We start from the raw sequence: 72,089 nt of genomic DNA on the forward strand, positions 1-72,089 counted from the left end.
GACGGTGCCCGTCGCTGCCGGTCCGCGCCTTCCTCCCTCTTCACCGACCGGGGCCTGACCCGAGCCGCCCTCCCCCCCCGCCGCCCCCCCTCGCGACGGTGACTGAGGGGACGGCGGGGAAGGGGCCGCCCCTTGGCCCGAGCCTGCTGCAAGCGCGGCTGGGACCGGCCCTGCCCTCATGGCAGGTGCAATCAGATCGGTCTCTGCTTCCTCTGGGTTCCTATACATGTTGTTAATGGTCAGTTTTTTCTTTTTACCCTCCAAGACCAATATATTTTCTTTCTTATCACCCAAGTCCTGTTCGCAAGCCAACACCATAAAGAGCCGAGCATATTTTAACTCCTCAAAAGCCCTGTCCCAGCGCAGGCAGGACATCAAATCTGATATCAATTTTGGATCTGCACTGCCAAATCTAGGCCATGTCTTTCCATTATCTAATTGATACGTCGGCCACATCCTCTCCGACAGCCTAATAAGCTTAGGCATGGAAAGGCCCGATTCCTCTCCAACCAAATACACCCAATTTTTCATTATCAATCCCAGAGGGCTATCTCTCGGGATGATATCATTATTCCCTTCGCCAGAGAACACACAGCCCATTCTGATATTCACAACAAAGAACAAAACAAATATTTCTAGTACCCCCCTTTATTCACTCACGTGCCTCTGTTTCAAAGGTTCTTGGCTCCGGCACTTCTGGACCTCTGCTGGCAGGGTGAAGGCGGGGGGGGTGCTGCCTTCTTTTGGTCCACAGAAGATTTCCCAGACGCCTCCTCTCTCCTGGCTGGCTCGCCAAAAAATGATGCCTTGAGGCTGAAACAGAGGCTAGACAGAGTGAAAGGAACAAAATGAGTGTTTATTCAAGCCCATGCCCTTGCGTCTCCAGACCCACAGAAGTGGCCCAGCCCGAATATTTCCAAGATGGAGACCAAAAAAGGGGCTTGTCCCCAGATCTTACCCCTTTTACAAGTTTCCATTCATTTGCATATAGCAATGCACCGTCCAATCAATAACCCCGAATCACCGAACACCCTCCTCTCAACCTGCCCTTCTCTTCCAGGTTGTTTATGCTCGGGCCTGGAGCTTGGAGACAATGTCCTTGAACAAGACTGCCCTACCCCCATCACCCTGTGAAGATCCTAGCATCACTCAGTGCTATCAGACAAAACAGAAAAACCCAGCCCTAAGGCATCAATTCCACAGCACATTGTGCCCATGATTTCTAAGAAATTCAGTTACAATTCACCATGCGGGTATGCCACTTAACATAAGAGTCATCCCTTAAAAACACTAGTGTGTTGAATATTCATACATTATGTGCAATCCAAAGTTATGTTTCGTGACAGGGAAATGAAGAAAATCTATGTAATTGTAGTTGTGGGATACGGCCATGGGACAGTTATAAAGATGAGTTCTAATAAACAACCGAGGAAAGCATGGAAGGAAGTTTTTGAATAAATCTTTTGCTTGCAATTACCTATTATAAGTCTCAGGCTATTCTGTAATAAGTGTCTTTTAATTATAACTTTAGAAGCTTGCTTTGTATTAAAGAATTTTTAACTGTAGTTTTATAATGTAAAAAGGCTTTTAGACAAAAGAAGTAAGAAGGGGGCCCAGGCCTTTCACAGAAGGTGGGAAAACATCCTGGACAGGAAAGAAAGATTTCAGCTCACTGATTTATGGCTCCTGAAGAGGGAAACTAAAATCACTATCGAAGATTGATGGACTTGGAAAATAGAAACTGAACCCCCACATCTGTTGCCATGAGTTTTTCCTGGTTTGCTGAGCGTTCATATTAAAGGAGAAATGTGCAGTTTCTCACGCTGGTGAATTGTAAACACAGGACCATGTTTTGTAAATATTGGCAATGTTATAATTCCTTCTCCAAGAGAAGGGGAGGTTGAATGACAGCCTCCTGGACCAATGTGGTGTTGAGGTGGGAATTCCTTCCTCCAATCCACAGGCCTCATAGAGAAAGTATAAAAGTAGGTTTTTGTAAATAAACCGGGTCTTCTGTCCTGCTGCTCGGATGCACCCAGATCTGTGTCCCCAGTCTGTTTTCTGGTTAGGCCTCCACGGTGATACACATCTGGAAGCTGGACCCCACCATCTAGAAGACATATCCTGGATGTACATCCTGGAATATTGAAATATTGAAATAGATCACAATAGCCTATAGAATTATACAGGACCAACTATGGATTTATGACTATTAAGTATTGAATTATGACGTTAAAACTAGAAATGGAAACTGCTGAGAAAGCTTATGAATATGTATGAATATAGCCAATAAAATACCAGCAAGTCCAGCAATCAGTGTGCAGTCGGAAGGGAAAACCCCTACCACTGTACCCAGCGCGCTGTCTTTGCTCACACTTTACCATGCTAATTAATTAATAATTAAATTGAATTGCTGCTTGATATATTGGCCATGTCAAGCGTCTCATTTCTAACAATTACATACATGATTCAAACTTTCCTTTCAAATCTTGGTTGTTCCTGTTTAATCTCAACCCCCCCCCTTCTCCCTTCCATCTATAAATCTGGTCTTCTCATGGCTCCATTCAGTCGCAGGCTAAACCATAAATCTTTTCTCAGAGCCTTTTTAGAGTTGTTGCTGCTATCTCTTATCAAGCCAGTGTAATAAATACTGTTGAATAATTCGTGTTTTGGGGTATATAAAATGTAAATATGTTTTGTTAAATGAAATGCACAAGCAGGTCGGGCATGAAGCCGACTAATTCCAGAACGGGCAACACCCAAAAGCCGCGAATCCGGAAAGACAATGCCGGGAAATCGGGAAGCACACTATTAACACCAGAATAAAGGGTAAATCAAGATTGGAATCACTCCTCCAGGGTGGTGGAACTGTGAAGTGCCCAGCCATCGCGGGAGATACAAATCGTGAAGTGCCCAGCCATCGCGGGAGATACAAATCAGGAGAACGCCTTCCGTTCAGGATTTCACCTCCCATTCAGGATTTCACCTCCCATTCATACACCAGAGGAACAGACTTAACATTCATCTTTCCTCGGAAGCCCTATTCAGCAGACCAAAGGGCAGAAATGAATATGAAGAAACAGACCCAAAGACAAAGAACTGTGGGGAAATACTCTGCTGCCAGCAAAATAAACTGTATAAAAGGGGACCCCAAAAAGGGCCAATTGGTGAACGAGGAGAGTTATGGTGCGATAGAGGCCGTAGCTGAGGTTCACACAGTGCTGATCCCGGGCATTGACACTGAACTTCCGATTGCTGGCTTGACCAAATTTTATGTCCTGTAATTCTTTAATTAATAAAATTTTATTTTATTAATTGGAATTGGCTTGGCATTTATAACACTAGGATACTGTGAAAAAATTCTTTGGTTATCTTCTCTATTTCTCGAGCTAATTACAAAAGCATCTTTACATAACATAGTTTCTATTTTATTATTGTGCTATAACCTAAAAACTACATTTACCATATTACTGAAAGAAACTATATGAATACAGCATAACTTCCTGACATAACACATGGGATATTCATTTTAATATGTGCAAAAAGCCAATTATATAATATGCATTTATAACAGGCGGCTTGTTCTGCCCCTTGGCAGTGTTTGCCGTTTGCACTGGGGCTGCTCTGGTCTGGGAAGGGGTAGCTTACAAGAGATGCACATCCAGAGAAATTTAATATAGAGGCTTTCACTGAGGAAAAAAAATAAGGAATAAAGATATTGCCCACATTTTCAATAAATACAAAGGGTTAGTGGGTTCTCAGTGCACCTCTCCTGACATGGCTGTCAGTGTCCCAGAGCCAGATGTCGGTGGTGTCCATCCATCCTCCCACGAGGGATGGTCCTGGGCTCTCTGGGACTCGGTGCCTCCGGTGACTGGGCAAAAACCCCCTCCAGGCATGGCCCCTGCGGCGGGGAGGGGATTGGCATCAGCACCCATAGCTTTAATGTGGTTTTTGCTGGTGCTGAAAGGCAGAAAGTAAGGCAGAAAATGATGGGAGAAGACAGGAGTTTGGTGCAAATGAGGGAGAAAAGAACCTGCGGTGTGAAGTGGGGAGAAGGCGGCTGGACAAAAGACTTGGTGGAATTGAGTCTGAAAGGTAATATGAAATATGATGGATGCTGGATTGCACCCTGACACTATTGATTAGGGGGGAAAAAAGCCATAAACCCCACACCCAAACAAAACAAGTCAGAAAGGTTGGCTTGGCAGAGAAAGGGGAAATGGAAGAAGACTGAGGCTGGGAGATAGCAAGGAAGATGGCCTGAGGAGACAGGAGCTCTGCGCTCAGCAAGGACAGAACTTCTGGAATGGCATATTCCTGTTTCTGATGCTGTGGAAGAACTGATTATTTGAATGATCAGGCTCTAAGAGACATCCCCAGCCATGGGGGAAGAAAAGAAAGTCTGAAGAAGACAATAAAACACATTGACCTGATAATGAGACAGTTGGAGTGTATATGGTGTTGATAGGAAAGCAGTTATGCAGTCTGGAGGAAGTGGAAATAATGCAATTTGTTATTAAAGGGCAGTTAATTTCTCTCAGTTGTGTGCTTGCAATCCTATACTTTCCCATAGAGTGTCACAAAACCAAAGCCGGCATGTCAGGGCAACCATGGAAACCAGGGCATGGAACAAATGAGGGTCCCACACACAAGGGCTTTTGTGGTCAGACAAGTTCACTGCTTCTTTGCATTTCTTTTTGTACTTAATAACTTACACCCGTAGCCCACTTACCATGTGTGTTACATACCTGCACATGCACTTGTCTAAGCATGGTTGCATGTGACTCTCAAATTCATGTAATTTCAAAACACTTAGAGTAAATTTATGTTTATCCTTTGGGCTTAATTACCAAAAATTTATTTGAAGAAATAAACTTTATATTTAATAACTGACTTGCTGTAGGCTGTAGGGAAATGTCAGTAACAGCACCACAGATGAAACCACGAATTCTGAAAGCAGCAAGTTTTTCTCAGCTCCACCATAAAGAATGGGGCATTTCAGAGGCTAGGGAGAGTCCTGCTCTGGGGATTTTGTATTTCCTCAGGCTTTACTCCTTTAATACAAAGTTCTGTTTTTAAAAAGTGATCTCACAAGGAGTTAGGAGCAATCAAATTAGGAGGATTTGACTATTAGGAGACAGACATTGAATTAAGCTTTAATTAATTGGAAGAGGAGAAAATGATTGGTCTGTTCAGGTAGTTCATGCGGTGGAATGGCATCTTTTGTATCTGCTGGAATATTTACTTCAGGACTTACATATATACATTGATATGTTCCAACACTCCCCTGTTCTGCATGAAGAATTCTGAATATTTGGATCTCTTGCTTGCACTTAGGAAATGGGCTCTGAATCAAGTGGATGTTCTGCAGACATAACGGGAATGCTGATTAACTTATTTCCTTTATGCCAATTTAGTGAAGCTTGAAATGAAATCCAGTGTCAGCAATCATAACAACCAAATCCTTTTCTGTTTAATAACAAAAAAAATAGCAACTGGTGTGAGATTAAAAGAACAGTATAGTTTATTTAATTTAGCAGAATGGAATATACCTTGCTTTGCACCAGAAATATCATCATTAATACCAGAAAACAGATTATTTCTCAGTTTGCATCTGATTACTTCACCCTCCCTGTACTCCATCCCTGCCATATAACAGCCTGCCACAGATATGTGGCGGTGAGATGTCATTTTACATGATCTTGGTGGACTGAGCTGGTGGTTTATTGTCATTGTCACACAGTCAAGGAGGTACTAATGCACCTGCGGGTGCAGGAAGAGATGGGACAACCACAAAGGCTTCCCGAGGGGTTTCTGCCCTTGCCTGGAATCCTTGGGGAGACGAAAGGATCAAATTCCACTGTTGCATAGTGGGTTTGGGGGGGTCCCCGGGGGGGACTCCCCGGGGGGTCCCCCTGGCTCTATGTTTGCTGGTATTGGCATGCAGACAGGCAAGGAGACTTCAGACGGCTGGTGAGGTGCTGTTTAGATGAGGATTTATTTGGAGTTCAACTTCAGGAAGGCAACAGGGTTACTGAGGGAGAGGGGGAAAGGAAGGGGAGAGAGGGAAGGGGAGAGGGAAGGGGAGAGGTGTAGAGCCTCCAGAGCCTCCGGAGCAAAAAGAAGGAGGGCCCTCTCCCTCTGCACCCTTAACAGGGAGATTCAAAGTGGGTGCACGTTGATTCTCGGGCCAATGGGATTAGATACATGATACTGCAGGGAAGGTTACAGACTTGGGATAAACCATACACTTTCCAGGGGTGAGCCAGAGCACACCATTTCAATAAAATGCAATTCCACATTCCACCTCCAAGGAGTTGGTACAAACACCTTGTGTTCATGTACAGGAAGAGGTTTGTCCAGCAAAGCTAACATGCTGCAGCCATCTGGATGTGATAAAAGGTTGTTGTTATAAATGCCAGGACAATGTATTTCCAAATTCAATAATTTGGTTTATTAAAAATTCAAATCACAAAATTTGGAACCAAATCACAGAATTTTAAGCAACAAAAAAAAAAAAAAACAACCCCACAAACAGTGATACCTACTTGACAGAGTTTCTCCCGGGAAAAAGAGCCAAGGGTGACCCTTAGGCACAGAGCCTGGCAGTCTGGTCTCTAGCTGGGTACACAAATTCGCCCGCTTAGGGGCTCAGTTTAAATACGCTTTATTTCCCCTTCGGCAGCACTCTTCCCATTGTTTCTGTTAAGCACCGGCAATTAAGAGTGTTTACACTAAGCCCTGAAAAAGTCCCTCGATCCGTATTCAAATGCTAATGTCCAGAGTAAGTCCTTGCTTTGAGGTAATCTAACGGCCGCAGCAGCGTGTGATGACTTTGCCGCACGTAGGCTAGTGACCAGAGTAAGTCCTTGCTCTTAGGTGATCTTCGCTGCACGTAGTCAGAGTGTAGGTTGGTCAATGTTCATTGTCTTCTTCTGACAGCATTAGTGCCTTGTATTTTCACCTTCTATTTCTGGACCGGGAAGATCAGGAGAGGTGCTCCACGGAAATCTGTGAGGCACGCGGGTGGAGCACGTACACATACTTTTATACAATATATTACAGTTGCCAGTTTATAATTATCTATAGAACATGAATTAAATAACCCTATTTTTCACAGTTGTTAAAAGCAATGTACTCTTGCATTTTCACAGTGATATTCTCCTCTTGCCCAGGCAACTGACAGAAGCTTGATTTTGGCACTGTTCTCCCGAAACATATTTTTTTTGGCAGTTCCCAAGGTCTATCTCCTCTTTGTAGCTCTGGAGGGAGCAAAATAAAGCTCTGTTCCTCTCATGTTTAATAAATCCTTCAGCTGTCCTTAGAAAAAAGTTCAAAAGTAGGGTCAGATGTTGTCTGATTCCTCTTTAATTCCATAAGTTATTATATTCAATGCTTGTAGGATTCAACCTCTAACAAATATCCACTGCATATTATGTATCATGAGTAATTTCTTTATTGATTGTGGCAATCTTAACAATAAAATTTACATGATAGTTGGACTGTGGTAACATAAGCTCAAACTCACTTTCTCAGCTGTTTTCCTTTAATGAGAGAAGAATGAATGATTGTTACCACAATGCAGAGAAAATGCTTTACCCTCTTGCTTAGCAGAGAGAAATGATTTTGCAGTTGGCATGATTTTGGGAGCCACTGATGGATGGCAAGCTGATCCTGGTTTTCTAAGACATTCACATTCTTTATGTTTATTGCTGGATGTGAGAAGGAGGACCATGATGTTTCTGTACAGCATTACAGTTTTACTGCATGTTTGTCTTGGGTTATGTAACCAAAAAAAGTGTATTCTATTTCATCTGTTGAAAGCAGCTGGGGAGATGATTTTTTTTTCATCTCTTGTAACTCCAGGGAGAGGAGGGTGGATGCCTTCTGATAATAGGCCAGCTGGTAAAACCAGGTGGGGCAGTGTTTCTTATCTCTCTCATCAACTGTCCACCCTCCGGGGGATATCTTCTGTTACTGGGCCATTAAGGCTCACCAATGACAGGGCACATCACATCATCCCATTGTGAGATGCTCCACCCAGTGGGGGGGAGCCAACCATTCCCTACCCAGATAAAAATGGGGACCCAGGAACACCAGGTATCTGGTTTTCCACTGGATTCCTGGAAGAAAACTGGACTCATCTTACCACCACTGGACCCTTTCTACAAGATCATCTCTACTCCACAGAACCACTTCTGTTACTCCAAGAGGATTTGTTTGGACTGCTTCCAACACCCTGACCAACAGGGTGTCAGGTCGTATCTCTGACTCTGTCAGGGTTTTCTAAGACTTTTGTTTGCTTGCTTGCTTGTGGTTGTTTTTTTGTTTTTTTTTTTTTTTTTTTTGTATTACTGCATTTATATCTTTAATATTCCTCGTAAAGAACTGTTATTCCTATTTTCATATTTTTTGTCTGAAAGCTCCTAATTGCAAAATTATAATAAATTGGAGGGAGGGAGTTTACATTCTCCATTCCAAGGGGAGCTCCAACTTTCCCTGGCAGATACCTGTCTTTCCAAACCAAGACAACTCCATGTTATACTGCCTGACATCAGTTGTTCTAATAAGGTATTGACATATACTGAGAGCCAATATGCAAAACCTTATAATTTCTTTTTAAAGCTTTAGTTCATTAAGGAATATAAATTCATGCCTAATTTCATTTGCATCGTATGCTTACTCCTTTGTGAATCCTTTAGCAGTTTCAGCAGTTTAGATACTATATCTGTAATCAAACTTTTCTTAGCCCTGGGACTTGCCAAAATTGATGGATGAGTGTGGTCTGAAGCAAAGTGTCCACTGTTTAATGAAGCACTGAGTAACTTAATGTTTCTGATTCCTGGTGCAGAAGAGTAGAGGTTGTGATAAAAAGAAGAAAGAGATAATCCCTAGGACATGCAGTAATCATTAAATCATTCTAATGTATTTTTATTTATTCTTTTAGATATCTCTAAATAAAAGGGCAATTCCTGTATTTTTTTCCAGGGAAAAGATTGTGGAAGAACTGATTATTCCTTCCCAGGATGCAGAGAAAGTATTTGGTTCCATTTCATGTGGAAAGGGTGGAAAGAGGAATGTATTAATGCTGGCCAGAGAGGTCCCAGATTGACTTGGCATAGGGGGATGAACCACAGGGACCTTCTTGGGACAGTGCCAGCAACTGAGAGTTACAGCTATTCACAAGTTTTCCTTCTCACACAGCCCCAGTTTGAAGCCTGTGGACTGAGGATTTGGTGTCCAGACACCGCAATGAAGACTATGGCCTGTCCAGCACAAGGTGACATCTGCAGTGCCTCAGCTGCATGTGTGAGTCTGCTTGGTGGCAGGGCAGGGACGGCTCCTGGCAGCTCTGTGCTGATAGCTCCGAAAAAACACTCCTTATCTAATCCCTGTGCAGATGGCAGCGTTTCTGAGCTGTTTGGTTTCTGGGGGAGGTGGTGGTAGGAAACCAAACCAATAAACACTGCTGCGAGAAACTGCTGAGTCAAGACTGGGGAAATCATGTGAAAAGCCAAAAAAAGAAAGCTAGGTGGGGAGGTGAAGAGATCAGAGAGCAGGTTGCAGCAAAGAGCTGCAAAACTTCCTGTAAAACCGCTCGTGTTGCGACACAGCCGGAAAAACACATTCTCAGTGCAGGCTGGGAGCAGAGCACAGGCATTTCATCACAGCCTTTACACAAACACAGCTCACACACAGCTTGGGTTAATCGTGTGCTGGAAGCTCAGGGGTGAAAGCAAAGCAGGAGCTGGGCCTTGACACAGTGCTGGGGCAGCAGCTGCCCCTTTGCTGTTCCACTGCTGCCCCTTGCTGCTGCGGGGTGCAGGGTGAGGGGTACCAGCAATGTTGGGATGCCCTGTAGTGCTCAAAAGCATTTCCAGCTGCTGCTGGATGTGATGTGTGCTACAGCACTCAGCAGCTGGATTAACATGTGGCAGCAGATGAGATTTATACATTTTGTGAGTCAGACCAAGCTGCTTGTAGATGTAGCTCTGTTGAATGTGAAAAAAAGAACTTGTTTGACTGACATGTTCTTTGGGCTTGTTACAGCAAAGTAGAGGTGTTGCCATGATTCTTCCCAGTTTCCTGAGCGTTCATACTAAAGCAGAAGCGTGCAGCTTCTCACGCTCCTTACTATAAACACTGTCCATGTTTTGCTAACTCTTTCATTGTTTACATATTTCTAGGTGGGAGGAGAAAAGTGATTGACAGTTGGCTTGACCAATGTGGATTGAGAGGTGGAATTCCATCCTCTAATCCACAGGCCCCATAGGAAATGTATAAAACTGAGTTTTGTAAATAAACTTGGCTCTCGGGCTCTGGCTCTCCTGCCCTGCTGCTGTTGAACCCAGACCTCTGTCTCATGAGTATGTCCTTATCAGCTAGGCTCGCGGTGATATAGAGGTGTGTCAATACTCTCCCTTTTGTGGTTTGATCGACATACAGTGTCGCTGTTTGCCACGCTCAAATGACCACACGAAGACTGAAAGTGAGAGAGAGACAGCAGGGCAGAAAAAGCTCTGCCCTTTGTTTATTACATCCTATTATATGCTTTCAGAAAAGTGGCCATGGATTGGAGGGTGGAACTCCCACCCCCATCCACGATTGGCCAAAGGGACTGCCAGACAACCTGGTCCGCTCCTGGAGAGGAATTCGCAACAATGGCAGTATTTACAAAAAATATCTCCTGTTTACATGAGCAAAGCATGAGAAAGTGAGAATGTGTACTTCAGTATGAATGCTCAGAAAACTAGGAAATATCATAGTGACAATACAGTGCTAACTTGCTTGAGATACATCTGTCAGCTTCAGAGCAGAAATTATTGTATGAAAATAGCTCTGCACAGGAGGCACCTCCCACTTCCAGCTCTTATGAAAGATGTGTTGTCTGTAACATTTTCTGAGAGTTTTCAGCAGGAAAAGAAGTTACATCTAAAATACAAGGCTGGGAGGGAAACTGGATATTTTAATTAGAGGACTTCAGTGCTCAGGATCTCTTGTGACCTAGAAAACCAGTTACATCCCTTTTACAGAGAACATAATGATATTTGTAGTTAGTCTATATTTTCCAGCTCTGGCAGAGATCAGAAACCAGGTCTGGCAAACACCAGCCTGTTCACCGCATTGTCCTGAAACAGAGCTCTTTGGGGGAATGATCTCTCTCCAGTTTGAGGTTATGTGTTTATTTTGTGCTTTTGGAGCTAGGATTTGAAGTAGCAACTGTTGTTATTATTTTCGGACAGCACAGGAATAACAGCATGACTCTCCATGATGGTAAAAATGAGAGCAAACTTTATTCTTCTAAATTCTACTTTTATAGAGTAGTTTGGTACAAAGAACATGATTGGTTATTCAGCATCTACACCCTTTTGTAAACATTTCTTTCCAGTAAACATGTTGGAAAAAACACCACCTGTGGATGGTTTCTCACTTCCCGGTTTGTTTGAATTCCTCCTTTAGATTTCTCAGGCTAACATGAGAAAGTTGCTCATCTGCCTTTCACACAGACACTGGCAGAGCCTGAAGCCTAAATTCAGACCAATGTCAGGCCCACAAGCAACTGCTGCTGTAGGAATAAAAAAGGGAGATACTGAAGAGATACACACACAGTGCCAGTTCTGCAAGTGACAGAATCACAGCCCTGTGGTTGCAGAACCAGTTCTGACCTATTCCCCAGCCACATCCTGTGGAATTGCATTTTATGGAAATGGTATACTCTCGTTCACCCCTGGAAAATGTATGGTTTATCCCAAGTCTGTACCCTCCCTGCAGTATCCTGTAACTCTATTGGCTGGAGAATGTTACCGCGCCCACTTTGAACCTCTGTGTTAAGGGTGCAATCCGAGAGGGCTCTTCCTCTTTTGCCCTGGTGGTCTTCGGGGACTGCTCCCTCCCTATCCCTCTCCCCTTCTCCCCCTCCCCCCTTCCCTTCCCCCTCTCCCGCAGGACCATGCTCCCTGCCTGGAGTGAGACTTTGAATAAACCCTCATCTCAGCAGCCGTCTGAAGTCTCTTTGCCTGCCAGCACACGAACACCTAGGACCCTAGGAACCGGGGGTCTCCCGGGGGACCCTCCCCGGGGACACCCCCCAAAATTTAAACTACAACATCCTACAAAAAAGCTTTACCTGTGCTATGACAAGGTTTCTGCTCACCTCTGCAGAGGCTGTTTTGTAGTTTTTGTTCCCATCTCATGCTTGAAAGCTGCACCTTCTCCCCTGAATGCATGTGGCAGAACTTGCCCTGTGCAGTGCCCTGCCCAGCCTTCACTGAAAATTAATCGAGCAGCTTTGCCTTGAGCCTCAAACTAGCACCAGCTGAAGGACTTTGTGGATGTAATCAAAGGCCTGCTTTTGACAAAGGTATCTGTTTTTGGCCATGATAATGAATTTTTTTCAGCTATACCTCAAGCTTCAGAGACTACACAATGGTAAAACAGAACAGGCACTGTGATAATTTCATAGCAAGTTCAGTCCAGAAGGGAAAAATAAAGCTATATATTAAGTGAACATGTTGCTAATAATCCAGCACTGATATTTCACACTGAATTAAAACTCCTTACTGCTCCAAATAGTAACAAGCAATCTATTCCATATAATTTCAAATGCAATTTACCTGCATGCTAGCCCCTCTCTGCAAAGTCATAGTGACTAAGCTTTGCAAAGAAGCATAGGAGCCCTTGAGCCCTGCAAAGGCCTGGGCAGTGACCCTCTGCATTCCTTAATTGCATAACACATTGTTAGGGGTTAGATTTGCCTCTTTTTATCACTTAGAGAATTTTTTCCCATAAGTTTCTAAGAAACCTTAATGACAGTACTTAGCCAGAACAAAGAGAGTAGTTGAAGGACATGGCAGCACAAGGCTACACCTATTGTTTTTGAGTCCCTGGGAGTGTCCCTCAGAAGACAGAGATAATGCAAGCTTTGAAAAAAGTAAAAAAAAAATGCTAGGGGAGGGGAGCTCACTCTTGCTCTCAGCATCGAGGGAGACAGTCAAGCTGCCCCTCGCTGCAGGAAGAGTTCATGGCCATCACTCTGCCTCTGCCTCGTCCTGGGAAATCTACCATCATCTGCTTGTGTACCCAGGAATCCTGAGCTCGTTTTCTCCAGCCCTCCCCCCACTGCCACTGCTTCTTCGGAGCTTTGAAGCTCTCCTGCTACTCTGTAGCCCAGCACTGCCAAGCCCTGCTGGGACATCCCCTGCAATTCCAGCTACCAGCGCAGAGCTCCTCATCTCATCCACCAGCCCGGGACTTTCCACCCTTCCAGCTCAGCCTCTCAGAGTCCTGCAGGGACACCAAAATCAAACTACCCCGGGCTTTTTGTGAAAGAAAGCCCTCAAAGTTCTTAGTTCTGTTTATTACTAATGCTGTAGTTGTTGTTTGTTGTTTTGTCATATACACTAGTAAAGAACTGTTATTCCTATCCCCATACCTCTGTCTGAAAGCCCCTTTACTTTTCTAAATTAGAATAATTTAGAGAGAAAAGATTTGAATTCTCCATCTCTAAAGAAGTCCTGCCCCCTTCCTAGCAGATACCTGTCTTTCAAACCAAGACACACATCTAAATGTTGAATCTACTGGAAATTAGTTACTGCAACTTCCTTGTTACTGCAAATATTGTTAGATGGAACAGAATCTGTAGACTTACTTTTTTGAAAAGATAAAATTTCATAGCAAGTTATGATTACTCCAGCATTTTAACACAGAAGTACCTAGTGACATCCCTGTTTTCCTCCAGCTCTAAAATACAGGTGTTGCATGCGGACAAACTGATTGCTTTAAGGAGTAAGATAAAGAACTATCAACAGTTATAGAGAAAATTAGGTTACTTGTATTCTCCTGTCTGAACAGTCTCCTTAAGCTGCAAGAGCTGACCAAACTTTTAATCTAACAAATGTACCAATGCTGGTAACAAAAGAACTCTTGGAATTCAGCAGATACAAGCAGAAGGGATATGATAAGGATCAAGGAGACAATTCCAAGAGAAAAAGCTACATGAGAAGGTGGCCAGTCCAGCAACAATGGAACCCAGCAAGAAATCAAGAGTCCACTGACCAGAAGTTTGTGTTTGACTTGGATTGGGTGATGAGTGTCAGGGGTACAACTGAGAGGTGTGAACTGGGGTAGGGGTCCTGCTCCAGAGGCACCAGTTTGAGCTGTAACCAAAGAACTAACAGAAGACTGATTGGAAACATTCACTTAGACTTGGTATTCTTAGTGGGGTCCTAGGGTCAGACACAGTTACTGTGGCTGGTCTGGGTAAATCTCTAGCAATTGATAAAAATTTAGCATTTGCTGGATGTGAACTACTTTTCCTCAGCTTAAGAGGTTTATTTGCAGTGCTGCAATGTCCTACTGATTTAGGAAAAATCACTTTCAAAGTTACTTTTTTTGTTTAATTTATATCCTAATGCTAACTTTTTATAAGCAGCAGCAAGACAAGCCATGACTCATTTGAAAGGTGACCTTGTACCAGGAAACAATTACTTAACCAGGAGAAAAACCTGCTCCTTTAGAGGTTGACCAACATCCATTTTTTTCTCTTCCCAGTTAACTCCATGTATTACAAGATACCCTTTGCACAAAGTTCAATGTCTCTCAACCACTCCAGTAAGTTTTGAGGTGTTCATTGTTTAAAGGCCACAGTATCTCCACAGGCCCTGGCCTCTTTAAGGGGGAACAAAAAAGGCAAATCCAAAGCTACCATCTTAAATTTGATTTGTCATCAGTTTTTCTGAGTCAGGAGAAAGTACAGTGGCATATATTGCACTTCACACAGGAAAAGGAATGAAAGAATTTACTGCTCCCTGTTTGGTTTTTTTTTTCTCGGAGCAGACAGATAATCTATCCGTCTCCAGTCATCTGTTTCTGTATGACTTTTTTTTTTTTTTTTTTTTTTTTTTAGGAAATATTCTCTTTAAGGAGAAAGTGTTGGTGGAAAAACCATCCCATGCATTTAGATGCCTCCAAGCTGTAAGACAGGAAAGAAGCACCTGAGCAGGATTGGTGGCAGATGCTTCCCAGACCTGTGTAAGCCCACCTGCCTCAGGACTGTTGTGTGGTTCCAGCAGTGCAGGGTCAGCCTCCCTGCAGCCCATGCCAGCCTTCCGCAGAACAGCTCACAGGATCAGCACCTGCTCTGCTACAGCTATCCCAGTTTCCAGAATTCAAAAAGGAAATTCAAAACACTCCATCTCCCCCCTTCACCAAGTCCTCGGTGCTCCTGAAGAGGGAAGGGCCAGGTTGGACAGAGTCCTTCTGCTCAGATTTAACCCAGCTGTTGAGAGTGAAGAAGAGAAATCAAGAAATGGCCAATTGGCCATTCTTAATAGGAGAAGCAAATTCCCTATACAGCTCTATCCTTCATACTTCAATAATCATTCCAGAGTCATTAAAATAATGATAAAGTGGGAGACAAGGAATATTCACACAGCAGGAGAGGTGCCTCCTTCAGGAGCAACAAGCCATCACCTCTGCTATTTTTGTGTATGTCTTGGGTTATGTAACCAAAAAAAAATATGTGTATTCTATTTCATCTGTAGAAAGCAGTTGGGGGATGGTTTCTTTTTTCTTTACCTCTTGTAACTCCAGGGAGAGGAGGGTGGATGCCTTCTGATAATAGGCCAGCTGGTAAAACCAGGTGGGGCAGTGTTTCTTATCTCTCTCATCAACTGTCCACCCTCCAGGGGGATATCTTCTGTTACTGGGCCATTAAGGCTCACCAATGACAGGGCACATCACATCATCCCATTGTGAGATGCTCCACCCAGTGGGGGGGGAGCCAACCATTCCCTACCCAGATAAAAATGGGGACCCAGAGACCTCAGGCATCCTGTTTTTTCCACTGGATTCCCAGAGGAAAACTGGACTCATCTCACCACCACTGAATCCTGTCTATAGGATCATCTCTACTCCAACAGAACCACATCTGTCACTCCAGAACTTATTTGGACTGCTTCCAGCACCCTGGACGACAGGGTGTCAGGTCGTATTCTAGACTCCTTCAGGGTTTTCTAAGACTTTTGTTTGTTTGCGTGCTTGTTTTTTTTGTATTACTGCATTTGCATTTTTAATATTCCTAGCAAAGAACTGTTATTCCTATTCCCATATTTTTGCCTGAAAGCTCCTAATTGCAAAATTGTAATAATTTGGAGGGAGGAGTTTTTACATTCTCCATTCCAAGAGAAACTCCAGTTTTCCCTGACAGACACCTGTCTTTCCAAACCAAGACAATGTATTTCTGCCACTTGTACACATTCTAATCCCAATTCAGAGTCTATGTGGATGCCTATTTCCTTCCCCTCCAAGAACCATAGAAGACTTAGCAAAAAACCCAAAATAATAAAAATTCAGGAATGGAAGCCACTTAGAAAACGCAAGGGATTTTAATGACTGAATGAATAAGGAACTGCTTATATTTAAGTAGCAAACAAGTATTTTGCTATCAAAGCACAAGCTAAAGAATTTAAAGAAGCCATAAGCATTAGTAAACCCAACATACAGAACTTGGAGTAAGAAGGCATTTCACACACAAGAGTTTATCAACACAAAACTGTTTAATATTTATTAAATGACACAAAATACCTAGATAACAGACTCACTCTGAAAGGACATGTATTTACATTATTTACCAACTTAAGAAAGACTCTCTGCACCCATATCAGACGTATGAAACATAAAAAATGTTTTTCTGCCTTTTGCATCGAAGGATGCAACAGTGATACATGCCCTGTTTGCAAGTCTGCATAAACTATACGTTTTTGATGCTGTGAAAAAGCACAATTTCATATTCTGGTAGCTGAGGGAAGAGGCTTCTGAAAAGTAACAGGGTTAGTTCCCCCCCCCTCCTCCAGACACACTCTCAAGAATGTTATACAAAAAGTATATTACATTTTCGAATGCTGCTGTACTCTTACAATTTTAGTGTAACGTTTCAAAGAAAATGTTCTTCTTACTATATGAGAGCACAAAAAATGGTATTTGAACATTTTTTTAGATGCACTTTTTTGTTTTAAAAGAAAGCATTAGGGCAAATGATATGTTTAGGAAAAAATGAAAGGCTGAAAAAAAAAAAAAAAGCTGAGACCAAAATATGAAGAACAGCTAAAGCAACTTAATTTGCTAGAGTTTGCACTTTTTTTATTAACTATTTACTTTGGCACCTGTGTGTAAACTATAGAACAAAACATTTACAACACATTTGCAATTACAGCATTTAAACAAAATGGTCACTTTTGAAACCAGCCAAGAAAAAAAAATAGTCCATTTATGGGTATAAAGATTAAAAAACCTAAAATATATATTTCTAAGAATAAACTGCAATTTCTTATGAACAAGGTGCTATAAACTGCATGCAAAAGTCAAGATTTAAAATGTGTGGCCAAAAAGACAAGCTGTGTTCTAGCCAGATGAGTTATGGTCCTAGCCCATTTCAGTTTTTTCTTACAGAGATATACACAGCTCAATAAGCAGGCACATGAGCCCAGCAAGAATTTGCAGAGTTGTATGATGACAAATCTTGGCTGCAGCTTTGTCATTAACCAGGAATGAGCGAGACCTTAGCAGAAAAGATGAACAAGTTCTTGGGGAACACCCATGAAGCTACAAGGAGAAGCCTTCTCCCCTCCCCTCACTCACCCCCTTCCTGGTCTAGCCAGGGTTTTCAAAGTCCAGTCTTTGGGTTGCTTTAACTGGATTGTGCTTAGGATCTGCCTCAGATTGTGAATTCTGATGAGATTTGAGGACATTTTCTGTATAATATTTTCTTCATTAAAGTTACAAAATAGACAGGATAAAAATGAAATAAACCTACAGCCCTTTGCAGTTCGTTGTGTAATGAGGGACGGTTTTACCACAACAGATGTTCACACATGGAGTGGTGTCAGATTTATATGCTACAACAGACTGAATGGAACCAGCTCAATACATCAACTCCTGTCTCCCAAAGAGTTAAGTCTTATGCTTCTTCTTCAATTCTCTTTTATTGTCTGAAGATATAAAACACATACAAGAAAAGAAACATTGAATGTGAAACACAGAAGTTTTTTTTTTTTTATGGTGGGGGGCATTCTTTCCTCCCCTGTGGATCTCTATTTGAACTAATACTTGAAGATTTGCAAGTATTCAAGGTTCTTACCATGTAACGCTACTGTCAGTATTTGTCTCACAGAGGCAGGGGTGGCCCTGGATGTCTACCAGTGGTTATGCTGCAATAGTGTCAAGGGGCAAGGTAGAGTTTCTGCAGATCACAAAGAACTGTATGACAGTTAGTTGCGGGTGACTGCAAATAATTTAGTAGGAAAAAACCCACCCACATTTGTTTCATCTGTCAGCTGAGGACAGCATATAAAAGAGCCTGAGAGAAAACATGGCTGGAGAATATATGGAATTAAACAGTAGATTAAAAAAAGCACTAAGGATGGGATGTGTCAGATAGAAAACACACACACACTCTCACACATGCACACCCCTGAATGTGGGATCACAGTGATAGAAGTTATAGGTCATAGAGAGCTAAGTTACACTGCCATTAAACAAAAGTAACATCTTGCTTTCAGGAGATATCTGGTATTCCTAGGACTAACAGTGCCTGAAAAAGGATGAGGTTTTTCATTGTGCTCTGCAACACAGCTGATCATAGGTCTAAAGCCTGGCTGGGTAAGGAAGAACTGGTACATGGAGGAGTTCCTTTTCTACTGACACTTTTTTTTCCCCATATATTCCTGGCACATACTGCTATAAGTAATAAAAAATGTATTTTGTTGAAACAAAGCTCTATATTCAAGTGACTTACTCTCCCATGTCTTATAAAGATGCAAAGAATGCTCTCTAGTCATCTAAGAAAATATATTTTAGATGCCTTGTAGCAATACTTAACTTACTATATGAGAGGTAGGCTTCTGGGTTCTAGGAGGCCTGCTAGGCTCTAGGGCTGAGTTCTTAAAGCTTTAAGTTAAAGCAATCCAAAGCAGGGCAGTCTTAGAAGAGCTGCCCTATCTAAACCTTGAGGTTAGTTCAAGTTTAGAATGCTGCAAAGCAAAACAAGTATTAAAATCCATTTGTAATTTTTGTTCTTACAGCTTTACCACAATAACAGTGTGGCTTTTCATCTGTTAATAGATTCTCTTTATTCTAGAGTATTGCTGCCAAGAGGTGAAGGCCTCCTACCCATGACTAGTAAAAACTGTCAGTCACTTCTTCCATTATGGCTGTTTTATGCTTAAAATTCTCAAAGGTGAACACCAATTCTCACAGGCAAGCCATATAAATCCAATCTGAACTTGTTTTGTTGTAGCAGTTATTTAAGAATGGTGTTTGCATATATGGTATATATGCCCACAATGCAAATTTTATACATCGTTTTATATTGGCACCATTTTGTCTTAATTGCAACCAAGAATATATTCCATTAGATCAGCAATAAGCATAGCTTGGCTCACTCCCCATTTACCCCCTCAAGAGAAAAAAAATCCAAGTGTGGGCATCAACCAAACCAATGGTATGTATAACTGAAATGCATTCTGTACAGTAAATTAAAAGTTTGCATGCAGTTTAAGCATTTTAAAGGCTATTTTCTTATATTAATGAACCTTCTGTTTCCATTTAAAGATGTGAAAGATATCTGTCATATCAAGGGACTCCTCTTCAGACCCAGAGACAAATGGAAACAGAAAGGCCAGGTACTTTCTTTCAGCTTTCTGCACATCATACTAAATAACGTGCAAAGAGTTCAACAGCATTCTTCTTAAAATGTAAATAGTACTCTTTAAATGGGCATGTTAACCACTGAAAGAAGTCCACTCTACTATACTTTTCCATTATACTACTTTCATTCAATCATTGGTAGTATAAAAAGTCAATTAACAGGATCAACAGGCTAGTTTATCCACTGGCAACTGTGTAGGACACCAAGTGTGCAATAAAACAAAGGCCAACATATGTTTATGCAATATAGTTGTACTGATTCGGGTTTTCTTTATCTCTTTCCATGTAGTCCCTGTCAATCAAGGATTCTATTCTCTTCTTAAGGTCAGCAGGCTGTAAAATAAAGCATGTGTCAGCATTATTACTTTGCAGTCAATGCTTCTTAGTTCTTTCTTTCCACTTGAGCCAAATATCTATATTGTTCAAGATGGCTGAGGAAACAGAAATCCCAGTTTAAAAAAAATCCTTTAAAGTATCAGAGCTTCTAAAGTCTGCAATATATAACTGATAGAAGAGAAAGTTACAAAGTTAGCTCATCACCTGCAGCTAAACAGATTTTTACAGAAAGATATTTGCTGCTGTTTGAACTGAACTTTAAAGACGTGCAGTTTGTGCATCATGTACCAAAGTATTTCTATTTCTGACTTCTGGCCAGTAAAAGATGGTACAAGTTTCATTTCCTCTTGAAGCAAATGACTTTTGCAATAGTTTGGGTGCCCCATGATTTTGTTGGGTGAGAAACTTTATAAAAATGCCTCATGATAACAAATGAGGAAGATTATTTAAATAATCTGCTATAATCTTACAAAGCCCAACTGCAGTTTATGCAATACTTACAGACCTGCAGGCACTCAACATGGTAATACAATGGAATGAAATAGCAGGACCTTTTATTTTACATTTCCATTGATAGAAAGCACCATATATTTGAATTCTAACAATGCATCACTGTCTGTTTGAAAGCCCATTTCCATTTGTACACAATAAGCCAGTCATTTTATACTGCAACTGTGGGCTTCTGCAACTTTGAGACATTCGCCAATATTTTATTTTTATTCCTATATATGCATGTATATATATTAACCAGTATAATCCATCTAGAAAAAACACTGTACTTCAGAAGTATCAACCAAGTTAAGATTGTAATGCAGAATGTTTTGAGATCTGAAGCATTTTCTCCTTTGCCCAAGAACACCTTGCCAGAACACTGCAAACAGTGGAACAGCAGCATACAAGGAGAGCCAACTGCTCCCTTACTGCTAACAAACTCCAGGGCTGAAATCCTTTGGAAATACATTTTAGTAACAACTGGCACTTTAAAAATTCCTGAAAGTGAGTATTTGCCCTTTGTAATACTAAAAAGATGCATATTTTAGACAGATGCACAGTTCAACCGAGGGCAGGCCAGGAAAGATAAAAAGAACTAATACAGTTTTAGAAGTAAAAAAATCAGTACACCACCTTGACTGGGAATTTCAGCTGGTTGTAGACCTCTGACACGAGCAGGTTATGACTCAGTGTCTTGCGCATCTTCATGATCCGCACAATCGCGGCATCGATCTGGTACTGCCGGTCCTGGAACACTCTCTCTGTAGTGCTTGCCTGTTCCTCCACCTGAAGGACCCATTTAGAAAAGTTTTAATGAGAATACCAGCACTGTCAAAACAATTCTTTCTGTCTCCAAGACAATTCTCAGTGTAAGACAGTGAAATGCCTGTTGTCAAATATCTGACATAAAGCCTTTACAAATACAAAGACTGACTGTCTATTGAAAAACACACTTGTACAAAGAATTAAAAACTTTGCACAGATTTTACATTGGATGGCTGTCAGAGAAACAAGTCCACAGTGAATTTGCCATGTTCACAAACAGTCAGTAAAGCTCCATGGAATGATAAAGGACAAAAAGAGCATTTCATAATTGGAACATCTCTTAACCTTACTTAGAGACATCCAGCATCACTGGTGTCTTAGTACAGAGGCACACATTTAAATCACCACTGTTAGGTATGTGCTGTCATCCAAACTACACATGTAACTCTGACAGAGATAGCAGTATGTACATGACAACCAGGAGGAAAAAAGTTTATAAAAGGGCAGGCAACAAGGTTCTTAATCCAAGGATTAAACCCCAGAGGATTAAAAAAAATATACCGTTTCTTTCATCTGAATTTGGTTGATTTTTATCCTGAAGAGCTTATGTCTGAAATCATCATTACACGTGAATTTATCACCATCTTCCACATCTTTGCCTTTGGGGCTTTTAGTCAGTACTCTGGCTTTGCCACAAGCCAGAGATTGAAGTGTCCTTCTCAGCTCTCCATCCTCTAAAGCAGAAACAAGTTGTTTAGGTTTTTTTAGTAAGAACACTTGGAAGTACTCGACTGTTTTTGATACCAACCTATCCCAGTGGCTTGCTTTATCTCCTCTAAACTGAACTCCTCTCCTTCATTAAACATGAGCAGCACCATTGTCTGGAACAAGGAGACCTGAAGTTCTTTTTTGCCCTGTCACAAGGGAAATAAACATCACCAGGCTGTTTTTTCTGGGGGGTTGTGGGAAAGGATTGAGGGGAACATGAGAAACAAGTCACTCCTGCATGTCAGTTGTTTCACTAACAGTTATTTTATTCACTTGAGAACATGGAAGAATAGGAGTTACTGGTCATTTGTGTTTACTATGAAATGCAGCACAAGCTTGAGGCCCCAAGGCTGGACTATTCTATCCAGTGACAAAACTCACCCAAGATATGCATCAGATGACTCCAGACAAGTCTCAAAGCAGAGTGCTTAAAATTACAGTTTGGAAGACCTTTAAGTCAAAATCTAACACAAACATTAGTTTAAGGAACAAAGTATAAGGAACCATAGAATCTTTGAAACAATCAAGTTTGATAATACTTGTTTTAACATTAACTTTTTCTGAAAATGGAAGTGGTAAGCATTCCTATTTAATGAGAAAATTTTTGTCCATGAAGAAATGCTGAAGGCGAATAACTGGGAAACCCTTTTAAAACAGTTGTGTTCTTGTACAATCCAGAATTTTTCTTTATTTCAGAGGTGAAAAGCTTACTGTGAAGATACTTCATGCTACCAGATGAAGTAAGGTCAATGAAGAAACATGGCCCCTTTTTTTCCCTCCCCACTATAAAAATGAGGGCCATTTTTAATCTGGAGCTAAAGCCACTGGATATTTTCCCCAACAAGCTTTTCTTTCCCCACCAATACAGAAATTGGGCGTATGTTCTTAGACATTACCACATCTGTTTCAGAAACTACCAACCCTGGAAAAGATAGCAGGAGGTTAAAAGTAATTGCAAAAACAGTGTTAAGTTTTCCATCACAGCACAAAAAAGCCTCCCCATATATCCCTAAGGTACAACCCAGATTGGAATCAACAAAACAACAGGAGCAATAGAAACAATAGACTCACCTCTTTAAATTCGGCTTTTAGTACACAGTGTCCTAGTGTTGACTGCCACTGAAGTTTCCTACCACTGTGTTTTCCTAAATAAAAGGTCTTGAAAATCTCCTGCAGTTTTACCATCTAAAGAAAGAAAAATCCCAAAACACTAAAACACAATTTCTACTTTAAAAGCATCCTTCCCTACTCCACAATCAATTAAGCCTTAAATTAAGGCTTAGAATGATAAAGGGAATTGAAGGAAAATAAATTTCATTTTAAAAAGATAATTCTGCATTTCATTCTCTATGCATATTGAAAACCAAGTGTCAGTGGATCCCAAAATGCATTTCTGACAGGCCAATACTTGTACAACACATGATGTTCATTACCTCTGGGGGCAGGTGGACCTCCATAGGCGCATAGGTTGGCCAATAACCCATGGTCAGAATATTCACTGTTAGTTCAATGTTGCCAGGGACATTCTGATTTTGCATATACTGCAAAGAGAAACAAGATAAATTGAAATAGAGCTATGTTTATTATACATATTTCAGGTAGAACTGAAAAGTTAGAACAGGCATTGCAAGAGCAGAGAAGACAAGTGACCACATGATGTGTTTATTGTATAAACTGCAAGTTACATAACAAGAAAATTAAGATAAGAACAAGCACTTTTCTGAAGTGCAAAAGGCACTTCCATACAGGAAGAAAACAGCAAATGTAGTGTTTTAGTAGGCTGAGGTGAAGATCTAATTAAGTGTGAATGGAGGAAAGAATATTAAATTTTTTTTGTAATCAAAACATTACAAAATCACCAGAACTAAATGTGCAAAAACTTTGAAGCCAGGCATCAGAATACAGTGGTGTTAAAAATGTCTTAGAGCTGGTGTTAAAATGTTTTGTAAGTTTGCAATTCTCTTATTGCCGTGGATGATGATTTGTTTGTTTGTTTGAAGAAGCTTGTCAGTTTTTTTGCTGTGTTGCTCAGGAAAAACCTTTAATAAAGTCAGTAAAATTTTCAAAAGCACAGACAGGACAGACAGCAGGCTTTCCCTCAGTACCTGTTTGAATTGTATCATTATGTCTTTTGAAAGCTCCATATCTTTAAACATTCCTTCAAGTTTGCTGGTGAAAGCAGCTCCACATTCTATAAAAGAGAAAATGTAAATATTAGAAATTAATCTGTTTATTTTCAACATCTCAGACTAGTTATTCTAAGTGCCAGAATGTACTTTCAAGCAAAATGACCTTTTTCAGCAGATTTTCTTACATAAAGACATGGATTCTAATTAAGATACAGAATAAAGTTACAAACAAGAAAGAGGAAAATGTTTTAATGTGATAGCTATTTTGCAACCCAGTTGTTTTTGCACATGCACCTGACTGTTCATCCTTTGACTACGGTGGCCACCGGTCACTCAGATGACAATTTGTCGTAGTTGCGGGGGGAGGTCAATTTTTCCAGGGGGAGATGAGTAGGCCAATCAGTGATCAGCTTTTCTGCTGGCACCTAGATTGGTCACTCAGAGGTTTAGACACGCCTCTGAGGACACAAAGAGTTAAAAGCAAGACTCCAGGGGGGGTTCAGCCTCTTTTAGATTCTAGTTCAAGCAGAGAGACGTCTCAGGCCTCTTTCCTCTGCCCAGCCACGAGGCTGGGTGGGGGAGGGGAAACACGTAGTCGGGCTCAGGTAAGCCGGAGCCCCAGGGGGGAGAAGAGAGTGGACAGGACTAGAACTGAGCTGCCCCGTCTAAGATGGAGGGGTAGAAAACTGTGGAAGTGCCTTCTGTGTGTGCTCACCCCCCCTTCCCCCCCCAAACTCCGGGAGAAGGTGCCCAGACACGTGGGAGTTGCTGAGCTTGAGAGTGCCTGATCCTGCAGCCCTGCCGAGAGCTAGAAGCTCTTAACCCTTGTGTGGCAGAAAAAAACTTTTCTTAGACATTAATTCTCATGACTAGTGGTTTCGGAAGAGAGAGAGAAGCGGCCTGGGACCGAGATGATAAAGCACGATTAGACGGAACTCGATGAGCAAAGAATGAGAGGAGTAACTTTCTGAGCTAGACTTTTCTTGCATAATGTCAGCCATGGACTGAACTTAAGTCTCTTTTAAACATAAACTGCATTTTGGGTAGATACAGCTGTCCTTGCTTTTGCTACAGTGACTGGCACTTGAAGAGTAGAGCGAGCAGAGAAGAGAGGGGGAGGGTGAGGTGGCACCCTCTGCCCTCAGGGGAGACCTACTCTTAGAACTTCAGCCCCTAGGTAAAAAGAGGGAGAGCTCAGCATGCAAGTATCCTTAAAAGAACCCTGTATGCAGCTTTCAGACTATGGACAGCAGTGAGAGCGCTAGACATAAGAAAAAGAGAGTGTCACCCTGACAGACTTCCCCAGGCAGTGCCAGGGGTGACATAGAAACACATAAAGGGTAGACCCGTGTTTTCTGAAGAACAGTCTGTGGTGCGAGAGAGACTCCTCTCTCCCTTGCTGAATTAAAGATTGGTGGTTTTTTTTGGTTTTTTTTTTTTTTTAAGTGGTGATTGTTTGATCTAAAACCCAAAGGTTTAGTCTGTAAAGAGTAATGTGTAAGGAGTAGAAACTGAGAGAAGAGAAGAAATGTTCTGAGAAGTTTTTATTTCTGTCTCTGTGTGTGTTTAAGAGTTTTTCTGTCTCTGTTCTTATGTAATGTAATAAAGTTTTAGTGTTTTTTTTTGTTTTCAAGATTTAAGCCTGCTCTGCTCTGTTCCTGATCACATCCCACAGTAGTTGTTAGAGAAAAAAACATATATTCATAGGTGCATTAACATCTAGCCAGTGCCAACCCATGACACAATTGTAATCCCTATCAGCTGCCTTACAAACTGTCTCCTGATGGTAGAACAAGATCAAGCTCTAAAAACCTTACCCTTACCATCCAAAGGCTCCATCCAATGAAACAATGAAGACCAGACTAGAGAACGACTAGATGGCAGTGAATAACAACTGGAAGTCATCTTTAGAGTTCTCTGAGCACATCACTTATTTACTCAGCAGGGAACCTCAACTCTATCCCACAGGCCAAAATATACTGTGCACTTTAAGTTTCTGGGTTTGGGCTTTTCCTGTTATAATTACAAAACTAAAAGCAAATGAACCTCCTCAAAACCCACCAGTCATTCAGGACCTGCACAGAGGCTTTTGCCCTCATGAAAAGGGGAAATACCAACAGTTCTTCTGGGAAGGCCTGTTAAAACAACTCCTTTTAAGAGAAAGCTGATGGATAGAAATGACAGGTAGATAGGTAGGTAGATATATTAGACAGATTAGACAGGTAGATAGATTAGATAGGTAGATAAATATTTACCATGTTTGAGTTTGGAAAGCATAGATTTTTCAGCATCTACTGATGCACTTTTCCCAACTAATAGTCTCTTTGCTAGATCTTTTTTATAAAAGGCCTCAAAGACATCTTTTCCTGTAAGAGATGAGATTTGAAAGTGATCACAAAGCACTGCTGGTTTTAAACAAACATTACCTACAAGAGACCCAATTCAATGCTCAGAAAAGCAAAAAGGGTCTTCATATGAAGCTTTCCACAGGTTTTATTTGCAATTTGACAGGCAAAGTTTTTAAACAGCACTACACCAACAAACTACATCCATAGAGAACAAAATGTAACCAGATTGCAAAAATAATTTCAAAGTACCTTTATGTTACTGGTTAAACAACTGTATCCCCAATACTTACCATATATGAATCTAAATATAATCATAATTTTATCCAGCATTTTTTCAAGTTCTTCATCAGTAGCTTCTTTGTTGCCTGCACGAAGCTTTGAATCTACATATTTAGCTAAAAGAGTGTTGAAGAATAGTTTAGCACATGCTTAATATCACAGTGAAGTAAAAATTTCTAAATCTAATATTATGGAATCTTGAAAATGTAAAGGATCCTGAAATCACTTTCTATCAGCCTCATAACAGCTACCTTGACACATTTTCATAGAGGCTATAAAGTTATAAAAACATTATAGCCTAGTATCTTTTTTCAGATAAGCAATGACTGCATCTTAACTTTATTAGCATACACAATGTTAAAAACACTTTGCCTATGAAAAAAAAATATTGGTTTATGTTGTGATCTGAAAGTAAAGTCACTGCTGTTGCAGATTGACATGGCTGTAATAGAAGCAAAAAGATCAGAAGAAAAATATGTAAATCACTTATTTAAATGTGTTAACTATACTGCTGAATTTCTCTAGCATATCATTATTATGTTTTAATTTCCAGTTTCAATCAAACTAGATTGTTTTAATTTCAAATGGGCTGGTAAAGCACATTACAGTTAGGGAACTGTTGGAGACCATGGAAACAAGACCTATTAACCTGTAGAGATGGCCTGTTGCAGGGAACTAATGCAAAAAAAAGGAGGGCAGAAAATAATACTCCACAAGCCTAACAGTACAACCAATTGCAAAGCAGGTATTATTCACCATGTGGGGAAATGATTCAAAAGTGCAGAGTACCAGGCATGTAATAAACATATCTATAAATAATGTTCTTTGCAAATCAGAGACTTTGTCCCCACACCGTGAGAGGTTCAGTGCATCCTCAGTTCTCTTCCCTTTCACATATTAAACCCCTAACAGCTCTGTGCTGATGGCACAGTTATGTAAACTTCTGAAAAAACCTAATTATTAGCAGTATTCTCATGTCTGGACACCAGCCAATTGCTGGAATGCCCAAATTCTGATGTTCTGCAATTTTCTATAGCCTAGCCAGTGAAGTGATGAACAGTTTGCTTTTAATGTTTGATGCTACCCTCCCAAACAATTCCCTTGAATCAGGTAGTACAGCAGATCCCCAGTCTGATGTGCACTGTGCATGTATTAACACACAATTCCAGCATATCCCATCTGTAAGTGCATCAGCAATTCAGCATCCAAATTCTCACATGAAAGAAATTGAAGAAAAATACCTATGAGTTCAGCTGGCTTATTTGGTCTTTTGTTAATGAATGTTTCAAAGGCTTCTTTCATGGCATTTACAAACTTCTCATTCTTGAGAAAGCAAACATCAATAATATGGTCAACTTTGTCTTTAAAATCAAGAAGTTCTTGGACCATGGTTTTGTCTTTTTCAGGATTAATTACTATGGTGCTACCAAATGCCTGCAAAATAAAGCATATAAACATATCTTTCAATTAGCCTGAATAACTAATTTAAATGACAAGACTTCTAAAATCTTAAGTTACCTTTGTAATGTGCTGTTTCTGGTACTCATATTAGTTCTAGTAACAACAAAAGTATGACTTTATTATGTATTACTGTATTATGAAGTATTTACTATATAATCATCCCTAGGCTTTGCATATTAATTCAAAACCAACTAATGAAAAAGTGAATGGATTCAGAACTTCTTTCTAAAAAAATTAAATTTTGCATGACAAAATTAACACACCCTTTTTAATCATCTATATCCTCAAGTCTTACACAGATAATGCTCCCACTAAATTCAGTTTTATTTAATAGTACTCCTATGCCATTCCAAAGCCTTCCTTCACAACAACCACATTTTCTGTGACATTTTCACTGAGAAATAAAATTAATCATCCTAAGTGATAATCAAGTGATTTTTGAACCTCAACTGGTTGGTAACTTAAACTACCACTCATTCTCACAGGAAATTTTATTAGGAAGAAGACGAACATTCTGCCATTACCAAAATAACTACTGATGAAATATAGTTGTCCCACAAACTAACTATAAGCAAGATTATAAAATCCAAATTTATTTGGAGTTCAGTAATTCAACTGAATGTTCAATGTTTTCTTCAATAGGGCTTGAACAGTTACTGTACCTTTCCTGGGATGTTTCAAAAGCTATCTATTAAATGCATGTTTATAAGCAAATATCTTCAATTTTTAGAAAAATACAATAGTTTACAGAGATGACTCAAGTATCTGTGTATACTAGGAACGGTACCTTTATGTATTCAATCCAGTGCTGCAAGAGAACCTGTACTCCACCTCTCACACGACTGAATAACTGATACAGAAGAGACAGGTCTTGAATTCGGTTTTCATCAAGAAGGTGATTTAGACCTGCAAATGTGAGAATTTCAATAGAAATTAAAACCAGGGTAACTCAAAGAAAGCACAGCTTATTACTACAGTGAGGCCTCTTCAAAACTAGTATTTTTTTAATCAAACCATTAGTGGTGGTGTTTGTTGGATTTTTATTTTATTTTAAAGTACCTAATTTAACAGTGAAACACAATATCTGGCTGAACTGGCTGAAACCCTAAAAATCTTATTATTGCACATGATTTTATTGCACTTCGGCTACATGTACTTTACATAACAACCGTATCACAACATCTTTGCTTACTTTTGCTTTACTATTCCCTAAAGATTTGAAAAGTTTACACTGTACTGATCCATAGGAAAAGTTCCTTGGCAAGACAGCTCTGAGTCTCAACTCCAGCTGTAAAATAAATTTTACAGATGCTTGAAGGCAAACAGATTCAAGAAATATCTTCACCACTCACTTTTTAACTTTCTGGAGAAGGCCTGATGCTCTACAGCAAGGTTCTAAGAAAGTAGATGGGTAAATTTCAATACTCCCCTCAATGAAGAGTGTGTTACAGATGTGCAGGAAGATGCTCACATATCTGTTTCATTAAGAATCTAGTTACTAAGAACTTGATTGTTTTATTATTCAACTCTTGCTGCACCTGTTTCTATTTCCAGATTATCTCTGAGATCAACAGAGGGTCACTTGACTCCACAGAGACTATTGTAGAACTGAGGCAATGTATCCCATAGCTCAAATTATACTACATTTAAAACAAGCTGCTTTTTGTCAGCAGCAAGTACTCAGTATTTCCCTTTTCTGTTACATCAGCCATAATTCCAAGTGTACTCCTTTCTTTACCTCCAAGTCTTCAAAATGGCACTTAATGCACTGAACTTGAGTCTCCTGTTCTAATTTTCCTTTTGCTTTGCTTTGTATCAGATGACAGCATAGTGTCCCCTTATCTTCAACAAGGAGAATGGTCAGTGCTATTTTGGGAACTGAGGAGCAAAGGGAGTTAAAGAATGATGTAGCTTGTCCTCCCCCAGCACCCGAATCCATCGCTTTCTTTCAGCACAGGAACTGAAAGCCCCAAAGCAGTAATTAGAAACATTTCTATAAAGAAGAAAGATTACCTTTCTGAAGAATGGCTGTTAAATGTTCACCTAGAAGTTGCTTTTCTACAGTAGCAATTAGTGGCTTCCTACAGAAGAAATGTTTAGAATTACTTTTCCTTTTTCCATTACTGACAGTTTTAAATCCTTTGGAGATTATGTTAATTACATTATCATTGGGAGTGCTCTAATTATCTGTGGCCAAAGACCTAAAATGATTATACCCATATTTATCCTTTTTCTGCCCAGTAAACAATCTTTTCTGTTTACTGACTGATGATTTTAATTCCCACAATAAGCCTGTTGTACATGACCTGTAGGCAGCTGGACAATGATTCTATCAGTGAAGAAGTTAGGGAGAATTCATCAAATAATATGCCTAATCCCATGTTGTGGGAGGATATTCATGTCTTAGGAGACAAAACAAGGAGAAATAAAAACAGACCTCAAGTCAAGATGTATTCAAACAATACAGGGAATTGGCCACTAATACTGGCAAGGAAGAAGGAAGCCACTAAACAAGCTAAACGCTTTTAACACTGAAAGAGGAAGAAAATCAAAATGTATGACAGTAGTAATAAAACACCTCTCTCTCAGAAAGGTCTTGATATCAGTGATCTACATTTTTTCTCAGACACAACAGCTGTAGCTTTATGTTAGAAGACCTCCACCTGACTGTGTTAGAGGAAATCCTGCCTCTAAGTAGAAAAGATTGAAGAATGACATTATTCAATAATTTCCCAGACTCCATATGCAAATATTTTTTGCAAATATCGAGAGGCTTTAGCTTCAGAATTTTCTATGCTGAGTCTTATCTTTTTCAGGTAGGACAACAGTTGATTAATTACATTTCAGCAGGAAAGAGACATCTGGGCTGGGAGTGGCAGTCTATTTTTCTTCAAGGAAATACTTAACAACGTTTATGACAAAATAACAGTGACTTAGAAGAAAAGCCTATTAGCTGTGTGAGCCAAGACAGTGCTTCATTGTAAACATGGAACCATAGGAAGTGAAAAGCATTTGATGGTCAGTCAATAACAGAAATAAATTGCAGCTACTTAAATGGCCCTCAACAGAAGAGGAGCCAAACAGCTCATACCACCAGACAAAGAGAGTTTGCACTTACTGTGTGCTCTGATCTAAATAAGTGATGATTCTGTCTGCTTCTTCTTCCAAGCGTTTGTTGACATGGTGAAGATATTCTGGAACCTGAAAATGCCAGATTAGTTTTGTATGTTAAAAAAAACAAACAAGAAGAAGGGAAAAAGAGAGACAGTACTGGTCTGATAGAAGTAGCAGCTCCAGTTTTAAGCAGAAATCATCAGCACTGTGACTGAAGGCAACTACACGTGTATTTCCTTTTTCAGAATACTATAAAACAAAGGGCACATTACTGCCTTGTACACTAAGGCAGCAAAATATTTCTACTCCCTGACATGTGCTTTGATGTTAGGCACAACAAACATTGTTAAACATCCAAAATACCTCTCGTTCCTGCATAAGCCTCTGTCCCTCTGCTGCATACAGGTGATTAGTCTCTTCCAAGAATCTATGTTCAAAAGAGTCCTGATAAATCTGGGGAAACAACATGACAGCAATCCAGGGTAAAGCTTACTGAGCACTAAGAATTCGAGCTATTTAGTGGTTTAAAAGTGAAACAAGTTTACTCACCTGCAAGTCAGAAAGCATGCTCAGAAGGCTTCGCAGTAAACTCCTGTCGATAGCCTCACCATTTCTTTCCCTCTCGATCAGCAGAAGAATGCCATCAATAGTTTTGTTCTGAACCTTCTGATCACTGATTATATGAGTTCTGAACAATTCTAGCCCCATATCCCTAAAAAGAAAGCAAAGACTGCTCAGTAAATTGTTTAAGAATAAATCCCAGATATCTCTTATTAAAACATGATCTAGATCTAATAGAGGCCAATGCCAGCATTCTTACAATTCCTCATTCCTCTGCCTCCAAATCACTCAAGATGAACAAATACACGAACACTAAAATAAACCATGACACTGCACCAACATCAAGCTACATATTTTAAACACCAATGCAGATTTTTTTCCTAAACAACCATGTAACTTTTGCAACATCTTTATTTTTCAGATGGTTGATAGGATGTTGGAATACCAACCTTCACGAGAAAAGAAAAATATCATTATGGGTTCCAATTCCATGGTTATGGTGTTGGACAATATTCCTTTTTTTTTGTCCATCACTTACTAATCTTTAATTCTTAGGTAAGGCTTAGAAGAACTCAGTGATGTGACAGAAAAGGATCTCTGCAATGACTGTCCCAGGTAAAACCTTCCATGAATTTGAAACTATGGGTATGGTCACTCTTAGGAAAATCAGGACCCTCTAACAATCTCTTGCAAAGTAATTCATGTATCAAAGAACAGTAGAGCATATACTAATTATTAATAGTACAAGGAGCAGAAGGTGAAGTTCAAAAAAGCATATCTTGCTTTCATTTTAAGTAACTTTCCTTCAAGAATTACAGAACTTGAAATACTGTGCCTGCTAAGCCAGTTACTGGGCACTCCAAACCCTTGCACTTCAGTTGTTGACCAGACCCCTTCCTTTAACTGTGCAAACTGGAGGCTGATATCTACTTCATTGAAATTTGGGATCACAGCTATTCTAGAACAATCCTATAATTTATGGCAAATAAATTAAAAGTCTTCCTTTGCAACAAGCACTTGTGCATTCACCATGTAATTTACAGGCCACTATGAGGTTTATATTAAAAAAATCCATCTGAAAATCAGCAAGATATAAGCAATAGTTGAAATACACCCCCAAATAATTTTATTTCTGCACCCCCCAAAAAATTTAATTCTTTGTGCCCTTACCAAATAGATGGTAGCATTGAATTCTGAAGTACGTAAGTTCGATCCAAGAACAGAAAGATACTTCTAATCATAATCTGTTACGAGAAGGAATAAAACAGCCACAATCATTTTACTCTTAAAACTGAAGAGCAACACCAATTATGCTCAACAACAACAACAACAAATCCCACCAATTGGTTTCAGGTAGTGCTTTCTTGGACACTGCTGATTTATTTAACATCTGCCAATCTCTGCAAGGTGATCAATGTGACACTGCATATTTCTGTATAACAGAACAACTCCTTTAAAAATAAATATAAAGGAGAAAGGTTTGTATAAAACTGACAATGAGGAGTTAGGGGGGTGTGTCCAAGATCAGACCCATATGCCAAGAAACACACTACAGTAAAGTAGTTTCAAGGCTTGATTTCTAAAAAACTAGATACAGCTGTATATTACAAAGAAACCTTACATAAATGTAAGACATTTCAGAAGTTTGAAAAGGAACAAAGTTAAGCAAAACAAGCTGACAAAGCTAGTGGTTTTCCTTTAAAAGATAAACTTACCATTTGTCTGCAATGATCTTGCCAACATTTGTCTATTTTCTTTAGAAAAAGGACACTATCCAATGAATCCATGAAGAAATTATTAAGAAAATCATGATTAAGAGATGGTATAAGCAATGAAATGAACCAACTTTATTATTTTTAAAGACACTTAACAGAGAGCATAACAAACTCATCTACTCTCAGAAAGAACCAGTTAATTTCTTGCAACACATTTATTTTTATTTTTTAAATGAGGGTCTTTGTGTTAATAATGAGAAATCAAAATTATCTGAACAATTTTTAAAACATTATCTAAATAGTTTTGAATATTTTGTTTAATCCCCCATCCCTGAGGAATGGAACAAACATACATATCCCCATATCTCAAAAACCAACAATACCCAATACATGGAAGAGCTCACCACTACACTGTAATTTCAGCTCATGTTAAGAGTTAACCTTAAGAAATAAATTCTGTTCTTCAAATTTATCTTTTATTCAGCTCACTGCATAGTTCTGGTACTACTTACCATCCACTTAACAGGATGTCACCCTGATGCAACTCCATACTTCTGAAAATAAAACATTTTGATCCTCAGAACCTGACATGCTGTCAGACCACCATTATTTTTCCAAAAAAACCCCAACAGCTACTTGTTGGAAGACTTTTCACTTTATCTAAGCTTGACAAGTTCAGTATAAAAAAGCTTGACATGATACAGCCAATAAAGGCTTTTTAAGTCCTGCTGCAAATCCAACATAAGCTTCTGTAAGATGTCAGTGTTTCACAAATACCAGTAAAATTTTCTCAGAAACTTTTCAATGGTTACAGACATACAGGAACAAGTAGTGTTCTCCTAGGTCCCACAAAGAAATAAAAGCAAAATCAATTACACAAAACCTAGTAATTCAGATTACCATGGCCTAATGGAATGAACTAGTCAAAGAAATCCATCACTATCTACTTGCAGGTAAAACAATTTTGGCTTGTCAACAGCTAAGAAAAGGATATTCTCTGAATTGGTGAATTTGTGCTTTAATGTGGTCTTCGCAGATCTGCCTCAATTGTTTGTACAAATTTGCAGAGATCTTGTAGGAGCAGAGATTTTCAACAGCCTGAAGAGAAAGAGAAACAAACAAAAAAATCTTGCTATATTCTTACATGTGGTTTTACAAGAAAGGACATCCCCTCCCAGACAAGAATTCTGCTTCTCACAGCTTTGAGCACAGTTAACTGCTGCATACAAAACACCAGACATGGCACTGCAATGGTAACAGGAGATAAAGGCAGGCCATGCCCTGAACAGCTCACAGACTATCAATTTAGCTGGAGTGTCAATCTCTCACATGGAACTGCAGGACTGGCATATCTAAAACCAAGGATGGTACTTTAATATCCTCCAGTAGCTTGCTGGGCTTCATACCTCAAAGCAGTCACTTAAGGTATTAATTTTATTAACTGCTGTGCTCTGCAAGTCACACTGATATTAGTGGAAAAGCACTGCCAGATTAATTTCCTTTTGCAGTCCTTTCCTTGATTAAGCTTCCCTCATCCCCAAAAGTACCTATATATACATGTTATCTATCTTATCTATCCATCCACCAACTCTGTGCCTGAATAAGTCTAATTATAATCCTGAATATTAGTAGCATGACTACATTTACAGTGACAATCCCAGATTTCTAGATCTCATCAAGTATTAGAAGAATTATCACTGTGCTCACAGTAAGAAGTGAAACGAAGTTTAATGGGGCCATTGTTTTAGAGACTGATCAAGCAAACAATCATTCCTAAGTCCATTAGTGTATCTCAAGACTTCTAAAATTCATACCCATTGTCCAGAATTTGAAAGCAACTAAACAACTTTAATTCTTTGCAGGCCAATGAAAGACACAGTAAGAGATTATTCTGTAAAACATCTGTAGAAGCTAGAGAAGCATATTTGATTTTCAATTAATGCTTTGTGCTATTATCTACTTATTGGAAAATGCTTCAGTTGTTAGTATGATGAACTCCTTGGGAAAAAAAGGACTGGAAGGTAAAGTTTGTTCCCCACCACCTGCAGGCAATCATGGAAGGACTGCATAGCTCAGAAGTGCACAGAGCAGATCTATGCCATTACACTGAAATTCCTCCAGAATATTTCCCAACAGTCCAAATGAAAGCAGACAGTGAACAGTCACCACTAAAAGCACAGCAACAATCAAAATAGCTAAATGAGTTCTTTGGTTCATCCCAGGATATCAACAGGAATCACTCTGAGTGCAAGTGCACTACATCTAATGCTGGCTCCAGCACATAGAGTTAAAAAAACCCCAACCAAACACAAACCAAACCTCCATGAAAACCAAAACCCCATAACAAAACCATCCCACACAACAGTAATCGCAAAACCCCCCAAACCTGCATGAGCTAAAGTGTCAGAAGTAAATAGGTATAGCAAGAGAGTGAATGTGCCAATTAACCAAAACAAGTCTGAATGAAGACTGTAAGGAAAGCCAAAATTATCACCCAAGTATACATATGTTAATATTTGGAAATAGCAACAGGTTTAACTCTCAGCCTCAACACTTAAACACCAAACAAACAGAAAAAAGTGACAGGAAAATATAGTTCACTGCTCAGAGCAGGTTATGGGCACTGCTCAACTCTATTCTGCTATTGTACAAACAGGTTCAGGCAGCAAACCAGGATATAACCTGATACTTGGTTCAGTAGAACAAGGGGATGGAAAACACTGAGCTTGAAGAGCCTGATTCAAAATTCAGCAAGTGCAATCTTACTAGGTTCCTTAATTTCTTCCACTTTGGAGAAGCCAACTGAGAGCTGGGAAGGTGAATGTTTTGGATGGAACTTGCCTGTCACCTGCAGAACCACTGTTACTCTGGCTTCAAACCACCAACTCAGGACACCAGCAACCTCTTTCCTGGACTTCTGGTTACCTCATCCCAACACTGTTAAAACTGCTGCCTATCAAACAAGTACTCTTTAACCATGCTACTCTAAATCCTTAAAAGAATTAGCTTCTGTACTGTATATGGATAAATGCATACAATTAACTTTTAGTGAAATAAACATGTATTAATATACATCTACTTTTATGGAGTGTTCATATAAAGCTGAGCTTTTACATTTGTCTATCAGAAATTCCAAAGTGTTAAACGTGTCTGCTAGGATTGTTTGAATATAAAGTACAAAACTTCTGCATCTTTGTTGATGACATGCACAGAAATGCTTTAATTTTTAAGAAATTAACCCCCTACTGCAATATTATGCTTTGCTTAATTACTAGTGCTAGACAATGCTGACTGTATCTAAAATGTATCAACATTGATACATGTAAAAACTTTAGGGCCTCTAGTTCACAAAATTATCTTGTTCTGAATTAGTGGAAAAAATGTTTCTGATCAGGGAATCTGTGCCCTAATGATGGTCAGAAAATCTGAAGAAGAGCCGTATTTCCTTTGTGTAATATATATGCAGTTGGATGTGGGTTTGGTGTTTGTTGGTTTTTTTTTTTTTCCCTTTTAACTGCAGCATCCTCACCTGGGTTTGTGTGGTAAGGAAAAAGAACTGAAGACAACTGATGAGAGAAAATCAGAACTTTCTTGAAGTACTTCACTCTGACTGATTTTTAAAAAAATAGCTATGTATCAGGTAGCAAAGATCTAGTTCTCTACTTTCAGGTACTAATGTAAGGAAAATTATTGTATGAAAGAAGCATTCAATTCTGTAGCACTTCAACTACTCAAAGATGGGAATCATTTTGTTTTTTGAGGAGGAACAAAGCAAGTATGAAGCTTGGGTCCTGCAAAGAAATAAAGCTTCAAAATTTTTGCTCAGTGGGATTTTTCCAGCACAGACAAGAGTTAAACCAAATGCAAGAAGTTTAACTCCATTAAAAAAAGAATTATCTTCTTTTGAGGTGTGCAGCAGAACTTTTGCAGACTTTTGTAATTCCCCTCTATGTTGGATAATGGTGTCTGCCAAGGCATATTTGAGATCAGATCCTTTTACCAAGTAGCTCTTCAGAAATTACATTAGTTTAGTTAGCATCTAAAAACACTAGTGATTCCTATTACTATTTTTAAATCAAGACATTTATTTTTAGATTTATATTTTAAAAAATCATACTTGATTGCACTCTATTTCATTGAGAAGTATCTAAGAAATAACAATGTTGAATCACTGAGATTCAAAACAAAAAAGCTAATTTTTTGTTTTCTGATCACAAGCAACATTAAATTAAGCTTGTGGTAAGACTGAGCAGAAACTTAAGCAACACTGTTAAACAGAAGCGAGTATTTCAACAGAACTCTGTATTTTTTTAACAATTTTGGATAGCCTTCAAGCACTTAATTAACAGCTATTTGCACCATTATTCAATATAATTTACAATACCACCCAGTACAATTGGTTGTAATTTGCTATCACTTCCACCAAGTTTTGCAAAAATAATAATAATATCTATTATTCTGACAAACTGTTAAAAAAGCAGTATTTTTAGTTAATTAGTTGAACATTACAAAAGACTGTAGTGATCTTAAGAATGCCATGGACTGAGGAACAGCAATTAATTCTTCCTTAAATCTGTCCCCAAGCCTTGTACAAACAGGATTTTTTCCCCATATTCAAATGCAGCTTCTGTTGAAAAGGGGAGGGCAGGGGAAGAAGAGACACTAAAAAGATGGTGAGAAGGCTATATACACACACAGAGGAACAAATTAAACAATTAACCAGGTAATAAAGGCTTGCAAAGTAGAGTAAAAAGTGCTTCTTAATACCCAGCTAAAGCAGCACCATTACTATGCTGCTAAAACCGCAAGTGACGTTAGTAGGGAAAAGGTAAGCAGGGGGACATCTCCCCAACACATTCAGCTGAAAAAGCAGAAGTGGAGCTCAAAAAAGCATTAGGAAATGCAGTTCAATCTGATCACTTCCTAAAGTATTTAAGAAAACACAATCAGAGCTGTTGTTGGCAATAAAGTTTGATTCTCAGTTGTTAGAATAGAAAGAATGGTGCAATGCCCAAAAATTACAATCAAACCAAAATAACACAATTCATGAAGGAAAAATGGTGTTCTATTTACCTACTAGAAGTCGATAGAAAGTTTCAGTTTTTAAGTGATTTGTGATACTTGATCATGGACAGATACTTTCTTCAGAAAAGAAACGATATTTTAATATAAATCACCTTATTCTTAAACACCAATATTTGAGGATTTCACATTTCTCCTTAAGCAGATAAACACCACAACCCCCTAAACAGAAAAGGGAATATAGCTCCTTGCCTTAGTTAATTCTCGTCAACTGCTGCAAGGGAAACCACACCTTGGGTTTTGTTGTGGCAAGTAAAAAAATATATGAGTTCGATGCTAGGTCTTGTGAAGTTTTTACTCATGATTTTAAAATGAAGAAACTATTTGGTGACAAGTTTTTCAATGACAAAAGCAGCTATCAAGAAAAAAACATATTCTTACCACCATATCAAGTGTTTTAAGCAAAGAAATCTGAGAATAAAACAAAGCCCTAACCCATTGCTTTTACTTAATGCACTTACCTGATAGAGCTCTTCTAAATTGTACTTAATTGAAGTACTGTTCTGGATAGCTTCTACAGCTTCTTTCAGTTTTTGCCAGGTTTCATCTGTGTAATTTTCAGGCAATTTGGGTTTATCTTTAAAAGAAAATATATAAGGTTTGAGAATGTATTTAGATAAAGCAGAACCTTTTACAGAAATTAAAAGTATGTAGCTTTGAGGGGAAAGAGGTATGGGCTGATGGTCCAGCTTTTAATTTATACTTACATGAAAAGAAAGCATTTGTGTAAAAGCAGTGTCTTATTCACATTTGAAAGAGTAACATAGTGAAGAAATTGAGCATTGCTCTTCACATACAAACCACAGCACTTGTAGCCCAAACAGTACCTGTGGTTTACAAAAATCACAATCCTGTGCCTGAGCAGCTCAAGAAGGGCTAAAACCAGCAAGAATGATCTAGACCTTCACTACACTTTCATTACCAGGCCAGCAGAGTCAAAAGAAAGGAACATAAAAGGCAAAAATTATGCATGAAAAGATACGTAGTTGTGTGTATCTTAGTTTTTCATTTACTGCTCATTAATTCTACTCTGTATTAACAGTTGGAAAGAATTCCTCAAGAAACACTCATGGAAACACTGTAATTATTGTACAGGCTTTATGGTCCCAAGTAAAACCTCCCAATTTTAAAGGAATGCATTTATGTCTCTTGGATTTGGCCAGTGAATATTTTTTAGTTAAGCCTCTTTTCATGTTTGAACAGCTCCAGATCTGACACTCTCAATTATTTTTTCTGTCTCTTTTCTAGAGATGCCCTTGCTCTGTAGCACCTTCAGCAAGACTAAAGCATTTTCAACATGCTAAGAGATATTCCCCAAGTCACATCCTCAGAATATAAGAACTATTTTAAAATTTTATATTCTTGTAACTACCTAGAGTGACCATTTTTGTTCTAATAAGCACATTCCCAAATAGAGAAGACAGAAGAAGAAAATCTGAGGAGGAAGATGACATGCTTTCATGGTACCAATAGGTGAAACTGGCCCAGAGATTATATTCTATTAAAATTGACTTTTATACACCTAAAAATAAAAAATAAATTTTAAAGCTTTATGATTTCCTTAGAAATAACTATTAGACAGAAGTAATTATTTTATTCTTCCAAGCATTTCCCTACAATATTGGCAATATCCCAACATTAGCTGCATCATCCGGATCTAGAGACAACTGACTATGGACTTGCCTATTTTCACTAGCAACTCCTGAGTATGCTGCTCAGCAGTCAACACCAAGGCTATGGATTTTAGGAAGATATTTAAGTTGTAAAGGATGTTATTGCTATCACAGTAAGATAAAGACAAAAATCTTAAGATTATTATTCAGTTTAGCATCTTAGAGTAAATAAAAAGCAAGGCTGTCTGTAGCAATGTATCTGAATCACTTTGAATACAAAGTGCTCCAGCCAAACTACCACCTGTAGGTATTCATTATTATTATTATCAGCTCTTTTAGAATGTATCAAACTGTTCTAAAAATAAAAAGAAGAGCCTGACTAACTGAATACCAGAACAACAAGAATGAGAGAAAAGAGGCCATGATGGTGCAGAACTGTAGCCAATCAAATTCCCTAAGGAATGCGTGCTGAGCTCGTGAACAAAGCAGAACCAAACAAGAAATGCGTGAATGCGTAAACAACAGTCTTAAAATCTATAAATGGAGTGTAATGTAAACAATAACTAGCTTATACTCAAATCATAGTACTTTTGTTCAGAGGTCCTGAGCTCCCGCAGCTGTCAGAATACCAAGACATCCTTTTTAAGCAAGTGGTTCAAATACCAATTCATAAGCAGTGATGATCACAGCACCATGCAATCCATGACATTTAACAGGCATTTTAAACGTAAGAAGTTAACTTCCCTTAAAGATAACAGTGCACAAGCAACTGAAGAGCAGCCTATAATGCACCATAGGTTTAGCATTTTAAAATAATCAGTCAAATTAAATGATGCTGTGATGGACAGAGAACATTTTTGAGAATTGGAACCTTAAAGCAAAGAGTTAGTGTGATCATGAATTCCTGCAAAACATTACAGTGGGTCAAATAATCCTAATCCTTACCTAATGCAATATGTTGACAGAACACTTGTGTCAATTGTGTATTTAGAAATTCATTTCAATTTCGGTAATATCTTTTACCTCTCCACAAACCGAAACACATGAGGAGAAAGAAACAACCCAAGAAAGCAAGGTAGTGGACTACTTTGGAAGACAGCAAAAGGCAGGAAATAAAAAAAGCCCATGATATCCTCATCTTTATAGGGGAAAATGGCAGCATTTTAGCTAAGCTTTCTGCCTATCTATATATATTTTTGTTTAATAGAAAATGAAGCAGCATGACATCAGAAAAGCTTAATTTCTCTACTTCACCTTGGTCTCTAGTAACACTACTCAAAAATCTCAAACATGTTTGGAGAGAATTTATAAAATAATGTAAACTTGTAAAGTAAGAGTAAGCAAAGACAGAGAAAAGATACTACAATTAAAAATTACAGTGAGGACGCTACAAGGAAAAAACTGCAAAAATCTGAACTAGCTACTTGAAAGGCAACTGGGGAAACCAGAAAGGAAATCCACCATAATAGCTCGATAATCACCTTAGCTTCAACATTTAAAACTGAGCATAGGCAGATTATCCTATAAACAGACAACACAGATAGAGGCAAGACATGCAGTTTCAAGCCCATTTATAAAAAAATCATATTCTGTGCAAAGACTTATCATAAACTGCACTAAAATATACACTAAGCTCGGAATCAGGATTACTAGAAAAGAGGTATCAAATGTTAAAAGTTTAAACAAAGGCGATTTACACAGTAGTAAAACCTAAATGTGTAAACACCTAACATACAAATTAAGGCCTTTTCAGGAGACAGAGTGAAGGAAGTCTGAAAAATAATTCCAAGCAGCAAAGTGTAGCTCAGGATGTGTACATGACCAGGCAAGCACACATCAGAAATCATTATTCCCCTTTACATAAGTATAGAAATGTTCACCACAGAAAAGCAATTCCCACAAAACCTGGAACTATTTGAAAGGAACTGGTTTTCAGGCTGAAAACAAAACACAAAGTCGAGTGTCAGCTCTCCACAGGTTGCGACAAATTATGGCCTGTTACCTTTAAAGTTCTTGATCACTAATTTCTTGGCAGAGCCAGGTTTACTGTTGGCGAAACTGGAAACAGTAGAGGAGGCAGCTTTGGTCAGACCATTTGCATGGTGCCCCCCTGCTACTGACGAAATTAAAAGGCTTTTATTTTTAAGCTGTTGCTGGTGCTGCTGCTGAGAAGAGGCAGCAGGAGAGGAGGAGGAAGAAGACTCTTCAGCCATTTTCACATCGAGTCCAATAAAATCCACGGAGTCCTCAAAGCGCAGCTTCTTCTGAAGGTGATGGTTGGAGGAAGCAACCCCTGAGGAGGAGCACGAGGAAGTGGTGATGACAGAGGAAGATGATGAGGAGGTGTTTTTAGAAGAGGTGCAGGAGGAAATGGAATCAAATTCTTCTATTTCGGAATTACTGTTGCTGCTGTTTAACTTTCTCTTCTTGCTGCTGCTAGTGTTACCATCAGTGGCAGGTCTGACCTCCTGGGCTGCAGCTGAGGGGCTGGGGGAAGAGAAACCTGTGGGAAACATGAACACACAGAAGTGAACAGGCTGAGGGGCATCAAATCCTTGTGGTGTGACAAAGAGAAGGGGAGTTTTAGAGTCAGTCTCTGCTGCCTCTCGGGGAGGTCTTTCTCATCAGCGGAATCCTGTATTCCTTCTCCTTCGCGTTCTTCTTTATCGGAGGAATCACTTTATCTCCTCTTCCCCTTTTCTTTATTACTTTGGTTCTTTTTGTAGTTTGTCTCTGCCTTTCTGCTTTTACTCCTTTCCCAACGGAGAGTTTCCGTTCCTGCCTCTCGCCGCCTACTTGTTCCTTTCAATTCTCCTCTCCAGCAGCAGAATTTCCCACGGCTGCCCGCTTCCCCGGCTTCTCCTTGCGCTCCCCTCCTGCTCCGGCCCCCTCGTCTCCGCCGAGCAGCAGCGGGGAGGGCTGAGCGCGGCTCTCTCACCTCGGCTCCAGCCCCTCGCCCCACACGCCTCCCGCTCTGCCCCGGGGCCGCTCCGCTCGGGCCCCGCTCTCCCCTCCCCCCTCTCCGCCTGTGCCCACGCTGCCTGTAGGGGGGACGGCCCGGCCGGGTTATTATTGTCACTGCACGGCAGAGGGAGCGCAAAAATGGCGGCGCATCCGCCCGCCGTGCATGACGGGGCGCGGCGCACGGAAGCGCAGCCGGGAAGCGGTGGGACCGCCCCGGGACCCGCCGGCGCCCTCGGCCCCACCGGAACTGATCGTGGCTCGGTGCCACCCGCGCCGGCGTGGGGCCGCCCCCTGGGGCGGGAGTGCGGGGCCAGGGAGTTCCGCACCGGAGTCCCGCCCTGCCTTATCCGGCCCGTCCCCGCCTCAGGCTCGCGGCAGGCTCCGGCCGTGGTCAGTGCAGCCCACGGAGGGGTTCACGGGAGCTCAGCCCCCAGGACCCTGCGGCCTAGGCCGAGGCCTGTTGGCTTGGTTTAGAAATTATTTTTCTTAAACTTATTTATAAACAATCATTTAGCGACAGCTTTTTGATATTATTTAATACATAGACTTGCACTGGGGAGGGGAGGAGAGAAAGCCCCGTCCCGGCCGGACCGGGCCTCCAGCAGCTGTTAACATCTTGCTGCTAAGCCTTCTCCCACCCAGAGCCAGCGGCTTCCGGGCAGAGGAAGGCGGAGGGGGCGGGGGGGGGGGGGGGAAGAACCCTAGCCACGGGCACACAGCTATTGGGATCCTAGCCGCTTCTCTGCAACCGTGCACAGTAGCCCCGCAGCAGCCAGAAACCCCCAAGATCCTGGCCCAGCCCTGAAACATGATATTGGAAATTAGAGGATATTAATCATAGAAATTAGGAAATGTTCATTAAAAGAGTAGGCATTCAGATAATGTATTGCTGCCCTTAGAAGTAGAGAAACAGAAGTATGTAAGAATGCAAGGATGCCTGATAAAGAGAATGCTTACCAAAGCAGGAGACAAGAATGCAAGTTAACCAAAGATACTAAGATAACAGGCGCCTTGCACCCCCAGGGACAGATAAAACTGACCTTACAGCTTGAACTATGACCAGAGAACCAGTGAGCATGCGCAAGGCGGCAGGGTCAAAAGTTCATCTCGAGAGGAAGACTCCTTCCTTCATCCCTGAGACCCCTAAGAAGACCACCAGAGACAACTGTGCAGGCGCAAAAGACTGATGAGCTAATTAACATACGAAGCGGAGAGGAGGGGAGCCAAAGGATGAATATGCATGAGTGAGCAAGTCAGTGATGGGCATGCGTGCCTTTGAGAATTATCTTGCATCGCGCCCAGCGCTGAATAAACCACATACCTACTTTAAAACTCGCTCTGCCTCTGAGTTTCAGAGTCTTTCCGCGCGTCCCTACCACCTTCGGCCACTGCCAGGAAGAACCATCATGCCCTCTGCAGACCTAAGAGAAATATTAACTCTTTCCTTGACAGATGAAACTTGCAAAACACTAATCCTCTCTGAGTGAGAGAAGGACAGAGTGAAGACATAGAGACAATATGAAGATATCAAAGTCAGTGAAGGAAGAGTTGAATCTTAGATGAAAAGAGAATGAGAAGATGCCTTAGTTTTAAGCTGAAATTCTTTTAGTAGGCCATGGTAATGGACTGTAATATACTAGAATATCCCATTAAGTCGTAGAAGGCGTGGATGGAGAGATGAGAATATTCAAACTGTGAATTTCAACAAAGGTATTCATGGTGAACTAAGTAAATACTGAAGTAGCTGTGATCCTATGAGAAGCTTAAACAGAGAGATAAGATAAAGATGAAGATCTGCCCCCAGAAAAAGATCTCTGTTCCTAGAAAGGAGGAAAACCTTTGCCTTTGAACCATTCATCTTTAAAATACCCCATGAGTTTACATGTCCCATTATGCAGCTGTAGGAAGGCTGCATGATATGGGAGGGACTTCACAAATGCAGATTCCTGGGCAGCTGCTTTTGTGAGAATTAAAAGCCACAAAAGAACTGTCTTTTTTTTTGTTTTTCTTGTGGGAAAGTTTCCACAGCAGACCAAAAGAAACTTCTCTTTCTAAAAGAACTAATGAAAGACTATTTTAGAAGTAATAACCGACCTGAAGTTCCAAGTTTTGTCTCTATACATTGTCCATGAGAAGGGAAAGTTGTGGGGAGGAGGGGAAGTGTTTTGAAGGTTTTATTCTGATTCTTATTAATTTCTTTTTGTCTCTTGTAGTTTTGTTTATAAACCTGTCTTTATACCCCTTTAAGTTCTAAGCCTGCTTTGCTTTTCTCCTAATCCTATCTCACAGCAAAAAAAGAGTAAATAATTCTAGTGGGCACTTAAACCAGTACACTAATTGATGCGTTACCAAGAAAAAGAAATTAGCGAACCTGAAACCACTACATAGGCCTTTAGAGTCTCTTTTGATGTTGGATCTGTTACCAACGAGATTGTAAACTCCCCAGGAATGCTGTTAGGATTCAAATACTGTTGAGAAATGGCTGTGGAAAAAGTAACAAACCAAGCAATGAGGTTTTGTTCCAGGGCATTCTCCACGGACTTCAGCTGAGAGTGCACACCTGCCTGCCTGACAGCAGAGCTCCTCAGGGGAAGTCTAGTGGCACTTGTATGTTGGATAGGAAAAGATGGGCAAACTTGTCTTGACAAAAACTGGTACATATAGGAATGGACTGAGTCACTGTCAGACAACTCCTGAGGCCTGGAACTGTAGCATCAAGCTTCTGCATGTTCCTGAAAGTGACCTGCGCCTCTGAGGCCTGGTGCACTATGCTAATAAAGGGCTGATGATAAAGGCATCATGGGTACAGCCTTGAATGTGTTCCAGGGATGAGAGCCAAAAATGGGGCCAAGGATCCAGGGTTATATACCAGAGCTTGAGGGTCAGGGTCCAATAGGGATGGGGAAAAGTGGTGCAGAGGGGTGGCCAGGAACCAGGGGGACTAATAGGATCACAGGGGTGTGGTACTGCAGCAAAAATAACCCAATGGGGTCCAAGGGAAGGAAGAACATTCTGGGAGGTATGCATATATGGTGAACGAGGCTGAACAGGGAACCAATGGAACAATGAAACCCAAGAAATATTAACATGTGGCTGCAAAGGCCCATGGGAGGGACGTTTTCCTCACCATGACCTAAAAGGGTATCTTTCCCCATTTGCCTTGGTCCCTCCAGGGTTGGTGCATAGCTACCTTGGGGATAAGCCCCTGGGCCTCCACGTGGAACACCATGCTTGTGATGTGTAGAAAAGTACTTTTTGCAGTTAAAAAAAAGAACAAAACAGCTAAACAAAGCTTCAGTCTGTTTTTGATTTGCTTTAGAACAGGTTGTATGGTTCCCAAGGCTACTAAATTACATTCCAAGTAAGATGTAACATAAATAAACAGGTTTGCTAAGTAAATAAAACTTACATGAGTATGCTGTAAAGTTTTCCTCTGTTCCCCAGTAACTGTCATGTTCACTTAAGCCAAATTAGATAAGAGATGTAGAGATGTAAGAGATGCCAAATTTCTACACATTCTTGGTTCATTGAAAGGATTGGATTTATAAAAAAGACATGAGCCCCTTTTCTGTCTATGCAATCATTGAGGGGTGGAACAGTCAATGACTTTGTCCCATCAGTTAGAATATTCAGCTTTTGGATATGAGAAAGTAGGTGGAGGCAAGGTGAAGTTCTGGGGATCCAGGAAGAAGTGAGGTGTGATGGATTTTCTCCTTTTTCTACTAAAACTTATGGGGGGTGAAATCCTAAGTCCTTTCTATTTAGCATGTGATCCTGAGGGGTGGTTTCTGTCAGGGCAGTTGCTGATGTTCTTGCTTTGTCAGTCTTGTCCAGGGACCATGCTTTTAAAATTTTGGTACTTAAAAGTGACCCTGCAACCAGAGCAAATGTCTCCAGCTTTTTGGTGTTGAGGCTGAACAGTAACACTGAGAGCTGTGTTAATGATGTCCAGCCTAGGTCCTTGGAGCCTTCAAAAATCTTCTGTACAAGCACATTTAGATTGGCTGAGCAGTTACCTGGCCCTGAAGTCTGCAGCTACCCCAGCAAAAAACATTTGGAAGAGAAGATGGAGAAGTTGAGACCAGACTCAAGGTTAGCTCAGCCCTGAAGGGAACGAGTGGTCCAACTGCTTTAAGGTAGTAGAAGTATAGAGGTAAGACCTTCCTCTTGACAAAGGCAATGTTTGAAAATTTGGGCCTAATCTTGCTGGTTTAGGCAGGCATGAAACCAGTGGCTAAGGTGACTTCAGTGAGATGTGCTGTCTTTCTCAAGAAGGGTAGATGTTTGTGTTTCTATCATTTGAGGAGAATATGATGATTTTTTCATACCAGTTTTTAAAAATGTGGTTGTTTGCATGGCAAAATATTATTTGATGAATTTTTTTTGAGGATCACCAGAACATATGGAATAGTTTGTCAGTGTGATAAACTCACATTGTCACTTTCTAATCCTGGGGATGAGCAGTGTCACTGTGTTTCAGTTAAAATTGAATTCTTGATTATAACTCAGTATTTTTAGTGATGCTATAAAGTAGGTGAAGGTGGCATTCATGAGCACAATGCTTGACTATTTATGTAATGTCATAGTTCATTCCTATCCTTTAAAAAAGTTATTAGTGTGTTTGTTCCTGAGGCTGTACTGCACTATTTCAATGATACCATGTATAAAGCTTGATTTTACTTTGTTTGGCTGATGTAACTTTTAAGTATTAGGTTTTAATTACTTGTTGTAGTATCAAAGGTGATTAAATTGTTTTGTATGGGAAAAATAACTTGGTTGTTAGCATAATGGTAACCTGGTCTTTTATGTCCTCTCCTCCCTCCTCTTTATGCCAGTGGTAGCATTTCCATGACTCTAAAAAGAAACTGAGTGATCACTTGGATATCTATTTACATAGCAGCCACCAGCCTAAAGAACAAACACAGGTCTGCTCTTCAAAGAGTGAAAAAGCAGTGTGGTAAATTCTGTCTGCCTACGGTTTTCTATTTGCAATTGCTGTGGCCATCACCAAGCAAAACCTAATTTGATTCTAATTGTGAAAAACGAAAGTTCACTCAGAATATTTTTCAAAAGTTTAATAAGGGAATAAAAAAGGACAATGTCCAGTGCTGGGGTGTTCTTGGCAAAGGGTTATTTTTAACAACTCCTCCCCTTTGTCTTTCTTACTGTATTTGGCTTGAGCTACAACTTTTGTACTTCTGCACTTTTGGTATACTGACTGATAAGGGACTGGACAGGCTGAGCTACAACCCATGGCAAGGACTTTCCCAATTTTGCCATCTTACTTCAGAACAGCAAGAGGTTTTATTGTTTAATATTATTCTTTTTTTTTGTGCTTGTGAACACTTTGCTTGTTGAATAAACAGTTTTTTCCACTTTTCTCTGAGGAAACTTTTTTCCTGGACCAGTTGGGGGAGGAGCTGATTGGGTTTGCTTTCTAGAGAGACCTCATTCAGAGGTTTCCTCCCAAATTTGCCCTAAACCAGGACACTGATACTTTTTATAGATCTTAAATGCTTTCTTTAGGTTTTTATTACCTTTTATTTTTCTTAACATTGTAGTTTTCTGTTTGTTTCTATGGTTTTTAACTTTGAATGGGTAGGTATAGCCATTATTTGCATATTTTGAACCACATAAGTAATTAATCGAATAAGGCGTGGAATTAAACATGGAAAAAAATTAAACTTGTTATTCTACATAGTACTACAAATCTTGCCCTTTTCTACTAAAGTATTCTAAAAAAATCTTCTGTCTTTTCTTTATTATAGATTCCCATTTTTGGACTGCCACATGGGCTATTTTCTGGATGTTTTTGGCTATATCTAAAACTACATCCTCATTATCATCAATTTGTAAACAGTAATCAAATGTGTTAAACTTTCTGCAAACTCCTCCTTCTGCTAACAAATAGTCTGATGTTTACTAATTTTGATACACTGCAGCTCAGGTTGGCCTTTGCTGGTTAATTATTAATTTCATGGTCCTGGTCATTTTATTAAATATGATTTCTATAACTGCTTGGAGTCTTATGATGCAATTTCACATATAAATTTGGGTTCAATATCCCCAACTCTCATATTGGGCTTAAGTGGCTGGACCATATGTTTGTATTATTTGTTCAGAAGGCTGCTCTTTATTGCCCTACTTTTGGTATCCTCCGATTTCTCTGAATAGTTCTCTCTTGTTTCTTTTAAAATTATTTCTGTCTTTGTTTGGTAACAAAAACATTTTGTTGTTTAATTCTTAGAGTACAACTTCTATACGGGAGGAAGTTTCAGAGAAGCCTTTTTCTCACATATTTAGAATAAGCCATCGGGTGCTTCTTAGTACTCATTTTTTTGGGTTATTCATGTTTTCCTAAAATTTAGATATTTTAGGGATCTTATAATATGGATTTTTCTCAGGGTCATTACACCAAAAAAGTTTAATTTCTTTTTTATATTTGCAATTTTTTTCTTCTCCTGGGTCCAATACTGTGTGGGTTTTTCAGGAATCTACCAGGTAAAAGTTCCATTATAAACTTTATACTTTGTACAAAAAGTTTTTCCTACATTATTTAAAAACTCTTTTCCTAAAAGCCAGAGGCACTCCTCTCCTATTATTTTTTTTAAACTTAATATCCACCCCTCTGGTTGGTTTCCTTCTTTTATGTTGGTTCTATTCTATTTAAGGAGTGCGACTGGGCCTAGGCTACTATCTTTCTATGGCTACTTTTTAGATATTAAGCCCCCCCCCCCACACCTAGTAGTTAGTACATTCAGTTCTTTGTTGATCCTTTTTCCTAGATTTACAAATAAGTTTTTCTCTATCCTCGGGATTTCTATCTTAGCTTTTATTTGTTATTTGAGCTTTGCATAGAAATTTCTATGGGAAGTTGGCTCTGGCTTTTTGTAAACACTTTACTAAATAAGGTGGTTTTTACAGGTGTTTTTAAAATATTTTGCATTGGTTGCAGGGGGTTTGGGGATATTAATTGTTCTTTTACTAAGTCTCCTTGAATTCCACCCCCGAGAGCTTTTTTAAAACAACCCTTTTTTTTTTTTTTTGGACATTCACTTCCTTGTCTTGTACCGTTTTGTCCTAGGTTTTTTGTAACCCAGAATGTTTGCTTGGCATGTGTGCAGGTGTCTAATTTGGATGAATCATAGCAGTGTTGGTCAACAAGGGTGTGAGTAGCAAAAAGAGAACTTACATAAAGCGACAGATAGCATTTGTGAAATGTATTTTTGAAATTGTCTTGGGTTATGTAACAAAAAAATGTGTATTCTATTTCATCTGTTCAAAGCAGCTGGGGAGATGTTTTTCTTTCTCTCTTGTAACTCCAGGGGGGAGGGGAGTGGATGCCTTCTGATAATAGGCCAGCTGTTAAAACCAGAAGAAGCAGTGTTTCTCATCTCTTCCACCGCTGTCCACACTCTGGGGAGGAATATCTTCTGTTAATGGGCCATTAAGGCTCACCAAAGACATGACACATTACATCATCCCATTGTGAGATGCTCCACCCAGTGGGGGGGGGAGCCAACCATTCCTACCAAGATAAAAACTGAGACGTAGGACCGCCAGGTAGCCTGTTTTCCACTGGATTCCCAGAGGAAGACTGGACCCATCTCACCACCACTGGACACTTTTCTACAGGATCATCTCTACTCCAACAGAACCACATCTGTTTCTCCTGGAGGATTTATTTGGACTGCTTCTAACACCCTGGCCAACAGGGTGTCAGGTCATATTTCTGACTCTCTCAGGGTTTCTAGTGTTTTTGTTTGTTTGTTTGTTTTTGTACTACTGCATTTGTATTTTTAATATTCCTAGTAAAGAACTGTTATTCCTATTCCGAAAACTTTGCCTGAAAACCTTTAACTGCAAAATTATAATAATTTGGAGGGAGGGGTGTTGTTATGGATTTCGGCCAGCACAGAAATAACATGACTCTCCATGATGGTAAACATGAGAGAGCTTTATTCTTCTAAATTCTACTTTTATAGAGTAGTTCGGTACAAAGAACATGATTGGTTATTCAGCGTCTACACCCTTTTGTAAACATTTCTTTTGCCAGTAAACATGTTGGAAAAAACACCACCTGCGGATGGTTTCTCACTTCCCAGGGTTTGTTTGAATTCCTCCTTAAGATTTCTCAGGCTAACATGAGAAAGTTGCTCGCTTGCCTGTCACACAGACACTGGCAGAGCCTGAAGCCTAAATTCAGACCAATGTCAGGCCCAGAGAGGGGGGTTTACGTTCTCCATTCCAAGGGAAACTCCACTTTTCCCTGGAAGACACCTGTCTTCTCAAACCTAGACAGAGATCCTCAAGGGGGAGAAGACTAACCGGGAGTATTAGGAGTTCAGTATAACATGTTGTAAGAGTCAGTCCGAAGATCCCTCATCTGTCTCACGACTGTCGAACAGAGGCTGAGACCCCAAGAACCCTAAACCACAACACAGGAGTTCTGGCCTGACTGAAGTGGGACCCACATTTCTCCCTGCCGGTGCACTCACTGGACCAAGACGTCCCCTCAGAGACCCATGCAGAAACAATGGGACTGTCACGGTATCTGGGCCACGTTTGTGGAGCTGTGTTTGCTCTGGACTGACTGTGCTGACCCACCGAGTCCAGCCTGCCCTGCTCGTTCATTGTGAGAGAATATCTGCAACACTCACAAGATCTCCCCCCTTCCTGGCCTGTTGCGTCTCGCCTCAAAAAAGGACTACAATAAGCACCCCAAAAAAGAGAGCCTCCGAGGCCTCCCTGACGGAGAAGACAGATCTATTGGCACGCCACAAGGACTGCAAAGGTGGTCTATTGGCCTGGAGTCACGAGGACTCATGTCTGCTGTCGGTAGCTATAACCCCCTCTTTTTCCTCTCTCTTTCTCTCTCTTTCTTTCCCTTTTCCTCTATCACATATTGTGGGTATCAATAAAGATACATTGATTTTACTTGAACTAAGTTCTCTTTGCCTCTTTTTGCACTTTGAAATCAAAACGAACCATCACGACCGTCCATGGAATCGTGACACATGTACTTTCCATGCCTGATGGGATTACTGCCCACAGCATGTAAATATGATCTTCTTGGTGGCGAGTATAGTGGTTAATCTGGTCTTGCCTCCTTGTCTCCTTGTCACAGAATTATCTATGTTACTTGCTTTTCTTATATTGTGGTTCTCTGTAGTTTCTTAAATTGTCAGCCTTTAAGTTCACTTTTGGAATAGGGTCTTATTACCTCCCTATCATATGAAGTAGTTGTCTGCATTTAAAATACGGTCTCTGTTTTTGATTTGCTACACAGCTACCTACTCAGCTTCTAATAGCTCATGAGTATCGGGGAGCATTTATTTAACTTTACTATAAAGTGTTAGAACTGGTACTTGCCTTTGATTGGTGTTTGAACTTTGTCTTTTCCTTTGACAAATTTTGCAACATGCTTGCCATCTGGGGGGAGTTACACTGCTAGAGCTGACCACAATTTTCACACTGACATTGTGTTTAGCTCTAATGTCTCACTCCAGGGTGTTTTAAGTAGGGTATGTGACTGGGAATAATCTGGGAAATGTTTTGCTAGGGAGATCTGATGGGATATTTTTTTTTTAATGAACTTGTTGTTTATTAATTTATATAACCCCAAACCCTCTGATTGAGGAGGTAGTAAAGTTACCGCCCCAGAGTTTGGAAAGCCTCTGAATTCTGGGAGTATTAAAAAAACCTGATAAAATCCACAGCGAATTCTCTCTTAGTTTGGATTAATGTATGGTTGTCTGTTGCAGTGCACTAAAAAATTAGTTCATTTTTTATTATATTGTACTGGGTGGTTTGTTATATTTGCACACAAAAATAGGTTTATTATATTTTGCACATGGTATATTCTGTAACCCCCTCTGGGTTTTGGTATCTGCGGAGTTGCTGGTCCGCAGAACGGAACAGGACTCCTTCGGGCTGCTGAGTCCCCAGCTGATACCACAGAGAGACAGCTGCTGCAATTACTTGCAGAGATATTTCTCTTGGCTCAGTGGCTGAGGGCAGCAACACCTGGACCACGTGTTGGTTCAAGTCCTGACTTGTCCCAGACCAAGATCAGAGGCTGTAGAGGCAGACCCTCAGGGAGATGGGAAAAGGAGACCGCTTTCTCCTGATGTTCACCTGCTCAAGAAACTGGACGAGACAAAGAAGAAGCTGGACTGAGGGGGGGGGGTTAGTCCAGAGTTTATTTGAGCCCCAGCATGGGCTTTGAACCAGTCAAACAGCCCCCACAGACCCCGATCACGAGGTCTGCTGTCTCTTTTATTCAGGGGAGGAGTGGGAGCAAGGGGTAACAAACCCACCAACAAGGGGGCAGAGGAGGAGACAATTTGGGTAGAGTGACTACAGGTGGGCCAGTATTCTTCTAGGGGGGGAACTTCCTTTGTTTTTTCTCCTATCACACAATGCCTTTCTCTAGAATTTCTCTGAGGGGATAAAACCCCTTTTGTTGATGGACATGTCTCTGGGGAGGGGATGTAGAAAGTTCTGGGGGCCTGGCGAGAGGGGGAAGGGAGGACTGACCCAAACCTGGGAGGCAGGGGCCCAGGGAAATACCATTAACAGGAATGAACTCTCATATCATAAAACACACTGTGGCGGTGTGTGAAATTTAGTTTATTGAGTTTGTTATATGTTCCTTTGTTCCCTCCTCATCCACATGTACCCCTGAGGCAAGTGATGTAACTGTCAGTTTTCTGTCCGTCAGAAAGCCCACGAGTTTTGTATTTCTTCCTGTCCCCTGGTTGGCAAAAGTTGAATATTGCACCTGTCTAACGGTCCCTATAACTCCCTCTATTGGTTGTTTCACCTTTACCTCTCCCTGACACCATCTGTATAAAAGTGTACGCAGAACCGCCCTCGGGGCAGTTGCGAGAGCAGGCGCAGGTGGGTGATATCGCCCTTGCCGCACAATAAACACCGCTACCTCGCTGCCTTCCATCCTGCCTCTGCTTTGTCACTTTAAGACCGCTGCCAAAGATCTCTCATAACAAGAACCCACAGGAATCAGTATCGTCGCTCGGCATACGAACTGATCCTCGTCCCGTGTCGCGGTGCCCAGGCTAGCCGTGCGTGGAGATGCTGAGGTCTCGAAACAGCACCGTGACAACACACCACAACAGGTATCCCCTATTCAATTCCTCCCCATGCCCCAGCCCCCTCCCTGGGTCATTTCCCATTGGTTGTAGTTCCTCTCCCCCTCCTCGCCCCCTTTTCCCCAGGCTTAAACCCCCCTCTGCCATGTGGGTTTACCTTCTCTCTTTTTCCTCCTGGAGTGGGTTCTACAATAAAGCTGTAGGACCGTGGTCCCGAGGAAGAAAAGAAGCGCTTCTGTCTTTTACCTTCAGTCCATTATTAGGGTAACGCACTGGGGTCTGGAGCTAGCCAGGATTTGACCCCAGGAGTCAGGGACCTTGATAGTTGTCTGTAGTTTACTTGCTACACTGAGTTTGTTTTGGTTTAGAATTATTTTTAGTCTTTCTGTAGAGGTGACTATTTTCTTGTCATTGGGTTCTTCTGCTGGTCCTTTTATTCTGGTAGTGTGAGTGCAGCCTTGCTCTGCGTTTCGTACAGCTGATTCAGTGGATAGCAGAACCTGAAAGGGATTTACTCATTAGGGGTTAAAAGTTGGTCTTTTTATGATTTAACTATTACTTAGTCTTCAAGACTGACATTATTGTAATAAATGTAAAGCCAATTCTAAATTAATAAATGATTTTATTATTTTTTTTAAAAAATCAATGAACAGAATTTCAGGTAAGCCAACAATCAAAGAATCAGTGTCGAGTCCCAGGATTGACACTGGGTGAACTTTAGCTGTGGCCTCTATCACACTGTAGCTCCCCGGGTTCACACCTTCGGTTCTGTGAGTCCTGTTTATATACAGTTTTTTTTAGCGGGACAGAGCATCACTTCATATTCTCTTTGTCTCTTCAGTTTTTCTCCATATTCATGTAGATTCATCCTTGCCATCTGGTCAGTTGAATAGTTCCTTTGTGGGGAGATGAATATTAAATACGACTTCTGGGAATAGTGCATTGAGATGCCTGTCCCTGATGGCAGAGCAAGATCCATTTCAGTGGTAATGGTTGGGTGGTTCGCAGTCTCATCACTGGAGAAGACCCATCTTCCTTGGACCTTCTTTCTCTTGTAAATTCGGTCGTTCCCCAGTTCCTGGCAGTCATTTTTCAATTCCCAAATCTATCTACCCAAGTATCAAATAATTTTTACCATTTATTTCAAAGTGCACAACTTGATTTATATTATACATACATTATAAACAATAATTATCCCATATCATTTATCACATTATGAATTTTGAAATCTAGGGTAGCAGTTTGTAGGATTCTTCCCTTTTCTTGCAGATCTTCTAAAGCTTGTGTTATGGACAGGACATATTTCTTGATACTGTTCTTTCCTTCTTTTGTTTACTTTTTTTTTTAGGTCTTGGACAAGCTTATATGTCCCATTTGATTTCTTTACTTGTAATATGGGATATTATGGGGAGTCATTCATGGTTTTAAAGTTCTATCTTTAATTAATTTTTGAAATACTGTCTGCAACTCTTGTCTCTAAAGAGAGTGGGTATTGTCGTACTTAAATTGGGTCATCGTGGTAAGTAATTTTTATTACTATAGGGATTCTGTTTAACTTGCCCCTATTTCCAGGCTTGGCTTAAACTACTTCTTCAATTTGTTTTTTTATCTTTCTCTTTTAACTGGAGAAGTTTGACTACTCTTTTTTTTTTCCTCTGGAAGCACATTGATGCCCAACTGCATTTGTAGCTCTCTCCCAAATAGATTACATTTTGCCTCTGGTATAAATAAAACATCTTCTATTGTTATTTTGTTTGTTCCTTTAAATATCATGTTTTATAACTGGTGCTTTAAATTGTTATAAATGCCAATCCACTTTGCCAATTAAATATAATTTGGTTTATTAAAAAAATAGGATTACAGAATTTTGGTGAAACCAACAAGCAATGTTGCCCGGAACACAATAATCAACCACACAGAGGCAGAGGTCTTCAGTGAAAGCTGCTCCCCACCGAGAAAAAGAGTGCCAGCCTGTTTATTTCTTTCCTTTTATAATTTTGTGGGTCTGGAAGCACATTGGCTCTTGGGGTTACTACCCCTTCACCCCACTGGCCATGCCAGCTGTCAACCAACATTGTTTTCAGGCTGGAAATATGTAAGCAAAGGACAGTGAACAAAAACAAGAAAGGTTGTTTATGTTCCAAAGCGTGAGAAAGACTGACCCTTAATATTGCAACAGTAGCTAAAGAACTGACTCCATCTTACAAGCAAGTAGAAGGCTTTAAAAAATCTCAGAAAAACCAGGGCAACAAGCAAAGTTACGGTGACGATTACCCAGGATCGTCAGAGGGTGAATGGAAAGCAGCCTCTATGGCACTGCAATCCCCCAGAGTTCACAAATTGGCCCCTTCTGGGGTCCAGGTTTTATACAGTTTATTTCACCCCTGGCACAGGATTTCCCCACAGTTCTTTGTTTTCTTGGAGTGGTTATTCGAATGCATTGCTGTCGCTGGTCTGCTGAATGGGGTCTCTTATGGGAGGGAGAAGTGTCGATTTCTCTCCTCTGGTGGGTGAATGAAAGATGAAAATCTGAATGGACAGGCGTTCCCCTCCTATGATAAGCGTGATGGTCGAGTGCTCATGGCTCCAATGCTTCTGGGAGGAGGACTGATGGCTTATCTTGATGTGTCCTCCTTTCTGATGCCAATGGCAAAGTCTCCAATTCCTGGCATTGCATTGTCCTCCTCTGAATGGCAGTTTCTGGGTGTTGCCTGCCTTGGAATGTGTCAGTTCTGTGTCTGACTTGAACTAGTGTTACATTTTACAGAACATATTTACAGTTTGCATGCATCAAAACATGAATTAACATACTATATTTACTACAAAATCTTTCTCCTTTTGCCCTTACTACTTGAATTCTATTTTGGCTTTTTTTCACATCTGTTTGAAATTCTACAAATACATGTCCTCTCTGCCCTGGTATCTACTAAAAATTCAAATTTCTCCTCCTGAGGACTTCTTTTTAAAGTTATCAAGGGCTACTGCTGATATTTCAACTCCAGGAAATAAAGCTCCTGACTCCCCTTCTTTTGTTGTTCAGCAAATGCCTTACTGGCATTCTGATTTCAGGAAGCAGCCTCCTTAATTCCCTTGATAATTAATGGTCTATACTTTTTCATGTTTTTTCTTTCCCTGGGGTTATTGTGGTCCTACATCAGGCACAGTGATGGCATCCTCTCCTCCCCTGGGGGTCTGCTTGCATGTTCCCTCTCCCATATCTGCATCTCTGCTACTTTGATTATTTTTCTCTCTTCATATGTAAGCAGTAGGTTTAATATGGATTGCATTTTGTCCCAAGTATAAACATTGGGCCCCAAATATCGGTCTACTTCTGCTAATCTAATAGGATTTTCTATTAGACTTTTAATTTTTTCTTAAATGCCCTCACATCGGAGGAGTTAAGTGGGACAGTTACAAATCTAATCCCCCCATGTGCCCCTCCCAATGGGACTTCCCGGAGGGGGTATAGTGATATTACTTTGTCCTTACGCTACAATTTTTCCCACTGAGCTGCTCTTCCCCAGGTATTTTGGTTAGGTCCATCAAGGTGTTGAGGGGGTGCCTCAGGTGCAGGGGGGTATGGAGGAGGGAGACAGTCTAAGAGGTCTTGGTGTTTGGTTTCTTTTAATCTATATGTGAAAAACGTGAGATGATTAATTCATGTTCTTATGGTAAATTGGAAAATTATAAAGCTGTATAAATTTATATCAGGTAAAAGTCTATGTTTTAGGAGGTTTCTCCATTCAGAAGGGAACAAAAGACTTTGCAGCTTTCTCAAGTATTGGGAGGGGACCTGTTGAGATGAGCCGGTATCAGCAACTCACACCTCGGGAGCCACCTTCACAGACCATCAAGCAATATCACCCATATCTCGAACATTCATCAACTATAAGGATCCATAGAAACTGAACATTAACACATGGACTTGGGAGGGGAGCTCTTTTCAATCCAACCAGAGACGAATTTGGATTTGAATAGCTAACCAAGAAACAAAGGGAAATATGGGGAAATATTGCCAGAGGCAGAATAAAGAGTATAAAAACCAAGCCTCGAACATGGCAAATTCGTGTACCCAGCTAGAGACACAGACGGCCAGGGTCTGTGTCTCAGGGTCACCCTTGGCTCTCTTTTTCCCGGGAGAAACTCTGTCAAGTAAGTGTCGCTGTTTGTGGGGGGTTTTTTTTATTATTGCTTAAAATTCTGTAATTTGATTCCAAATTTTGTGATTTGAATTTTTAATAAACCAAATTATTGAATTTGGTAATAAATTGTCCTGGCATTTATAACAATTTTGACGCCCAACAGAGGGGCCAATTTTGAATATTCTACGGACCCCTGCTTCTGACCGGGGGGCGCCCCGCTGTAAAAAGCGGCCTGGCAGAGCAGGTAAGTCCGGAAGAACGAACTGGCTTTACGAACCCAGAACCCACAACAGCGAAAGTGTGAAAAAGGCATATTGTGTGTGTGGCTCTACGCAGATATTTACTATATGTAGTATGCTAGGTAGAAAAGTTATGCAATATTAACATTTTAAATAATATAGTAAATGTAGTTTTTCGCGGCTCCGCCACGGCGAGGCTCCAGCGTGAGCCCCGGCGCGGCGGGCCCGCCTCGGCTCGGCGGCGCGGGCTGCGCGGCACCGGCGCGGCCCCGGCGGTGGAGCGGCCCCGGCCCGGCGCAGCTCCGGCGGCGGAGCGGCCCCGGCCCGGCGCGGCCCCGGCGGCGGAGCGGCCCCAGCCCAGCGGCCGCGGCGCGGGGCAGTCCCGGCGGAGCCAACACGTGGTCCCGGCCCCGCCGCAGCGCGCGCGGGCCCCAGCACCGGGAGAAGCCACGCGGACAAGCAGCCCTGGACAGCAGCGAAAGGAACTCAGCCAGACGGCCATCAGAGAAGGAAAAAGCAGTCTTCAGTTGTGCCCAAGCCCCGCACCTTCCAAAACTCGGTTTTGTAAATTGTGTAACCTCCTTCCTTACCCTTACCCCCTCCTCCCCTCGCTGCTCCTTCTCCCTAACCCCCTTTCCCTTAACAAACCCCCGAGAGTTAACCCTTTCCTGCTAAACCCGGCACGGCACAGCTAACACCACGTGCTGCGCTGTGACCGCATGGCCACAATGGCCACGTGCTCTCAGTCCCATCTTCCGCTTTTCAAGTCCCACAAGGTAAACGCTAAGAAACCAAACCCCAAAGCTAAAGTGAATTTGTAATACCAGTTTTGCAGCCTTGTATAATTGTTAATGCTACTTTGATTCCCTTTCCCTGTTTTTCTGCCCCTGTCCCTTGCTGTTCTGGCCAAACAGCAGGGTGTCCCAGACCCCTCCATTTCCTTCCCATCCCCATGAAGTAGTTTTTACAATTATGCCTTTCTAGTTTTGTGTGTGTAAATATTGCAGATTCCCCTGTTTTCTGTTTTAGAAAGCAGAGGCCTTTTCAAGTCACAAGTGTAGATCCAAGAGAAGCAGTTTTTGAATTGTCTTCTTGTAAGGCGCGATTCAGTAGTGTAGACTATTGAATCTGTAACGCTTTTGGGTTTATGCTGTCCTCAGTTAGTTCTGAGGGTGATTGATAACCTAAATTGGTGTCTGAGAAAGTATTTGACGGTTTTTGTAGTTTTTTTCTTTTGTTTTTCTTTTGATGACCTAAAACTGGGGGTCTTTTGTTTTAGTTGAACCAGTTGGAAAGTGAAAGGAGTGGTTTGGCTCAGATCCGTGAGTGTCGGTGACTTGCTGTTCAGGCCTTACGGGAATTCCGTGACAGATAAATGGCAGCTTGAGTTGATTTAAATTCCTCACTGCCCCTGCCCGGCCCCAATGGGGGAACTGCAGCAGGCCACCTGGAGAATCTGAAGCCGTGTGTGGAGCCCGGGGAACTCCACGTGTTTTCCTGTCCCTGGAATGGGAGCAGAGGTCAGCTCCTCAGCCTGAGCTGGGGGCTGTGGTGGTCTGAAAAGCCAGTTAGAAAAGACTAGACACTATTAGGCCAGTCACGCTGGAAAGGCTCAAACAAATTTGTTAACTTGTTTCAAATCTTGCAATATAAACTCACATAACCCGTCTACTGCAATTACAAGGTCAGATCAACTGTTCACCGTATAACATAATCCTTACTGCAATTGTATTTGGTTTCATGCTGCAAAACTGTAATTACTGTTTCATTTTTTAAATTGTTAATTGTCATATGTCATATTTCTCTTCTCACATTTTAAAGAAAAAAAGGGTGACTTGTGGGATTGCATTTTATGGAAATGGTTTGCTCTAGCTCACCCCTGGAAAATGTATGGTTTATCCCCAGTCTGTACCCTCCCTGCAGTATCCTGTATCTGTAACCTCACTGGCTGGAGAATGTTACCGCGCCCCTTTGAACCTCTGTGATAAGAATGCCAAGGCAGAAGGCTCCCCCCTCTTGCCCCTCTACCCCTGGAGGCGTCCGGACGCTCCTCTCTCCTCTCCCCCTTCCCCCTCCCCCCTCCCCTTCCCCTCTCCCTCAGTGAATAAACCCTCACCTCATCAGCACCCCACCAGCATCTGAGTCTCCTTGCCTGCAAGCCCGGGAATACCACGACCCCAAAAGACCCCGGGGGTCTCCGGGGGGCACTCCCCGGGGACCCCCCATAAATTTAAACAACAACAGTTTTTAACATTGGATCTAAGTAAGAATTGTGTGTAAGGTATTGTCCTTAGCTCAAGAGCAAAGAGAAGATAACCCGGAGGTTTCTACACAGAGAGAACAATTACAACAAGCCAGACTAAACCCTCTCTTGGATGTTTCAGAGGGAAAGATGCATATCTCTTTGAATCCACAGAAACCACCCTAGTCAAGCCAGACCATGCATATCTCCTTGAATCCACAGAAGCTACGCTAGTCAAGCCAGACTATGCATATCTCCTTGAATCCACAAAGCTACCTGGTTAAGCCAGACTCCAGGACGCCAGGGGTTTTGCAAAAGGCTCTTGGCAAATGGGTTTTTCTTAGATAAAGTATGCATAATCATTAAAGTTGGTCCTCAAAAATAGAGAGGCTTCTCCCTAACGGGGCCCTTCTCTTTCGCAGCCTTTGTCTGGGAGGGAGAGGGGACGGTAGACCCGGGCTACCTTTCTTTGCTCTTATTGCCTCATTATTTGTCCTGTCTCTGAAAACTTTTTAAACTTTTATTATTGTATTAATAATTTTGTAACCTATTTTTATTCTTTATTAAATTTTCATAAATGTCAAAAAGTGAGTGATTGGCGTTTATCACAGAAAGTATTAGGTGTTAGGACAAGCTAGCTTGGGGAGGGCTCAGGAACTCAGCAGGGGTTTTTCCCTGGAACCGCGGTATTTTTTCACTCGTAAAAGTCAACGTGCACGAAGAATCCACGCAGGAAAAGGACCGTAAGTATAGCGTGGTTGAGTGGGGTGACCAAGTGCTTGAGAACATATATGTGCGTGTGAGTGTGTGTGAAACGCGTGATATTTTGTGTGTGAGTGTTACCCGACGGGGTGTGGGAGTCACCAGGGGTCCTGAAGGAAAGAGGACGTCCCTTCGAGTTCAGGGACTAGTAAGCCTTCTTGACCGTGACCGAGTGGGGTCCGTTAATTTTTTCGGTGGCAGTTACAGAGCCCTCAGTTGACTGAACTTCCACGGAACGGTCATCCGTTGGATCATTAAGTTAACGGCACCAAGTTTGGAAACTCAGGATTTAATTTTTAGTATCTCATAACTTCTGTGCCACGGGGAGTATGGGATCGTATCTCAGTAGAGATCAGGAGGATGATTTGTGGGAAGACTTGGCAGAGGTGGTCCCTGAGTCCCAAGGGGAAGCCCCTTGGGATGGATGTTGGAATATTGGAACGAATGTCCTGGAAGGAGATAGAGAAATATGTGGTCTGGCCGAAGTTCGGCACGTTTGAGTCCTGGATATGTCAGGCTTTGTGTAAATATGTCAGGAACAAGAGGAAAAGGGAGATAGACGAGTTAGAATGTGCGTCGTTGTGGGATGGATCCCAGTTTAGGGTGTATCTGGTAGGGGAGTTGGGAAAAAGGAATGAATGGGAGCCCCCGGACTGCCTTCCTCCTCCCTGCAAACCCCCGCCAGCGCCGGCCCCTGCCCCGATCCTGGAGCCCGCTCCCTACCCTGGTCCGCAGCGTACCCGGGTTCATCCTGCTACAGCCGCGGCACCGCCGGCGGAGAACGGGGTCTCACTAGCCGAGACCCCTGCCCCATTGTTTTTCGTCACCCCGAAACCCCGCTCTTCCCTGGTTCGAGCCAGCGCATGCGCTCCGAACCAAAGCCGGTGCTCACATCCCCAGTGCGAGGGGGAGGAAAGGAGGGGGGGAGGGGGGTGGAGAAGCGGAGGCATTCAGTCAGGAGGGGATGTGTGACCGTGTTCTAACAGGAGAAAAATGCTATGGGAAAAGCCTCTCTTGCAGCTTGGTGGTCAGGGTGAAGTCTGTCCCAACCCCCGCCTCCTCTGCAACCTTCTCGGTGATAGCATCAGCTGCATCATCCGAGACCCATGCGGGAACACGTGACCCGCGGCTGCCTCTCGCTCAAAGGGGATTCCCGAGAGGGAACTCAGTCCCCGCTCCTAGTCCTGACTTCAAACCCCTGGCTACCGATGCTAAATTAAGAAGAAAAAGATAGGAAAAGGAATTAAAAAGGAATTTCATTTACTCTTTTCTTTGGTGGTGGTGGATCTTTTACTTCAGGCTGAATACATTTTGGAGGCTCCCTAGAGTTGTTTGTTTTGCTGAAATCGGCAGAGTTCTTGGTTTTTTCTTTCACTAAAAACTAAAAACCCCAGCAGGCAATGAGGCGAGTGCAGTTCCCGGTTGCCGGGAGACAAGGAAAAAAAAAAATAATAAAAAAAAAAAAGTGGCAGGTTTTTTGCGACAACAGGACGGCAGCCTGGAACCAAAATTGACAAAAGTTTTAAAAACTGTAACAAAGGTGTGCTTAGCAATAGAATAGAGTTGATAAAGTGAAGAGAAAGGTTTTAAGGAGTCTTTTTCTTGTTTAGAATTGTGTAAATAGTGGTAGAAGCTAAACACTTGGAGTTGATGAATAACACTTTAGAAAAGGCCAGGATGCTTTTTTTTTTTCTCTCTCCCTTTAATCACCTGAATTTGTGTAGTTTTTGTCCAATATGGTGAAAGGGGTGCAGATTGCTTTTTAGGCAGTTTACCCTCCCTCCTCTCTATTAACCGTTGTTAGAAGTAAGACACCAAAAAGTCACGCCCATATGTTTGTGCGGGAGAATGTAGGTATGGACTCCCTGTTCCCATGGGGTTTTCTTAGGAGAGCTTTAGAAACTGGTGTGTTTTCTGCTGGTTGGAGCTAGGCTGCCGAGGCTCAGCGAGATTGCCTTAGGGAGACGTATGAAAGTTTGCTTTGTAGTTGTGGACAGTGTAAAAAGCTATTTGTATTTCAGGAATAAAAGGATATAGGGGTAGCTGTTTTTAAATGCCTAGAACAGTAGGCATTGCAGTTGCTTGTTTATTGCATGTGAGGGTTTGCCACGATGCCTCTAAAGAACCACTGGGGGTCGCCCCGAGCCAGCCCAAGCACCGGGACAAGGCGCACTCGGAAGCCAGCCCGCACTCCGCGTGGGACAGTCAGCTCCGGCAGGTGCAACACCCCGTAGGAGCTTGAGAGGGGGTGGAAAAGCAGCGAGGCAGAGGAAGGAAAGGAGGATCCAGCGAACAGAGCAGCAGAGAGTTTATTAACTCAACTCTGAGCCGTTTTCTGGACCCAGACTTTGAATCAACACAGGGTTTTAAGGGGAGCAGAGAAAGCGGGAAAAAGGCGGTGGGGTTGGCCGCCTCCAGCCAATGGTGTACAATCTCTAGGGAGAACAGAGGGGGAAAAGGGTGCTTCGGACCAATTAAAGATAACTGGGAGGGGAAAACTCAAGGCGGGAAAGATAACTGACAATTAACCGAAGGGAACAGGTGCAGACACCTCGTGATGGAGGAGAGGGACAAAGGAATATTAATTAGGGGGGGAAGGTAGGGATACATAGAACTGAACCTTTACAGACAACTAAATCTTACATAAAACAGTAAACTCAAAAAACATGCACTGCCACATCTCCCCCTTTTTTTAAATTAAGATGAAAAAGGCTGCGGTGGGTCAGGAAGGTATTCGGACTCCGGATAGCCTTCGGAGCCTTCTAAGTCCATTTCTTCAGGGTCATCTGACACCGCTGTGTAATTAACTTCTGGAGAGGGGGAAGAAGTGGCACTGGAAATCAATTTAAACATCATCTTTCTAATTAGTCCGAAGGCCACCAGGATTAATAAAATGATGAACATAAATAACAAAATGGTCCTTAAGATGGATCCTAACCACCCAGAGAGCCCCCAGCCACTGAAGATGTTAGTTAACCAGTCTGATGTTTCTTTTTTTATCTGCCCGACCATATCTTGCATCTGTCGCAAGATCTGCTTAGTGTCCTCGGCCCGGCTCGACAAGTTAAAACAACATAGACCCTCGAACTCCTCACAGGTATGCCCGTGGAGGAGCAAGAGGTAATCTATGGCCGCCCGATTTTGGAGGGTGGCTTGCCTCGTTAGAGCCTCATCTTGCAGGAGGTTATATAGGGCCTTGGAAGTCAACTTTGACTGTTTGGCCACCCAACACTCTAGGTGAGCCAATTCCCCCATATTCTTGGCAATTGAAACCCAGGGGGCAAATATAGTAACTGCGACTCCTTTAGACTTACTCCAATGTACAATTTCCGAATCACAGTTTGGGTCCAAATTCTTCAAATCTCTTTTAGAAATAGCCGATTTATGTGCACCGTTTTTCTTTTGCTTCCAATCCATAATTTGGGTTTTGTTAGGTGAAAACAGTCCCAATTTCCCTAAGGTGCACGGACCTCCTGAAAGGTGAGAGGGGATGCCTGCCCAAGCATGGGTCCCGCAAATCAAAAAAACACCTTTTGGCAATTTTTTGGGGTTATTGTAAACTTGAGGGGGGAGTGTTCCTTTGGCCATTCCCTGACACCACGATCTGGCGTGATATAGGGAATTTGACTGAACTACCTTTTTTGTCTTGGGGTTAAGGGCATTTGCCTCATTGGTGAAGTGGATGCAAAACCGGGCTTTGGCTGAACCAAGGAGTTCCAGCTCCTGGGGTTCATCTTTTGAATTTTCTAAACGGAAAAAGAAATTCCTCCAACTGATAAAAGGACTCACATGGGGCTTGATATTATCTAAACGGCGGGCATAATAAAGCAGCTTCTCGGGCAATTCATGTTTTTGAAAAGGGATCCCCACGAGGCAGGAAGAGATCGGGTCCGAGGCACTGGCCTGGTTGAGGCAGATGTGATCCTGGCCTAAGGACCGCGCCAGCGTGGTCCACACATTCGCATCGGGCTGTGGCACAAGCCAGGCTTGACTGGTTGTCAGGAGGCTAGTGATCACGATGATGAGGTGGATGGTCTGCATGTTGGCTTGGGATGGGTAGGACCTACAAAACAAACTTAAAAACACAAATCATGAGGGTTCATGAAATAAGCAGAGGGGGAGTCGTTCTGCCATTCCCATATTGTCTCAAATGGAGGTGTCCTGGAGCACTTTCTCCGACGGCGCAATGCTGCTGAAGCTACCTGCGAGACCTTTCCTTCCCTCTCTCTTCGTTTCTGGACAAAGGGCTTAACCCATTTAGCTGGGATCCACTTTAGCCCCCCATCAGTGAGGACGCAGGCGTACCCACGCCCCCACGTCACTAGGGCAAAGGGACCCTAAACTTTGCCAGAGTCAGGAGACCTCACCAGGACGGGCGGGTGGCGTTCCGCCTTCCAGTCTGAGTTACACTGGAAGTGCCTAACGATGGGCGGATTGGGATTTTCAAAGGAGCAATTGAGAAAATTGATCACGTACAAAGCCCTGGCCAACCTGACGGAAGGTATTTCATTCTTTAAAACCTGCTGCTGTTGTTGGAGGACCCGCTTGATGTTCTGGTGGGTCCTCTCCACGATCGCCTGGCCTGTGGGGGAGTGGGGGATGCCTGTCTTATGTTCCACTCCCCATTGCTGCAGGAAATCTGCAAGTTTCCTGGATTTGTACGCCGGTCCGTTGTCGGTTTTGATCCCCTTGGGGATGCCCATAAATGAGAAAGCCTGGAGCAAGTGTTGGATAACATGATGGGCTCTCTCCCCTGCGTGCGCAGAGGCATAGACAGCACTGGAGAAAGTATCCACTGAAACATGGACGTATTTAAGCCTTCCAAATGATGTAACGTGGGTGACGTCCATTTGCCAGAGCTCACAGCTCTCCAACCCTCTGGGGTTGACTCCGGCATGCAATGTTGGCACTGCATGGGACTGACAGGATGGGCACGAGCCGACAATCGCCTTAGCCTGCTGACGTGTGAGGTGAAAGCGTCGAGCAAGACTAGGCGCATTCTGATGGAATAGCTGATGGCTGAGTTTTGCCTGCTCAAAAACATCAGGCAAGGGGGCTACTGCCACTGGGGCAGCAAGGGCATCAGCCCTTCTGTTTCCCTCGGCAACGAGCCCAGGCAAATCAGTATGTGACCTCGTATGCATCACATAGAAAGGATGCTCTCGGTGGGATACAAGCTTGACTAGCTTCGAGAGCTGCTTATATAGAGCTGTGTTAGACACCTGTTGCAAAATGGCCTGATCAGCTCTAGATACCACCCCCGCAACGTATGCGGAGTCGGTAACTAAATTGAAGGGTCCGGGGAACCTCTCAAAGGCTCTGACGACAGTGGCCAACTCGGCAATCTGAGGAGAACCCTCAACAATTTCAATATCTGCATCCCACTGCCGAGTTTTGGGATCCTCCCAAGTCATTACCGACTTGTGAGAAGCCCCGGACGCGTCGGTAAAAACGGTCAGAGCATCAAGGGGTCTCTTGCTCCGGACACTTTTTAATGCCAATTTAAAAGTCACCTCCGAATTAAATAATTTGTGGGCCGGCCGATGAATTGAAATTTGACCCGTGAAGGAATCTAGAGCAAATTGCAATGCTTCATTTTCTTGAAGCAGGTGTTCTAACATAATTTTGGTTAATTGGCCCATTGACAAGCTAATTGGTATGTGAATGCACTCGAAGTCACAACCGGCCAGATCCCGCATCCGCGTTCTCGCTTTGCGGATCAGCTCAGCCATGAGCTCCTGCGGCTGTGTCATCCTCTTGGGTCGATGGTGGCTGAGAAAGACCCACTCTATGATGAGAAGGGGATCTCCCCTGCCTTGGCCCTTAGAATTGTGTGATGTCTCTGAGTCCCATTGAAAGATGATCCCACAGAGGTGTGGCAGCTTACCCATTATGATGAATCTAAAGGGAAGCTTGGGATCACACCTGTGTGCTTGCCTTGATGACATTGCCTCTTGGACTTTCTCCAACGCTGCTTTTGCCTCTGCAGTAAGTACCCTGGGAGAACTAAGCTCCTCTCCCCCTTTCAACAAATCGAAAAGGGGTGCCAGATCCTCGGTGGTCAGACCTAGACAGGGCCTTACCCAATTCAAAGCACCGCAGAGCTGATGGGCATCGGCAAGGGTACGGACGTCTGTCCGAATGTCCAATTTCTGAGGAACAATGGTCCTCTTTCCGATTTCCAGGCCCAGGTACTTCCAAGGCGGCATCTTTTGAATCTTGTCTTCTTGCAGCTCGAACCCTGCAGCAACTAACGAACTTGTTACCAGGTCAAGCGTTCGTGACAGTTCATCGTCTGTTGGCGTGCAAACGAGGATGTCATCCATGTAATGATGGATGATAACCCCCTCCGCGGCTGCGCACACAGGGTGCAGCAAGGAAGAGACAAATTGCTGACACATCACTGGAGAGGCCTTCATTCCCTGAGGGAGAACTCTCCAGTGATATCTCTTCCTTGGGGCCGCTCGGTTGATGGAGGGAACCGAGAAGGCGAAACGTGGTGCGTCGTCCGGGTGTAGTGGAATTTGGAAGAAACAATCCTTAATATCAATCACAGCCAAATTCCAATTTTGGGGTAGCATGGTGGGGGACGGCATTCCTGGTTGTAGGGACCCCATGTCTTCTATCACGTTATTAATTTGTCGGAGGTTGTGAAGGAGGCGCCATCTTTTTTTGTCACTCTTACGAATGACAAAAACTGGCGAGTTCCATGGGGAGCTGGTCTCAACTATGTGCCCTTTAGGTAACTGCTCCTCCACGAGCTCCTCAAGTGCCTTTAATTTATCTTTCGACAGCGGCCACTGTTCGACCCATACTGGCTCATCTGTTTTCCAATTCAGCTTTTGGGCCGGGCGATTCTCAGTGACTGCTATGGAAAAATCCTGTGGGGGGTCTGGAATGCAAATTGTGACCCCCCACTGAGACATGAGATCCCTTCCAAACAAGGGCCGTTCATAATCCAAAACAAAAGGACGTGTACAAGCCAATTGTCCTTTCGGTCCCTCGAATTTAACCACGCTTTTCGATCGTTTAGCCGATTTAAACCCCCCTACACCGTGGATATTTGCAGGCACGTCCTCTAACGCCCAATGTGACGGCCAGTCCTTAATGGGGACTAATGTCACATCTGCCCCTGTATCAAAAAGCAGTGGTGTATGGACTGACTCATTCCCTATGGTCATTTTGCACCATATTATGGGCTTTTGTGTGGTAATGTGTTGCACAGTACCTACGGAGAAGGAGTAGTGGCTTGGATCTCCGTATGGAATAGCCTGTGCAACAATTTGTCCTTTCGGGACAAATGTCGGGGGATGAGTCGTGCGCAGCCAGATCATGAGGGCCCTGGGATTGTTATAAATTGTCCCAGGGAGAACCTCAATCTCCTGCGGAATGTGTTTACAGTCACCGACGACGATGAACTTACCTTCCTTTGCCAGCGGCCAGTCTTTCAGCTCCTTTGGATTTAAGGTGACCTGATGCCAATCCCTGTCCCGTAGGTGGAGGCTCCTAGTGAGGTGTAACCTGTAAGGGTCATAGAGAGAGGAAGTGGTTAAAACAGGTTCGGCTGAGTCTCGAGCAGGATTCAAAAGTGTCCAGTCCGGTATATTTGTGTCAGTCCAACGACCCCCAAAAACATCTCCCCCTCTGTGGTCCACCCTGTTGGGGTCTTCACGCCGGGTGGACCCACGCTCCCCCTTTAGTTTTTTGGTTCGTTGCGGGAAGGCTGTGGCGTTCCCGGTGGTGTAGCGTTCCTCTTCCCTCTCGGCTTCTTTGGACACTCGTGCGCGAAATGTCCCTCTTCCTTGCAGAGGAAACAGCTTCTGCGCCGAGCTGGGTAGTTTTGTGCCTGAGTTCGTTGGTTGGGATGCTCTGCCACACGCACGGTCCTCGCGGGAATAGTAGGTGGAGCAGGAGCAGGGTGACTCTGCTGCGCGAGGAACGGGACCTTCACTTTACAGACTTGTAGCATACTCTGGAGAGTGTGTGGAGGGTCTAACGGAAGGCTGAGGATGGCCTGCTTACACAAATAGTTAGCATTGACAAACACCAGATTATCCCTAATCTTTTCCCGCGCGCTCTCATCTGGAATCTGCACTTCAAGTGCCCTGGAAAGCTTTTCTACAAAGTCTATGAAAGGTTCAGATGGCCCCTGCTTGATGGTAGTGAAGGGTGGTAAGGGTGCGTGTGGCTGTAAGGTGAAAAAGGCCTTGCAGGCAATGTCCTTAATTGTGGGTAGAACTGAAGGAGGGAGTAAAAGGATCTGCACGTCAGGGGAACTGAAGGAGCCCTCCCCGCTGAGTAACTCCACAGAGAGGGGATTCCCCTGTTCATCAGTTGCCGGGAACGGCAACGTTGGCATGGCTTCCCGCAGTGCTTGTTTGAAGGCAGCTTCCCAGAGTGTGAACTCTGTGCCACTCATCAAACAAGTAAAGAGCTGTCGCAGATCTGCAGGGATCACTGTGACCCCTGCCAAATCTGCGGTTAGGAGGCCACGGAAATACTGGCTCTCTCTGCCAAATTCTTTGTGCGCCTTGCAGAGCTCTCTAATTATGTTTTGGGAAAAAGGTTGCCAATTAGCTTTTTGAATGTCACCCCCCCGTGTCTTTCTGTAGGGGACTGGCGCTGCAGAGAGGTGTACTTCCTCATTCCCATCACTATTATCTACTGGTTCCGAATTGTGGGAACCAGAAGAAAAAGCGTGGGAATTTTGCTGCCAAGATGGCCTCCTTCCGGGGCGGGGAGATGCAGCCGGCTCTGCCCTAGGGGTGGAGTGATGGGCGGAGCGAGAATGGGGTGGAGCGCCGTGGGAAATGGGAGGGGTAGTGGGAGGAGTTGAGGCTGGATGAGTGGGAGGGGCTTGCCAGGAGATGGGAGGAGTAGTAGGAGGAGTAGGGGGAGGAACAGGGGCGGGACGAGAGGGCGAGAACTTTTGGAGAAGGGGAGGGGTTGTGGGAGGAGTTGGGGAAAGAAAGGGGTTGGGTGGGTAGTGAGGGGAGGGGGGATAGAAGGGATTGGAATGAAGGGGAGGGGGGGTAGGAGAGAAAGGATTCAGGGGAGAAGAAGAAGATGTCAACCCTGAAGATCGACTGCTGCCATTTTGTGGATCACAGGCACCATTTTGTGGAGCCTGTGACTCACTCAAAGCAAACTTAACTCTGGGCTTAACTGTAGGGGAAGATGGGGGAAGGTAAGATCCTCGAGCCACGTGGCCATGGTGCCTCGAGGAATCCTCAGCAGTCTGGCCAAGACTGCTGAGTCTAGACGGCAAGGAATTTTGTAGAGAGCATGGGCTAGCAGCCCTCTTCAAAATTCCTTTTTTAGGGACAGAGGGACTGGTATTGGGGTGAGGGGGAACTGGGGTAGATTCCTTAACCCGTGGCTTTTCTTGCCCCTTTTTTTGTTTTGTAATGAACTTTAGCTGTGAGATTAAAAACATAAGATCTTGTACCTTTTTGTCTTTTGAACTTTCTGCATGAACCAATTTCCTCTCTGCAGCCTCCCAGAACTGGGAGCTGCGAACTGCCACCTCAGAAGTATTTGGAAGGTGCAAGAAAAGCCGCAGAATCAATCTCTTTAAATAACCCTTAGAAAACTGAACTTTCTGAACTTCTAACATTGAAACACAAACATAATAAACTCCTTTCTGTGCAGAGCTCAGAGACGCACCCATTCTCTCTGAGTTGGCAAGATCTGCACACTCCAAAGACCGGACAAAGTAAAGATCACAAAGAAAAAGTAAACTGCCACGTGCTTAAAAACTGGCAAACAAAAACACACTCACTAGCAACCGCAAGACCACCGGTGCACGGCACGAACTTCAAAACTACCTCCGATCGCAAAAAAAAAAAACCGAAAGTAAAAAAAAATGCAAAATGCCAGGGATTTCCAAACCGGGAAGAAGAGCCCCAAAACTCAGCTCCCGGGGTGGCGCGACCACAGCCCGCGGGCTTAGCCCACACGGAACTGCTTTACCGAAAGCCCCCTCACGGTAAAAGGGGGTTTTATACTTACCAAACCCGGCGCGGGTGCGAAAAGCCGGTCTTCGGGGGTTCCTTTGCCATGGGAAGACGCCGTGTATGAGTGCAATACAGGGCGCTGCCTTCCCGTCCTCGGGGAGCAAGCCCTCTGAAGAGGCAGCTCACGCCGAGGCTGCGTGACGGCCAGGAGTTCTTTTCGGGGGGTCAGCTCCTGGTCCGAGCCCCGCTAACTCCATCCGTGGGGGGGGTCCGTCCCTGCCCCCACGTTGGGCACCAGACGCT

At 42.1% G+C, this 72,089-nt stretch overlaps 1 protein-coding gene and 1 long non-coding RNA gene across 2 annotated transcripts; both read right to left on the reverse strand.

The window, feature by feature from the left end:
- Positions 1-16,540: 16,540 nt before the first annotated feature.
- LOC134565097 (cullin-4B) lies at positions 16,541-43,436 on the reverse strand. Its single transcript, XM_063424479.1, has 20 exons — positions 42,373-43,436; positions 39,219-39,334; positions 34,670-34,773; positions 33,676-33,745; positions 33,131-33,204; positions 31,949-32,111; positions 31,763-31,852; positions 31,404-31,486; positions 30,299-30,366; positions 29,073-29,191; positions 28,066-28,258; positions 26,836-26,940; positions 26,453-26,563; positions 24,174-24,259; positions 23,502-23,609; positions 23,140-23,253; positions 22,109-22,214; positions 21,862-22,034; positions 21,169-21,321; positions 16,541-20,040 (listed from the first exon to the last, which is right to left on the reverse strand). Exons 1-20 carry the CDS (start codon positions 42,884-42,886, stop codon positions 19,945-19,947), a joined length of 2,646 nt encoding a protein of 881 aa, XP_063280549.1. The 5' UTR covers positions 42,887-43,436; the 3' UTR covers positions 16,541-19,944.
- A 588-nt stretch (positions 43,437-44,024) lies between these two features.
- Positions 44,025-44,700, reverse strand: LOC134565099 (uncharacterized). Its single transcript, XR_010083769.1, has 3 exons — positions 44,656-44,700; positions 44,375-44,477; positions 44,025-44,135 (listed from the first exon to the last, which is right to left on the reverse strand). It is a non-coding gene; the product is annotated as an uncharacterized LOC134565099 (long non-coding RNA).
- Between the last annotated feature and the right edge of the window lie 27,389 nt (positions 44,701-72,089).

The sequence above is a fragment of the Prinia subflava genome (assembly GCF_021018805.1).
Source record: "Prinia subflava isolate CZ2003 ecotype Zambia chromosome W unlocalized genomic scaffold, Cam_Psub_1.2 scaffold_33_NEW, whole genome shotgun sequence".
NCBI lineage: Eukaryota > Metazoa > Chordata > Aves > Passeriformes > Cisticolidae > Prinia > Prinia subflava.

Bases quoted from the DNA above. Each gene is read 5' to 3' on its own strand.
- LOC134565097 (XM_063424479.1), bottom strand. From the start codon at position 42,886: ATGTTTCCCACAGGTTTCTCTTCCCCCAGCCCCTCAGCTGCAGCCCAG. The intron at 30,367-31,403 runs GTAAGTGCAAAC...TTTCTTCTGTAG, and splicing joins TATTTAGATCAGAGCACACA to GAAGCCACTAATTGCTACTG. The intron at 26,564-26,835 runs GTAAGTATTGGG...CATCTCTTACAG, and splicing joins TATATTTAGATTCATATATG to GAAAAGATGTCTTTGAGGCC.